Raw genomic sequence first — 72,089 nt, 5'->3', positions numbered from 1 at the left:
GAATGAAGATTCAAATTGATTCAAAATTCATGTAATCAAACTAAAACTAACTTTAGTCTTCAGCTCCGTGGTTGGCACCTCCAAGACCTGCCGAATGTTGCACCTCTGGGAAAGACTGCACATACATGGTTTAGATATTTTTTAAAAAAAAATTTAGAGTACCCAATTCATTTTTTCCAATTTAGGGGCAATTTAGCATTGTCAATCCACCTACCTTCCACATCTTTCGGTTGTGGGGGCGAAACCCACGCAAACACGGGGAGAATGTGCAAACTCCACACGGACAGCGATCCAGAGCCAGGATCGAACCTGGGACCTTGGCGCCGTGAGGCAGCTGTGCTAACCATTGCACCACCGTGATGCCCATGGTTTAGATATTTTATGCTGGTCAGGCCCATGCGCATGACCAACGGGACTTGGAGCTGAAGGCAAAGGTCCCGAGTGCCTGCACAAGAAGCAAAAACACAAAGGGCGCAAAAACTCTGGGAAACGCGAGAGAGAAAGGCAAAGGTTAAAAAAAAGAATAAGGAGGACAGGGAGAAGTTAAAAATGAAGTTTCCTGCCAAACTTCTGGCCTCTAGGATTGAGGACTGTGTACCGGACGTTATAGGGGAGGACCAGACAGGGTTTGTTAAGGGTAGGCAGCTGGAGGCCAATGTAAGAAGGTTGCTCAATGTGATGATGATGTCCCTGGAAGGTAGGGAAGTTGAAGTGGTGGTTGTGATGGACGCGGAAAAAGCCTTCGACCGGGTCGAGTGGGGTCACTTATGGGAGGTGCTGGAGCAGTTCGGGTTTGGGAGGGGCTTTGTTGACTGGGTTAGGTTGCTGTACCGGGCTCCGGTAGCTAGTGTACGGACAAATGCGATGTCTTCGGAATATTTCAGACTACACCGGGGGACGAGACAGGGATGTCCCCTCTCCCCACTGCTGTTTGCGCTGGCGATAGAGCCGCTGGCAATTGGTCTGAGGGCCTCAAGGGGCTGGAAGGGGTTGGTCCAGAGGGGGGGGGGGGGAGAACAGAGTCTCATTGTATGCGGATGACTTGCTGCTGTATGTCTCAGACCCAATGGAGGGGATGGGGGAAATTATGGGAACCCTAGGGGAATTCGACCGGCTTTCGGGGTACGTGCTTAATATGGGGAAGAGCGAGTTGTTTGTGGTTCAGGCGAGAGGTCAGGAGAGGTGACTTGGGGAACTGCCGTTTGGAGTGGTCGGGGACAGTTTTAGATACTTGGGTATTCAGTTGGCGAGGGATTGGGACAGGTTACATAAATTGAATCTGGCCCGGTTGGTGGACCAGATGAAGGAGGATTTCCAGAGATGGGACACGCTCCTGTTGTCTCTGGCGGGTAGGGTGCAGTCGGTAAAAATGACAGTCCTCCCGAGGTTCCTTTTAGTTTTCCAGTGCCTCCCCATCTTCATCCCGCGGTCCTTTTTTAAGCGGATTAATAAGATTATTGTGAGCTTTGTGTGGGGGAGGTACGCCCCCACGGGTAAAGAGGGCAATGCTCGAGCTGAATCGGGGAGATGGTGGGCTGGTGCTGCTGAATTTCAGCAATTACTACTGGGCGGCTAACATAGCCATGGTGAGAAGGTGGCTGGTGGTGGTGGGGGGGGGGGGGCGGCGTGGGTGCGTATGGAGGCGGCTTTGTGTAAGGGCACAAGTTTAAGGGCACTGGTGACGGTGCCCCTGCCGTTCCCGCCAGTGCAGTACTCCACCAGTCCAGTGGTGGTGGCGGCCCTGAGAGTCTGGGGGCAGTGAAAGAGGCATGTGGGAGCAGAGGGGGCATTGGTGTGGTCCCCAATCTGCGCCAATCATAGGTTTGACCCGGGGAGGATGGACGGGGGGTTCCGAAGTTGGCGGAGAGTGGGGATTGAGAGGATGGGGGACTTGCAGCTTCCCGAGTATGAGGGCGCTGGAGGAGAAGTTTGCATTGGCTGGAGGAAATGAACTCCGATATTTACAGGTACGGGACTTTTTGCGGAAGCAGGTACCAACCTTCCCACTCCGTTAAGGGGGATTCAGGATAGGGTGGTTTCTAGAGGATAGATAGGAGAGGGGAGCGTCTCGGACATATGTAGAGCGCTAATGGATTCAGAGGCGACGCAAACCGAGGAGCTGAAGCGAAAGTGGGAGGAGGATCTGGGGGGAGAGATGGAGGAGGGTCTTTGGGCAGACGAGTTAGGAAGGGTCAATGCAACCGCAACATGTGCCAGGTTCAGCCTGATCCAGTTTAATGTTGTTCACAGGGTTCACATGACAGTGGCCCGGATGAGCAGGTTTTTTGGGGTGGGGGACAGGTGTGCGAAGTGTGGGGGGCGGGGAGGGGCAGCGGACCATGTCCACACGTTCTGGGCATGTCCAAAACTGAGGGGATTTTGGCAGGGGTTTGCCGACACCATGTCCACAGTAGTAAATAGTAATGAGTCCGGAGGTGGCGATTTTTGGGATATCGCAGGACCCGGGAATCCAGGAGGAGAAAGAGGCGGACGCTCTGGCCTTTGCTTCCCAGGTAGCCCGGAGGCTTATATTGCTGGCATGGAGGGACTCAAAGCCCCCAAATTCGGAGACCTGGCTTTCAGACATGGCAGGCTTCCTGTGCCTGGAGAAAATTAAGTTTGCCATGAGAGGGTCTCTGCTGGGGTTCGCCCAGAGGTGGCAACCATTCGTCGACTTCCTCGCAGAGAACTAATCATCAGCAGAAAAGGGCGGGGGGGGGGGGGGGGGGGGGGGGAGGGGGGGGGGGGGTTAGGTTAGTGTAGGTTAGGGGGGTAAGTAATGGCAAGACCTGCGGGAGAGGATGGTGGAATTTGCACTATGTATATATTTCTCTTGTTATGTATATTGTTGATTTTGTTGCTGTTAAAATGCAACCGTGGGGGGGGGGGGGGTTGGAGAACTATATACAACAAATGGTTTTCTTTTTACATATACATTTACAATTTTTGATAGCGAGGGGAAATAATGTCTTTTGAAGTCCAGTGGACCAGTTAGAGGTTTAACCGGTCCGGGGCCTTGATGTGCCGCTGGGAGCGACGTAGTGGTGACGGAGATGCCGATGCTGGTCCGATGTTTGGTGACTCCGGGAGCGTGCCGAAATCCTCTTCATCCTCGAGCGTGGGCAGGGGGAGGACCGATAGTCCTGGAGGGGTTGCTGCTGGGAGCGCCGGGGGAGGGGAGGGTGGTGCCGGGCCGGGTGTGTTTGTGTGTGTGTGACCTGCTGGTGCACAGTATCCTGGCGGCCGTCGGAGACAAAGAAACTAGCGCGGCCCACCCATCCTACACATCGTGGACCCCACAGACGGCCGCCCCAGCGGGGGCCTTACCCAGCCAATATGCCTGAGCCACGCACCAGCCAGCAAACCCCGGGGGTCTCCGATGTTATTTCTGCGGCCAGCAGACACACCCCCGCCAACGCTGCCCCGCCCACGCTGCCCTTTGTAAGGCTTGCGGCAAGAAGGGGCACTTTTTGTACCTGGACAATTAATGGGACCTATCCCTTCAAGCTAGACTTCCCCAGGGCAGCACGGTGGCGCAGTGGTTAGCATTGCTGACTCACGGCGCCGAGGTCCTAGGTTCAAAATCGGCTCTGGGTCACTGTCCGTGTGGGCTTTGCACATTCTCCCCGTGTTTGCGTGGGTTTCGCCCCCACAACCCACAGATGTGCAGGTTAGGTGGATTGGTCATGCTAAATTGCCCCTTAATTGGAAAAAAATGAATTGGGTACTTTAAATTTATTTTTAAAAAGATAGACTTCCCCTTTAATTAAAGTAAAAGGAATCAAACAGGATTGTTTGATTGGTGATGATTCATCTTGATGGAATTGGTTGTCGGCCAATGTGCTGCTCACTTTGCCGGGCTCTTATATAAAAAAGGATCCTCACATGAAACATGGGAACAAGAGGAAGCTTTCTCAAGATATTATACAAGTGTAATTCAAAAGCAATCAGGGGCTGTTTAGCACAGGGCTAAATCGCTGGCTTTGAAAGCAGACCAAGGCAGGTCAGCAGCACGGTTCAATTCCTGTAACTGCCTCCCCGAACAGAAGCCGGAATGTGGCGACTAGGGGCTTTTCGCAGTAACTTAATTTGAAGCCTACTTGTGACAATAAGTGATATTCATTTCATTTCAAATATAATGTCCTACGATTTCTCCTCTTTGACTGACAGGCTGATTTATTGGAATGTGGAGGATGAATGATTTTAAGGAATACATGAAAAAATCTCAGTGGATTAAACAACAGGCGGGGATTCGCCCCTACCCGGCGGGGCGTGAACCACTCTGGCGTCGGGCCACCACAAAGGTGCGGAATCCTCCGCACCTTTAGGGGCCAAGCCCTCACCTTTAGGGGCTAGGCCCGCGTCGGAGTGGTTGCCGTCCCGCCGGCTGGCTTGGGCCGAAGGGTCTCTGCCGGCCGGCTGAGGTCCGCGCATGTGCGGGAGTGTCAGCGGCTGCTGATGTCATCCACGGCATGCGCGGGGGGGGTCATCTCCGCGTCGGCCATCGCGGAGGCTATGGCCAACGCGGAGAGGAAAGAATGCCCCCATGGCACAGGCCCGCCCGTGGACCGGTGGGCCCCGATCGCGGGCCAGGCCACAGTGGGGGCACCCCCCGGGGCCAGATCGCCCCGCGTCCCCCCCAGGACCCCAATGCCCGCTCGTACCGCCTGGTCCCGCCGGTAAGGGAGGTGGTTTAATTCACGCTGGCAGGACCGGCACTACAGCAGCGGGACTTCGGCCCATCGCGGGCCGGAGAATCGCCGGGGGGGGGCCGCCGACCGGCGAATATCCGGTGCCAGAGAATGTGGCGGCCGGCGAGGGCGGGATTCATGCTGCTCCCCGGCGATTCTCCGACCCATGGGGAAGAAAACTACCTTGGATAATCCCGTGGGGGCACTCATTCCCTTCTGCCTTCGCCACGGTCTCCACCATGGCGGAGGCGGAAGAGACTCCCTGCACTGCGCTTGCGCGGGAATGCCATCAGTGGCCGCTAATGCTCCCGCACATGCGCCGCCCGGAGATGTCATTTCCGTGCCAGCTGGCGGGGCACCAAAGGCCATTTCCGCCAGCTGGCGGGGCGGAAATTCGTCCGGCGTGGGCCTAGCCCCTTAAGGTTGGTGCTCGGCCCCCCAAGATGCGGAGCATTCCCCACCTTTGGGGCGGCGCGATGCCCGACTGATTTGCGCCGTTTTGGGCGCCAGTCGGCGGACATCGCGCCGATACCGGAGAATTCCGCCCCTGGTGCCTGTAAGTCATTGGAGCCGTCAAGGGCTAAAGATCTCAGAAATTTGATACACATTATTGGTTAATTCACTTGACTTGGAAATTCACTTGCGTTGGGACTCTGGGGCCTGTGGGGCTAGAAGTGACCACGCATTCACCCTGGGTGTTAGTACAACACTGTATTGGTCAGTAACAAATGGAAGGTAAGGTCTGTAGAATTGGAGATTGGTGTTTGTTTACTAGAACCTAATCATCAGATGAGGCAATCACAGGCAGCCCAAATGGCAAGAGAATTTATTGGTTAGATCCTCCTTTTCTCTTGGTCCTCCTCCTTCTGTGCAAGATACTGAGAACCACCATGACTCAGGTGAATACTGTGCGTCCCCTCCAGACTGGCCGAGACTGAAGCACGGTGGTGATTTACTCAATGATGCTTCGTATGGTAGTATGGTGTATGCATTCTTCCCACATGACCTTGGGTGGTGCTCCAGTCATAAGCTCAGCAGACACCCTCTGGTTTGACATGGCAGCTCAAATATTGAACGACTGTTTCAGAATAGCGGGCAATCACCTGCATGATGTGCTGAGCATAGTCACACAGCAACTGCACATTTAGAGAGTGGAACACTTTATGGTTGTGGGACATCTCTACATTTTAGATGTGGTGCTTGTAAAGCCATTTGTGTGTCTGCCTTTTGGTTAGGGAGAGGGTAATCAACCAGGACCCCAAGTTAAGCAGTCTGCTGTGGGTCAAGGTTCACACAGTATAATGGTTATTTATGTATGGTACTAAACAGTGGTCAGAGCCCAGGGGAGCATTTTGGAAGTGGGGTAGAAAACTACCTTGGATAATGAAAGCACACTGGCACAACCATTGCCGCCCAGTTACGAAATACCTACTGTTACTTGGCACCCTGGGCAACAGAGCTTATGCGTTCTTTTCATTCTAGTCTTGTGAATGACTCATTGTAAATTTAAGACGAGGCTGCCCCTGGTTGCATGCAAGAAGCATCAGAAAAAGTTCACAACTATGTATCAAATCGCTGAATACAATTATCAAACCTCTGGTAAAATTCCCACAATCCCAAGCAATATAAATGGAACTTGACCTATTCCCGCGCTATAAAACAATGTCCCATATGGCCAATGATCAGGGTTAATGACTACTTGTATCAATATTACTAGTGGATTGGTTTGCACAGAAGAGCTGGTATGTTGTCCCTTTTACTTATATATTATCAAAGTTAACCTTGTGATATGTAAATCTAAATAAGGAAATTATTAGATTTTTACAGTTGAAAGAAATAGTGTCCCTGTTATCAAGCTGCCTCAACTATCTGTATTCCACACCTTACAATGCACACCGTCCTTGAATACAATGCAGACAGAATTCTTGGAAAAGTGAGTCAATTGACTTTGAGTAAAAGTATTGCCAATATACCAGGAGGGTCAATGTGCACCAGTCAATTGAATCATTGACTGAAGTGGAGTAAACAGGTGGTTGGATCACATTCAGATCACTTCAAGATCATTTAGATATAACAATGAGAACTTAGACCTTACATACCACCTTTAATGTACAAAGACATAGAGAGGAGACGGGTAATATAATATAGAGGTAGTGAAGGGTCAAAGAGTTTCCAGTTCTGTAACTTTAAAAAAGCTTATGTTGAATGGGGGTGGGGTGAGAGAAAGGTAATAGATTAACATAGAATTTACAGTGCAGAAGGAGGCCATTCGGCCCATCGAGACTGCACCAGCTCTTGGAAAGAGCCCCCTACCCAAGGTCAACACCTCCACCCTATCCCCATAACCCAGTAACCCCACCCAACACTAAGGGCAATTTTGGATACTAAGGGCAATTTATCCTGGCCAATCCACCTAACCTGCACATCTTTGGACTGTGGGAGGAAACCGGAGCACCCGGAGGAAACCCACGCAGACACGGGGAGGACGTGCAGACTCCTCACAGACAGTGACCCAAGCCGGAATCGAACCTGGAACCCTGGAGCTGTGAAGCAATTGTGCTATCCACAATGCTACCGTGCTGCCCCATGCTGTAATGGAAGATCTAATGGCTGAGGAACTTTCTATCACATGGGAGGGTGCTGCATTTCTTCAGGTTTGCAATTAGGGTTGCAAAATAATTTCATGGAGCCAGTTTCCTCTGTTCAGAAATGGGACCTCTGCTCAGTTCAACAAATGTAAATTGTTCAAGAGGCCAATGTGAAAAAGTTCAGCTTTGCAATGATAATTTGTGAACTTTACTCCGATGAGTAATAATAGAGACAAAGGATTTCTGAAAATCTTGAACATTAAGTGTACGATTCCCTGGAAAAATTTCTAAATTCATTTGTGGCGTTTTTTTCAAGGAGTTTCCGTCGGCTCTGCTGGCGAGTTCCCCATCGCTTTTCAATGACACTTAGTCACTTTTCTGCTCCCTGGGGAGTTTCTCACCGGTTTCGCTCACACTCAGAATTTTTTGAGAGATCGGGCCATGATTTTGAAAGGGTGCTCCAAGCTCTAAGTGAGCTTTTGAGTCCCCCCACCCATGGGCAGTGTCACCCCCCCATACACATGGGCAATACCCCACACCCCGCAAATGAGGACACCCTGTTATAGGGTCCCTGGGTACCCCCTCTTCAGGCTCCCCTTAAGCCCCCTTACAGCACCCCACGTACCTGTGCTGCGCTCCCCCACCTGTCAACCCCCCCTCATTTCATGGGCATGCCCCCTCCCAGCCCCTGACCCTTGGCAGTGCCACCCTGACACTTGGGCACACGTGCACTGCCACCCTGGTGCCCAGGCAGTGCTCCTGCCGGCTTGGGGACAGTCTGGATTGTGGAAGAAAGTGACAGAAGCATCATAATGGTTGTGCAAAAAGGAGTTTAATCTGTTGTTCACTACCCCACTCCCGGTGGTGCCACCCCCTGCCCGTGCCCCTGGTGCCCACAGTGATCCTCAATGTGCCAGGCCCTCCTAGGTCTACCATAACATCTAGATGTTTCTCCAGGATGCACATCTGAGGTGGAGGCAGCCAGTTGCCCCAATGTCTGCACCATGGTGTCGATGCCCTCGACGATGCTCCTCAGTGACCAGGATATGCTCTGCGGTGCCTCTGCAATGCCCACCTGCGACTGGGACAAGCTCCGCAGCGCCTCGGCCATGCCATCTGAGAGCAGTACATGTCCCGAAAACTTTATGAAGGTCAGCCTGGTACTGGGTGATATCCTCCAGTGAGGTGGGCATTCTGCTGAGACCCTCAGACATGGCTGGGTCAGTCAATAATGCAATCAGTCCTCAAGTTTGGCAGGTCCTCTAGTGGAGCCCGGTGGTTCCTCACCTCTGTGTCGTCTGCCAACCTCCACGTTGGTGACCACCCTATCCTCCAGTCACCTCCAGGGCCCACTCTTTGAAGGAGGTGAGGATTCTGATTTCCGGCACCCCACCGTTAGTCTGACCCTCTCAAGAAATTATTGAACTCAAATGTTGAGTTTGGGAAGCTAAGAAGTGCCTCATTGAAAAATGGAATGCTTTTTCTTGTCCATACATGAGCAGCACGGTAGCACAAGTGATTAGCACTGTGGCTTCACAGCGCCAGGGTCCCAGGTTCGATTCCCCGCTGGGTCACTGTCTGTGCGGAGTTTGCACGTTCTCCCCGTGTCCGCGTGGGTTTCCTCCGGGTGCTCCGGTTTCCTCCCACAGTCCAAAGACGTGCAGGTTAGGTGGATTGGCCATGCTAAATTACCCGCAGTGTCCATAAGGGTTGGGAGGGGTTATTGGGTTGTGGGGATAAGGTGGAAGTGAGGGATTAATGTGGGTCGGTGCAGACTCGATGGGCCGAATGGCCTCCTTCTGCACTGTATGTTCTATGTAATCTATGTAATCTATGACTGGAGCAATGTAAAAGTCTGAGGCAGATAGGTCAGATGGTAATGGGGCAGAGAGATAACAGGTAACCATGTCATGTTTGGTCTCCCAATGTGGAGGCTGGGGCGGGATTCTCCGTCCGCGTCTGCCTGGCGGACACCCGAGGTCAATGGAGTTCTCCAATGTACGTGGTTCAACCGTGGTGGGCGGGAGAATCCAGTCCCACACTGTGAGCAGTAAATAATGTATTAAATTGAAAATTGTACAAATAAGTTGCTGTCTCACCTGGAAGGTGTGTTTGGGGCCTGGGATCTAAAAGGACAGGTGTTGCATTTCCCATTCTTAAGAAGGTGTGGTGAGAAAGGGAGGTGGTGTTGAGAGCAATTGAGGAAAATGGAAAAGATATCGGAAAACCGATATGGAATGGGGCATTGTCAAAACAGATGTGGCAGAGAAATAAATACCACAAGCAGATTGAGTGACTGTTTTTAGAACTCTTTTGCTCAGTCCACAAGTATGACCTTGAGCTTCCAGTCACCTGCCATTTTTAATTCTCTTCCCACTGATGTTGGCCTCCTTAATGGTTCCAATGAATCTCATTATCAACACAGGGAATAATAATTTTGTCCTTCAGGTTTACAGATGTTACAGCCTTCTTGACTCAGCAGTGCATTCAACAATTTCAGAACATAAACTAAAGATTGGGGGGGAAGGGAAAGTCAGGGAACCAAGAGGTGAAGTAATCAGTGGGAAGCGTAGCTGCTTAGGAATACAAAAAAGCACGAAAAGACAAAACTCAGGAGAGGTTACGATAGTCCCCATCTCACAAAATATGACACAGTGTATGGAAAGGCTCAGTAAACCAAGGTCCACCACACTAAGAAAACAAAAAGGGACGGTCAATAGAGAATTAAAGGTGCTATATTTAAATGCGCGCAGTGTACGGAACAAGGTAGATGAGCTTGTGGCCCAGATTGTGACTGGCAGGTATGATGTGGTAGGCATCACAGAGACATGGTTGCAGGGGGTTCAGGACTGGCATTTAAACATCCAGTGATTCACAACCTATCGAAAAGACAGGGAGGTGGGCAGAGGGGGCGGGGTTGCCCTGTTAATTAGGAATGAAATTAAATCAATAGCACTAAATGACATAGGGTCAGATGATGTGGAGTCTGTGTGGGTAGAGTTGAGGAACCACAAAGGCAAAAAAACCATAATGGGAGTTATGTACAGGCCTCCTAACAGTGGTCAGGACCGGGGGCACAAAATGTACCACGAAATAGAAAGTGCATGTCAGAAAGGCAAGGTCACAGTGATCATGGGGGACTTCAATATGCAGGTGGACTGGGTAAATAATGCTGCCAGTGGACCCAAGGAAAGGGAATTCATTGAATGTTTACAGGAGGGCTTTTTGGAACAGCTTGTGATGGAGCCCACGAGGGAACAGACCATTCTGGACTTAGTGTTATGTAATGAGCCAGACTTGATTAAAGATCTTAAAGTAAGGGAGCACTTAGGAGGCAGTGATCATAATATGGTAGAATTCAATCTCCAATTTGAAAGAAAGAAGGTAGAATCAGATGTAAAGGTGTTACAGTTAAATAAAGGTAACTACAGGGGCATGAGGGAGGAACTGACGAAAATCGACTGGGAGCAGAGCCTAGTGGGAAAGACAGTAGAACAGCAATGGCAGGAGTTTCTGGGAGTAATTGAGGACACAGTGCAGAGGTTCATCCCAAAGAAAAGAAAGGTTATCAGAGGGGGGATTAGGCAGCCATGGCTGACAAAGGAAGTTAGGGAATGCATCAAAGCAAAAGAGAAAGCCTATAATGTGGCAAAGAGTAGTGGGAAGTCAGAAGATTGGGAAGGCTACAAAAACAAACAGAGGATAACAAAGAGAGGATCAAATATGAAGGTAGGCTAGCCAGTAACATTAGGAATGATAGTAAAAGTTTCTTTAAATACATTAAAAACAAACGGGAGGCAAAAGTTGACATTGGGCCGCTCCAAAATGACGCTGGTAATTTTGTGATGGGAGACAAGGAAATAGCTGAGGACCTAAATAAGTACTTTGCGTCAGTCTTCACAGTAGAAGACATGAGTAATATCCCACCAATTCCGGAGAGTCAGGGGGCAGAGTTGAATATGGTAGCCATCACAAAGGAGAAAGTGCTAGAGAAACTAAGAGGTCTAAAAATTGATAAATCTCCGGGCCCAGATGGACTACATCCTAGAGTTCTAAAGGAGATAGCTGAAGAAATAGTGGAGGCGTTAGTTATGATCTTTCAAAAGTCACTGGAGTCAGGGAAAGTCCCAGAGGATTGGAAAATCGCTGTTGTAACCCCCCTGTTCAAGAAGGGAACAAGGAAAAAGATGGAAAATTATAGGCCAATTAGCCTAACCTCGGTTGTTGGCAAGATTCTAGAATCCATTGTTAAGGATGAGATTTCTAAATTCTTGGAAGTGCAAGGTCAGATTAGGACAAGTCAGCATGGATTTAGTAAGGGGAGGTCGTGCCTGACAAACCTGTTAGAGTTCTTTGAAGAGATAACAAATAGGTTAGACCAAGGAGAGCCAATGGATGTTATCTATCTTGACTTCCAAAAGGCCTTTGATAAGGTGCCTCACGGGAGACTGCTGAGTAAAATAAGGGCCCATGGTATTCGAGGCAAGGTACTAACATGGATTGACGATTGGCTGTCAGGCAGAAGGCAGAGAGTTGGGATAAAAGGTTCTTTTTCGGAATGGCAACCGGTGACGAGTGGTGTCCCGCAGGGTTCAGTGTTGGGGCCACAGCTGTTCTCTTTATATATTCACGATCTAGATGACGGGACTGGGGGCATTCTGGCTAAGTTTGCCGATGATACAAAGATAGGTGGAGGGGCAGGTAGTATGGAGGAGGTGGGGAGGCTGCAGAAAGATTTAGACAGTTTAGGAGAGTGGTCCAAGAAATGGCTGATGAAATTCAACGTGGGCAAGTGCGAGGTCTTGCACTTTGGAAAAAAGAATAGAGGCATGGACTATTTTCTAAACGGTGACAAAATTCATAATGCTGAAGTGCAAAGGGACTTGGGAGTCCTAGTCCAGGATTCTCTAAAGGTAAACTTGCAGGTTGAGTCCGTAATTAAGAAAGCAAATGCAATGTTGTCATTCATCTCAAGAGGCTTGGAATATAAAAGCAGGGATGTACTTCTGAAGCTTTATAAAGCATTAGTTAGGCCCCATTTAGAATACTGTGAGCAATTTTGGGCCCCACACTTCAGGAAGGACATACTGGCACTGGAGCGGGTCCAGCGGAGATTCACACGGATGATCCCAGGAATGGTAGGCCTAACATACGATGAACGTCTGAGGATCCTGGGATTATATTCATTGGAGTTTAGGAGGTTGAGGGGAGATCTAATAGAAACTTACAAGATAATGAATGGCTTAGATAGGGTGGATGTAGGGAAGTTGTTTCCATTAGCAGGGGAGACTAGGACCCGGGGGCACAGCCTTAGAATAAAAGGGAGTCACTTTAGAACAGAGATGAGGAGAAATTTCTTCAGCCAAAGAGTGGTGAGTCTGTGGAATTCATTGCCACAGAGGGCGGTGGAGGCCGGGACATTGAGTGTCTTTAAGACAGAAGTTGATAAATTCTTGATTTCTCGAGGAATTAAGGGCTATGGAGAGAGAGCGGGTAAATGGAGTTGAAATCAGCCATGATTGAATGGCGGAGTGGACTCGATGGGCCGAATGGCCTTACTTCCGCTCCTATGTCTTATGGTCCTATGGTCTAACATTTTGTTATTTACTTACAATAAATATTTGACTGTTGCAAGTGATACAATCACCACAAATCTTTTAAAATACTTGTATTTACATGTTTTTCTTTTCAGGTGACAGCTTTTGTTGCAGCTTTCTGTTATCGTCATTTATATTAGTCTGGACCCACCTTTAGATAAGCTTCCCATGTTCACTGATGATAAACAACCCTCCCTTCTGCCACCTCCTTCAACCCTTCTTTTTTTTGTTAAAATTTAGAGTACCCAATTCATTTTTTCCAATTAAGGGGCAATTTAGCGTGTTCAATCCACCTACCTTGCACATCTTTGGGTTGTGGGGGTGAAACCCACGCAAACATCTAGATGTTTCTCCAGGATGCACATCTGAGGTGCAGGCAGCCAGTTGCTCCAATGTCTGCACCATGGTGTCGATGTCCTCGACGATGCTCCTCAGTGACCGGGACATGCTCAGGCCGGGTCAGGCCTTGTTAGGTAGAGTGGGGTGAGGTAGGGTGGGGGTGCAGGGAGTGTTCCCAGAGGCCTCCCCAAGGTTGGGAGGAGTCAAAAGATCAGAGGGGCCTGAAAGGGGGGGGGGGGGGGGTGATCGGGGCTGCTGGACAGAATAGCACCGAATAGCACTCCAATTTGCAAGGAGCCTTTCCTGCTGGCAAGCCAAGTGTGGCTTCGGCATGGGGAAACTCTCCAAGATTTAAAAAACGGCAAAGTGCCACCAGATAGCGGATGTTTCCCAGCACTGCAGCCACCGAGAGGTATCCCGCTAAAAACACTGTTCAGTGGCCTTTAACTTCAGTCTGCTGAATTGCGCTCATTATCTTTGGCCGCCTGCCTCAAAACAATGCTCCAGGTTACTGACTCCATCCCCCTTCCAGGGCTCATTAACTCAGGCTGAACTGTCCACAACCATGGTATCTTGTTAGACTCGAACTTGACTTCTTACCCAGACTGGCAACTTTCACCACCAACACTGCCTACCTCGGCCCATCAGTTCCTGATACCCTCATTCAAGTAAGTCTGCTCCAAAATCAACTTTCCCCTGATTGACTTACCATAATCCATAACCTTCAAAGCTCTCAGGTCCTTCACATGTTTATGCGTTTTGCCCTCCCATTCATCTCACAATTGGTAGCTATGCCTTCAGCCGATGGGTCCCAGTCTCAATAATTCTCCTGGCAAATTCCTCCATCTGTCTCCTGATGGGTCTTGTTAAAATGCACCTTTTTAAAACACTATTATTCTTTCAGTAAGGGGAGGCGGTGGAGTAGCAGTATTGTCACTGGACTGGTGACCCAGAGACCCAGGATAATATTCTGGGGACCCAAATTTGAATCTGTACAGTACAGAAGCAGGCAACTTGGCCCATGGAGAGTGTACCGAGCCTCTGAAACAGCACCCTACCTAGCTAGATCCACTCCCCTGTAACTCCATAACCCACCTAACCTGCATCTTTGGACACTAGCGGCAATATTTAGCATGGCCAATCCACCTAACCTGCACGTCTTTGGACCGTGGAAGAAAACCAGAGCACCCGAGAACACTCACGCAGACACACTAAGAATGTGGAAACTCCACACAGTTACCCAAGGCTGGAATTGATCCCAGGTTCCTGGCGCTGTGAGACAGTAGAGTTAAACACTGCCACCGTGTTTCCCAGGGCTTTTCCCAGTAACTTCATTGCAGTGTTAATGTAAGCCTACTTGTGACAATAATAAAGATTGTTATTATTATTCTGCCAGATGGTGGAATAGAATCCAATAAATATCTGGAACTAAAAGTCTAATATTGACCATGAAACCATTGTTCATTGTAGTAAAAAAACCAGCTAGTTCACTAATGTCCTTTAGGGAAGGAAGTCTGCATTCTTTACATGGTCTGGCCTACATGTGACTCCAGATCAACAGCAATGTGGTTGACTCTTTAAATTCCCTCTGAAATGGACTAGCAAGCCACTCAAAACTGCTACAAAGTCTAAAAGGAAAGTAACTGGATGGACCATCCAGCATCGACCTAGGCACTGGAAACAAAAACAGGAAACCCAACCTGGAGACACTGAAAAGTTCTCATTACTAATATCTGGTGGGCTTATGCAATAATTAGGAGAGCTGCTTCACAGACCAGTCAAGCACCAGCCTGACATAAGTCATACTCATGGAATCGCACCTTACAGATAATGTCTGTAGCCATCTGGGATGGCCACTTACAAAGGGTCCCGGGAAATATGGCCACCTGCAAAGGACCATGGGAAATATGGTCAACCCAGGACTCTGACGCTCAGAGCTTATGTATATTGGCAACTCAGATAACTAGATGCTATCAAAACCCCCAGCTACTTTGCATTCTACTGGCCCATTTCCCCGAACAAAAGACCTGTACTCAGGTAACAGATACAGAAACAGACGCATCGGCGCCACTCCCTTTGCTCAGGTGACAAAAAGCCAAGGTCAATGACTGCTCAGGACTTGCCCCGCCATCAAGGCACCCGCCCCTTTATTGGCCAAAATTGAAGGCAGTAATCGAAGCCTGCCGAATTATTGGGTCCAAAGCTAAGGACCGGCCAAAAGAGCACAAAATCGCAGAAGGATAAAGATTGACCCGGCCATGTGTTCAGTCTCCCTTGGCCCCGGCGCTCGGACTTTCTTGGCCCTTACCTACGCCTAAAACCAAGTGCAGCATCACGACCAGAAGACAAGTTCAAGGCTAACGATCGCTACCAGATGGATGAGCCCAGCAGAAACAAAGTCACTTCGCCAGACCCAGCCATGCAAGATCCGAACAAAGGCCTTGTTACTCTGCATAAAGCCGGGTGCCTGAAGTTAAGTACAGGTTGTTGTAATGTTAGGTGAATTTAGCTTGTAGTGTTTTATGTCGCATGTCAAAGTAATTCTTGTGTGTAAATAAACTATCATTGAACTTGAACTAACTAACTGGTTGTTTGGTCTTTGATCGATATCCGGTAAAACCTTGTGGTGGTATCATTTGATACCTGGTGACTCTGAAAAGCAATATCATCATTGATAACTGTCATATCAGTATCCAGTTATAAAGAGCAACATTATTGGCGTCTCCGGTGCCGATTGGCAACATTATTGGCGACATCTGACAGGACTCGACCTGGAAATGATTTTGTCACTCCGAGAAAACCCACAAAACTTTGCATTAGAAACCCTGTTGAGAAAAGTGAAAGAAACCACAAGTGTAAGGCCCGTATCGATCAAATCTCCAAGATTTGGAAGTGTGTATTAACTTACATGCGTACTAACAGGGATAGGAGGTTAACTCGTTAGATTTTGTTGCGTAAAACTATCGGAAGTATTGTGAACCGGAAAATAGCCAAGGCCATACCCGCTGTTCGAATCGCCGCCTTATTCCCCCGTCCCAAATTAACGGTAGGAAAAGAGATAATAGAAGCAATGGCAGCAAAGGCAATGGAACACCTAATGAACCCGCAGGAACCCGAGGTCGCAGCGACCAGTAGAGCAAAGCAGTGCCCCATATGGGAAGAGGAATTGGGAAGGTATTTGAAGGGGAAAGGATGGCCCCTTTGTTCCGAGTTTTGTTCAAATGAAGAGTCAGGTCCAGGAAGCATAGGACAAACCTGGTGGGACAACCTAACCCAGCCACATAAGAAGAATGCAGCGAAAGTTCATAAGCCGATGGCAATCGTGTCCTGTTTGGCACAATTGCGAGGCACAGAGGAGGGCGTGAGGATGCTCCGCAGACAGCTAGTTGAGAAAGAAGAGAAGAATGAGGGAAACTTTAGTGAATGCGAGAAAATGAATGAGCAACTCCGGGAACAGTTGGCAGCTCAAGATAAAGAGATGGCTGATATCAAACGGGCACAGCAATCTTGTTTAGTTCACCTTAGCAACTTTCAGACCCAGTACGATAAGGCCTACCAAGCCTTGTGGATAGCACAATTGCTTCACAGCTCCAGGGTCCCAGGTTCGATTCCGGCTTGGGTCACTGTCTGTGCGGAGTCTGCACATCCTCCCCGTGTGTGCGTGGGTTTCCTCCGGGTGCTCCGGTTTCCTCCCACAGTCCAAAGATGTGGGGTTAGGTGGCTTGGCCATGATAAATTGCCCTTAGTGTTGGGTGGGGTTACTGGGTTATGGGGATAGGGCGGAGGTGTTGACCTTGGGTAGGGTGCTCTTTCCAAGAGCCGGTGCAGACTCGATGGGCCGAATGGCCTCCTTCTGCACTGTAAATTCTATGAAACTCTATAAGATACACAGCGCGCAGTCTTGGTACGAGAAGAGACGGAACAGCGGGTAGCACAGCTAAAGAAACTGCGCAGATTTGAAGGTAGCTTTACGAGCGCTCCATAGCTCCATTACAGAACAAAGACAGAGCACAGTAGATCACGCCAAATGTAGGCAACAAATAGCAAAGTTACAGTCACTGCTTTCAGTGCAAAACGGCTTCAGAGATGCCTTTGGACTGAATTTAGATGAGGAGAATGGCCCCAGTTGGCAAGAATTAAATGAAACCGCCCATAGATATGTGGAGGATACAGAAAATCAGAATAGAGCCCCCCAGGCCCCGAAAAAGAAAGCACCCGCACCACCGACTGCACAGGCAGCACACCCCCCCCATGAATCCAGTCACCACACATCGCACGTCAAAGCATCGCGAGGAGCCCAATTTCATTTACACCACCCCACTAACCATCACCCAATTGAGAGATGCCTGCGCCAAAAGTGAACCATTTGAACCCACAGCAGACCCGCATAATTTCTTTGAGCGAGTACGACAGCAAACAGTTATGTACGGTCTGGACGAAAGGGAGGAAATTAAGCTTATAGTCATGAGCCTTGACCCGTCCGTCAGCTCTGCTTTACCAGAACCCCAGAACGTAGGAGGCGGAACCCTAGAGGAGATGAAGGCAGCTATTTTAGACGCCATTGGATACAACAGAGGAGATCCCGTAGAAGGTTTGAACTGATGTAGACAAAAGAAGGGAGAGCATCCGACTGCATACGCAGGTCGCCTTATGATCCATTTTAAAGCGGTATTTGGGGAATTGAACCGCACAAACTTAGATAACGACAACACAGCTAAATGGGCTTGTACTTTAGTCTCCCACGCCACAGACACAGGTCAAAAGGTCTGTGTAAATTACAACCCCGCAGACGCCACATATAATAAAGTTTGGGTTTTAAAGAGACTCTCCAGAGCTTGGGAACAATCCCTACATAGAAAGACAGATCAGGAGAAGGCAGAAGCGAATATGAACCCAGTCAGGACTACTCAGGATCCCACATGGGTAAATGAAGGCAGAAAGGAAGGTCAGCACCCCAGAGCACAGGCACCATGAGGTTGCTATAATTGTGGACACATAGGACATTACGCCCGCGAATGCAACACCCCCCCCGAACCAGCAACGGAACCAGCAATCGAACGCCCCACCTAGGAACAATGTTAGGCCCATACACAGCATACGGCCAGATCAGATAATGCAGTGATTAATAACACAGATTGACGGTGTTCGGACTCCCCAACTTGGGTCTGCGACACACTCTGGGACAAATCAGGCAGACCAGTAGTCACAGGCACAGTCTGGGGACATCCAGTAGAGTCCCTTTGGGACACAGGAGGGTCCCGCACCATTTTAAACTCCTCCACAATGTTTCAGCGCGACAAATGGCCCACCATAGACACCATCACTCTTAGTGGATTTACAGGACATGTACAGCAGAGATACATAGATTACATAGAATTTACAGTGCAGAAGGAGGCCATTCGGCCCATCGAGTCTGCACCGGCTCTTGGAAAGAGCACCCTACCCAAGTCCATACCTCCACCCTATCCCCATAACCCAGTAACCCCACCCAGCACCAAGGACAATTTTGGACACTAAGGGCAATTTAGCTTGGCCAATCCACCTAACCTGCACATCTTTGGACTGTGGAAGGAAACCGGAGCACCCGGAGGAAACCCACGCAGACACTGGGAGAACGTGCAGACTCCGCACAGACAGTGACCCAGCGGGGAATCGAACCTGGGACCCTGGAGCTGTGAAGCAATTGTGCTAACCACCATGCTACCGTGCTGCCCCCGTAGATTACCGTGACATTACAGCCCCCGTAGATATTAAAATCGGAAACATAAACACCAAGCACCCCGTTGTTTTAGTGGACTTGCCCCAAACAGCAGAGCACATTTTAGGACTTCATGAGCTCACACAACCTTTCCTTTGACCCTGTGAATAAGTGTGTATGGAAAATGCCCAGAACAGCAAGAGCCCCCGCCACGCTCACAGGAGGAGAGTACGAACATTGAATCTGCTCAGTAGGTGACTATTGGTTTGATCCGCAAGCCATTAGTACAGATAAGACAATTAGAGAGGTCCTAAGAAAACATAAAGCATCCTTCGTCCAGCATAAGCACGATTGTGGAAAAATTCAGAGAACAGTCACAATTACAGGTCCCGATCCCAAGCCCCAGAAGCAATACGGTTTCCCACAGCAAGCAGAGGGTGAGATTGCAAAAGTTATCAATAGCTTACTAGATCAAGGAGTAATTTGGCCCGTAGCCTCAACAAACAATGCCCCAATTTGGCCCGTAAAGAAACCCGACGGTTCATGGAGATTGACCATTGACTACCGAGAGCTCAACAAGGTCACCCCATTAGCAGCCCACACCATTGCCACGAGTCCCGAAACCATGCTGAAGCAGGGAGTACATGCTAAGTACTTTACTGTGCTGGACATTAGCAATGGCGTTTGGTCCATTCCCTTAGATAAGGCCGATTAGTACAAGTTTGCGTTCACATTTCAAGGGCAGCAGTATACGTGGATATGCCTCCCGCAAGGTTTCCACAACTCCCCCTCCATCTTTCACCGACAATTGGCCAACGGACTTTCCAAATTTTCCCGACCCGGATGCCTTATTCAGTATGTGGACGACTTACTCCTACAGACGGACACAAAGGAAGAGCATGTTAAGCTTCTTTCCGAATTGCGAGGTCTCTTACAATCAATTGGATGCAAAGTCAACCCGAAAAAAGCCCAGATCCTGAAAGAAAAGGTCCTTTACTTAGGTACCATTATCACATACGGGAAAAGAGAGATCAAACAGAAACGGATTGAATCAATAGTTAAATTGCCCCTGCCCCACAATGTCACTGCACCCCGATCATTCTTAGGATTAGTTGGGTATTGTAGGAACCATATAGATGGTTTTGTCACAAAAGCAGCCCCACTTTCAGAACTCCTTAAAAAGAATGCCCCATGGGAATGGCTTCCTCACCACACGGACGCCATCGATAAATTAAAATGCGCCCTAGGCACAGCCCCCACTTTGCAGGTACCAGACCCACTTTCTCCCTACGCCATAGAAGTAGTGACCACCAACCGAAACAAAGAACAAAGAAATGTACAGCACAGGAACAGGCCCTTCGGCCCTCCAAGCCCGTGCCGACCATGCTGCCCGACTAAACTACAATCTTCTACACTTCCTGGGTCTGAATCCCTCTATTCCCAACCTATTCATGTATTTGTCAAGATGCCCCTTAAATGTCACTATCGTCCCTGCTTCCACCACCTCCTCCGGTAGCGAGTTCCAGGCACCCACTACCCTCTGCGTAAAAAACTTGCCTCGTACATCTACTCTAAACCTTGCCCCTCTCACCTTAAACCAATGCCCCCTAGTAATTGACCCCTCTACCCTGGGGAAAAGCCTCTGACTATCCACTCTGTCTATGCCCCTCATAATTTTGTAGACCTCTATCAGGTCTCCCCTCAACCTCCTTTGTTCCAGTGAGAACAAACCGAGTTTATTCAACCGCTCCTCATAGCTAATGCCCTCCATACCAGGCAACATTCTGGTAAATCTCTTCTGCACCCTCTCTAAAGCCTCCACATCCTTCTGGTAGTGTGGCGACCAGAATTGAACACTATACTCCAAGTGTGGCCTAACTAAGGTTCTATACAGCTGCAACATGACTTGCCAATTCTTATACTCAATGCCCCGGCCAATGAAGGCAAGCATGCCGTATGCCTTCTTGACTACCTTCTCCACCTGTGTTGCCCCTTTCAATGACCTGTGGACCTGTACTCCTAGATCTCTTTGACTTTCAATACTCTTGAGGGTTCTACCATTCACTGTATATTCCCTACCTGCATTAGACCTTCCAAAATACATTACCTCACATTTGTCCGGATTAAACTCCATCTGCCATCTCTCCGCCCAAGTCTCCAAACAATCTAAATCCTGCTGTATCCTCTGACAGTCCTCATCACTATCTGCAATTCCACCAACCTTTGTGTCGTCTGCAAACTTACTAATCAGACCAGTTACATTTTCCTCTAAATCATTTATATATACTACAAAGAGCAAAGGTCCCAGCACTGATCCCTGTGGAACACCACTGGTCACAGCCCTCCAATTAGAAAAGCATCCTTCCATTGCTACTCTCTGCCTTCTATGATCTAGCCAGTTCTGTATCCACCTTGCCAGCTCCCCCCTGATCCCGTGTGACTTCACCTTTTGTACTAGTCTACCATGAGGGACCTTGTCAAAGGCCTTACTGAAGTCCATATAGACAACATCCACTGCCCTACCTGCATCCATCATCTTAGTGACCTCCTCGAAAAACTCTATCAAGTTAGTGAGACACGACCTCCCCTTCACAAAACCATGCTGTCTCTCACTAATACGTCCATTTGCTTCCAAATGGGAGTAGATCCTGTCTCGAAGAATTCTCTCCAGTAATTTCCCTACCACTGAAGTAAGGCTCACCGGCCTGTAGTTCCCTGGATTATCCTTGCTACCCTTCTTAAACAGAGGAACAACATTGGCTATTCTCCAGTCCTCCGGGACATCCCCTGAAGACAGTGAGGATCCAAAGATTTCTGTCAAGGCCTCAGCAATTTCCTCTCCAGCCTCCTTCAGTATTCTGGGGTAGATCCCATCAGGCCCTGGGGACTTATCTACCTTAATATTTTTTAAGACACCCAACACCTCGTCTTTTTGGATCTCAATGTGACCCAGGCTATCTACACACCCTTCTCCAGACTCAACATCTACCAATTTCTTCTCTTTGGTGAATACTGATGCAAAGTATTCATTTAGTACCTCGCCCATTTCCTCTGGCTCCTCTCTGCAGTACTACTCCAGGAAAGACATGCCCGTTTAGGACCCGTAGCCTATGCCTCACGAGTTCTGGATGCCGTGGAGCAAGGATTTACAGCCTGCGATCGGCACTTGCTCGCAGTCTTTTGGGCAGTACAGTATTTTGCATATATCACAGGCCTCAACCCCGTAACGATTTTAACCGAGCAGACCCCAGCGCAGCTACTGTTAGATGGTAGGTTAAAGGACGGTACAGTTAGCCAGATCAGAGCAGCTCGCTGGACACTGTTATTTTAAGGAAGGGACATCACAGTTAAACGGACAAAGACCCACACATTTTTAGCGGACAATCTGCAGTATGAAGGAACCCCACATGAATGCCAGATCATTGCAGCCAATCACCACACAGGACCCTTTATTCCAAAATCACTACCCACACGAGCAGGCATCAGAACACCGAAACCCCTGACCACGGATAACTCTTAAAAAATTTATGTAGATGGTTCCTCCACCATTGACAATGGAAAAAGAATAACAGGATGCGGTATTTATGTGGAAGACAGACGCGCAGGGATGCGCATTAGAGGAAATATCTTTAAAATTGCCAGGCCACTTAGGATCACAAGCAGCCGAATTAGCAGCAATAGCATATGTAGTGCAGCACCCAGATTCTTTCCCGACACCCGCAGATATATATTCAGACAGTTTATATGTCTGCAATAGTTTGACAGAACTCCTGCCCCTGTGGGAATCTAGAGGATTCATATCCGCTGATGGTAAATCCCTACCTTCAGCCCCATTATTATAGCATATCCTTGAGACAGCAAAAGACCGCACATATGGCATAATCAAAGTCAGAAGCCATCATCATTCCTCCCCACCCGGTAACGTAAAGGCAGACGCCTTAGCCAAGTCAGGATCACAACACGGTCCCCCCCCACCCCCCCCCCGGAGAGTGAACCGATACACGCAGTCCAGGTTTCACACACCAATATCAAAGATTTAGCCCAGGCCCAAAAGGCAGATGACACTGTAGTTTTAGACGGAAACTACCCAGTCCCCTATGACAAATTCAAGGACTCACTGACGGTACAGGACAACATAATTTTAAAGAATGGAATTTAGGTGGTCCCCACCCAGGACAGAAACCAGATAATTTGCCAGTTTCATGACGGACATGGACATCAGGGGATAGAAACCACCATTTCCCACTTAAGACCTTTATGCTGGTGGCCCGATTTAAAAGCAGACGTCACGCATTATGTTGAGAATTGTTTAATCTGCGCACAGAATAATCCTGAAAGATACTCCAGGAAAGGACAATTAAGACACACCCGACCTGTTAATTGGTCCCCTCCCCCCCTGCAGAAATGGTTTTAAATATGTGTTGGTAGTAATCGACACCTTCACAAAATGGGTGGAAGCATTTCCCTCCAGGACAAACACGGCTAAGGCAACAGCCAAGATCTTAACACAGCAGATATTTACACACTGGGGACTCCCCCGGAGCACTGAATCAGACCAAGGTTCCCATTTCACCGGCAGAGTAATGCAGAATGTCCTAACATTATGGAATAAAACAAAAATTCCACATTGCTTATCACCCCCAATCCAGCGGTATTGTGGAACATATGAATCGGACCCTGAAAGTGACTATTAGGAAAATGGTGCAACAGCATAACACCACATGGGACACAGTTCTCCCATTCGCCCTTATGTTTATTAGAAACACAGTATCAAGTTCCACAGGATTCACCCCCCACACCCTCATAACCGGACAACCCATGAAAGGAACTGAATATTTATTAGGACTTGATTTGGCCAGCCCCACAGTCACCACCCTCACCCACAAGAAAGCAGTCCAACAACTCATGGAAAATATTAAACCAGCCCAGCTCGCTGCAGCTGTCCGACTAGGCGCTAGGAAAAAGCAGAGTAAGGCCTGCTTTGATAAAACAGTAGAGTATACAGTCGGTCAGCAAGTGATGGTTTCCCTGTATAATCCCAGTTCGTTCTTCACCCCTAAATTTGCAGGACCCTACTCCATTTCGGATAAAGTGAGCCCCTCTGTGCACAAAATAACATACCCCAAAGGAAAAACAGGTTGGTTCCATATCAACCAGATTAAAGTTTATGGAACCCAATGTAGCCACTCCCACCACATCTCCCTAGCAATGGCAGATGATTCTGCCCCGCCCATCGACAACTTAGACCAGCCCCACCCCCCAGCCAGGACAGCACGTCCACGCCCAGACCTGACCTTGTCTCTGCCCACAGGTACGCCTTTCCACCTGGAGCTTGATTCGGACGACAGCAATAGCCCCTGGAACCACGACATGTTTGGCCCCTGTACCTCCTTTCACTGCCACAGCCACCGCCACCGCCCGACAACGGAAATTTGCCCTTTGCAGCTACCGCCCCTCATGACAAACGAACCCCCCATTGGCACCGCAACAACTCTTGTTGATTAGGAAGGAATGACGATTCATATCCCACGATGGCCCATGCAGCCACGGCACAGAAACCACAGACATCAGTTTGGCAACCGAGATATGGTGATGACTCAGAGTCTGACTCCTGTTACGGTAACCCTTTTGCAACGTTTTTTGATACGGAACCCTGAGGTGTCCAGATGATGAGAAAAAGGAACCGCAATTGAATTACGGTGTACATTTCCTGATGGAACCTGCCCGCTTTCTTTCTTTTTGCTACATGGTTTTAATTAATGTCGGCTAGACACGAAATTTCTTGATCCAGTCATGGTTACTCTTCTGACGCCATTTACTGCCCAATGACCGTTAAACGAACAAATTGTTGGATCCCATATGTTACAAATGTATTTCCGCTTGTACCAGGTCACCCAGGCAGTGGAGTAACGGCACTAATCCCCGCCCTGCCTGAGAACCCTCTATGTATCCGGTCAGCCAAGCTCGGGTAGTGGAGCAACAGCACTGACCTGGGGAATCCCACCCATTCTTGACCTGCCGCGGCCCACACGCACCTCATGCTTCGATCACTTCAAGTAATCTGGAATGGTTCTTTACACTCCTTACTGTCCTTGGCAGGTCTTTGTTTCCCCTTATCTGCTCCTTAGTGTGGTTCAAAGAATGTCTTTTGCCACAGCCTGTACACTCAACTCTTTACCTTCTGCGACTCTTTGATCGTTACCCCAACTGCTATTTACATGTGTGACACACTTGCCTTTGCGTCCCCAGTAGCCTGTCGAAGGATCTTGCTAATGTGGAAGGAGGCGAAGCCCCCCAGCGTGGAGGCCTGGATAAACGATATGGCAGGGTTTATCAAGTTGGAGAGGATAAAGTTTGCCTTGAGAGGGTCTGCGCAGGGTTTCTACAGGCGGTGGCAACCGTTCCTAGACTATCTTGCGGAGCGTTAGATGAAGGTCGGTCAGCAGCAGCAGCAACCCAGGGGGGGAGGGGGGTGAGGAGGGGATATCTTTCATGGGGGGGGGGGGGGGGGGGAGGAGGGAGGGGGAAGGGGGGTTTATTTGGGGGGCATTCGAGCAAGAAAATACATGAATGAGCCGGAAAACTGACATGTACGGGAGGAATCCAATGTACAAAGCTCTGTATCATATCGATTTACCATGTTCATGTCTTGCTATGTGAGCTTTCGTTCTTTTTGTTACGGGGGGCGGGGGGGGGGCTTGTTTGTAAGGGTGAAAAATTGTTAAAATTCTTAATAAATATCTTTTTTAAAAAAATGTTTGGCACACTTGGCTGTTACACATTTGCTGGTATACGTGAACTACCTCTGGACCCTGGATGGAGAAATTGTCCTCCCACTCACCGCGTCGACCACAAGCTGCGGGAATCCTTGCACTTAAACAGAATTTTTTTTCCGGGTGTCATGGGCGGGATTTTCCGACCCCCCGCTGGGTCGGAGAATCGCCAGGGGCTGGCGTGAATGCCGCCCTCGCCGTGTCCCAAAGTCTCTGCCACCAGAGATTCGGCGGGGGCGGGAATCGCACCGCGCCGGTCGTCGGGGGCGGGACTTGCGCTGCGCCGGTCGGCAGGCCCACCCCCGCCGATTCTCCGGCCCGCGATGGGCCGAAGTCCCGCTGCTGGAATGCCTGTCCCGCCAGCGTGGATTAAACCACCTTTTGAACGGCGGGACAAGGCGGTGTGGGCAGCCTCCGGGGTCCTGGGGTGGGGGGGGGGGGGCGCGGGGCGATCTGGCCCCGGGGGCTGCCCCCACGGTGGCCTGGCTCGCGATCGAGGCCCACCGATCTGCGGGTGGGCCTGTGCTGTGGGGGCACTCTTTTTCTCCTGCCTTCGCCATGGCCACTATGGCAGAGGCGGAAGAGACCCCCTCCCCTGCGCAGGGATGACATCAGCAGCCGCTGACGCTCCTGCTCATGTGCCGACCCGCGTCGCCCGGCGAAGACCTTTCGGCCCCGGCAGAGCGGAAACCGCTCCGGCGTGGGCCTAGCCCCTCAAGCTGAGGGCTTGGCCCCTAAAGGTGCGGAGACTTCCGCACTTTTGGGGCGGCCCGACGCCGGAGTCGTTCCCGCCACTCCATTACGCCGGAACCCCCCGCCCCGCCGGGTGGGGAGAATCCCGCCCTGTGTCTCTAAAATGAGGGAGTCACACGTGGTGATGATTCTAATGGGTAATTGAAGTTGAAGAGAGAAAGACAAACAAAACAAGATGTTAACCAACGATAATAACAGACATTATGCTTGCACCCTCAGGAATATACAAAGAACGAAGAACAAAAAGACAAGATGAAGACAGGATTGATGACCTCCATTGTGATCATCTTTGGACTCCTACATGTGCGCACGTTGACAGCCTTTGTACCCCACACCACACCGGCTCCGGACATGACCATACAATATGAGACCCCTAGCCCAGACACCACACCTCACATGAAAATAAACAAGGATACCTCCACATGGTGCGAAAACATTGTAAAATGGTATTCCCTTTCCGATACAGTAGAAGCCCTTTTGGTAATAACAATACTGTGCAGTGTCGTTCAGACACTTAGACTCCGCAAATGGTGAAGGAGAGCCTCCCGCTCCCCGATATACACACTCCGAGCCCCTTTCCTTGGAATCTAACAAACCTTTTTAACAGACAAAATAAAAAGATTGTACTTCTTCTGTGACTGTAACAGATTAAGTAGAGATGTGATGCTGCTGTTTATTTCTGACATTTTTTTCGTATTGTACATGAGTTCCTTTTTGATATTTGCCAGCAGCATGAGAGTAGCTTAGGTAATGATAGTTAGAAGTTCCCTTGTGTAAATAAGTTAAATGTGTAATGATTAAATGTTTTATAGTGGCTCCTTAGAGTTTATGAATTTATGATGTGTTGATAAAATTAGGTAAATGCTCCAAATATAGGACAGAGTAGTGTATCCTTGACCAAGGGTAACCGGCACACCAAGGACAGATGAGGATCAACAGTGTGATCCACCATGCTTCGCGTTCAGGATCAAAAGGACGTCATGTAGCCATCTGGGATGGCCACTTACAAAGGGTCCCGGGAAATATGGCCGCCTGCAAAGGACCATGGGAAATATGGTCAACCCAGGACTCAGACGCTCAGAGCTTATGTATATTGGCAACTCAGGTAACTAGACACTACTGAAACCCCCAGCTACTTTGCATTCTAATGGCCCATTTCCCCAGGACAAAAGACCTGTAACTCGGGTAACAGATACAGAAACAGACTCATCGGTGCCACTCCCTTTGCTCAGGGAGCCCAAAATGCCAAGGTCAATGACCGCTCAGGACGCTCAGCCCCGCCATTAAGGCACCCGCCCCTTTATTGGCCAAAATCGAAGGCAGTAATCGAAGCCTGCCGAATTATTGGGTCCAAAGCTAAGGACCGCCCAAAAGAGCGCGAAACCCCAGAAGGATAAAGAGAGACACGGCCATGTGTTCAGTCTCTCTTGACCCCGGCGCTTGGTCTCTCTTGGCCCTGACCTACGCCTAAAACCAAGTGCAGCATCACAACCAGAAGACAAGTTCAAGACCAACAATCGCTACCAGACGGATGAGCCCAGCAGAAACAAAGTCACTTCGCCAGACCCAGCCACGCAAGATCCGAACAAAGGCCTTGTTCCTCTGCATAAAGCCGGGTGCTTGAAGTTAAGTACAGGTGTTGTAGTGCTAGGTGTAATTTAGCTTGTAGTGTTTTATGTTGCATGTCAACGTAATTCTTGCGTGTAAATAAACTATCATTGAACTTGAACTAACTGGTTGTGTGGTCTTTGATCGATATCCGGTAAAACCTTGAGGTGGTATCATTTAATACCTGGCCACTCTGAAAAGCAATATCATCATTAATAACTGTCATATCAGTATCCAGTTAAAAAGAGCAACATTATTGGCGTCTCTGGTGCCGATTGGCAACATGTTCCAAACACCACCATCACCATTCCTGGGTATGTCCTGTCCTACCGACAGATCAGACCAAGCACAGGTGGCAACACAATGGTACAGTTGGGATGGAGTTGTCCTGGGACTTCTCAACATCGACTCTGGACCCCATGAAGTCTCATGGCTTCAGGTCAAGGAAATCTCCTGCTGATTACCACGTACTGTCCACCGTCAGCTGATGAATCAGTACTCCTTCATGTCGAACACCACTTGGAGGAAGCACTGAGGGTGGCAAGGGCACACAGTGCTCAATGGGATACATTTAGAACAGATCCAGCAACTCAAGACTGGACATGCATGAGGCGCTGTGGGCCATCAGCAACAGAATTATACTCAACTATAATCTGTAACCTTATGGCCCGGCATATCCCCCACTCCACCAATTCCACAAAACCAGGGGATCAACCCTGGTTCAATGAAGAGTGCAGGAGTGCATGCCAGGAGCAGCACCAGGCATATCGACAAATGAGGTGTCAAACTGTGAAGCGACAACATGGGACTGCTTGCATGCCCAAACAACATAAGCAGCAAGTGACAGATAGAGCTTTGCGATCCCACAACCAATGGATGAGATCTAAGCTCTGCAGTCCTGCCACATCCATTCGTGAATGGTGGTGGACAATTAAACAACTCACTGGAGGAGGAGGCTCCACAAATATTCCTATCCTCAATAATGGAGGAGCCAGGGCAGCACGGCGCCGAGGTCCCAGGTTCGATCCCGGCTCTGGATCACTGTCCGTGTGGAGTTTGCACATTCTCCCCGTGTTTGCGTGGGTTTCGCCCCCACAACACAAAGATGTGCAGGTTAGGTAGATTGGCCACGCTAAATTACCCCTTAATTGGAACAAATCAATTGGGTACTCTAAATTTTAAAAAAATAAAATAAAAAAATAGAGGAGCCCAGCGCGTCGGTGCAAAAGACGAGACTGATGCATTCGCAATAATCTTCAGCCAGAAGTGCCAAGTGGATGATCTGTCTCGGTCTCCTCCAGAGGCCCCCAGCATCACAGGTGTTAGTTTTCAGCCAATTAGATTCACTCCACATGATATCAAGAAACAGCTGAAGACACTGGATACTGCAAACGTATTGGCCCCGACAATATTCCAATAGTACTTGATGACTTCTGCTTTAGAACTTGCTGCACCCCTGGCCAAGCTTCTCCAATACAGCTACAACACTGGCATCTACTCGGCAATGTGCAAAATTGCCCAGGTAAGTTCTGTACACACAAAAAACTCAGGACAAATCCAACCCGGCGAATTACCGCCCTATCAATCTAATCTCAATCATCAGTAAAGTAATGGAAGGGGTCATCGACAGTGCTGTCAAGCGGCACTTAATTCTCAACAACCTGCTTAGTTTGGGTTCCATCAGAATTACTCAGCTCCCGTCTCATTACATAGAAAAGAGATGGACATTCAGCCCTTTGAGCCTGTTCCACCATTCTTTACGATCATGGCTGATCATCACGTCAAATACCCTGATCGCACCCCCCCCCTCCCCCCCCCATATCTCAAGAGCTATATCTAATTCCTTCTTGAAATTACCACAATTTTTGGCCTCAATTACTTTATGGTAGTGAATTCCACCACCCTCTGTTGGAATTCTCCTCACCTCAGTCCTAAAAGGTTTACCTCTTATCCTCAAACCATGGCCCCTAGTATTGGACTCCCCCATCGAGATTTCTGAATCTACCCTGTCTAATCCTGTTAGAATCATGTCCGTTTCTATGAGATCAACTCTCACTCTTCAAAAATAGTTGAACTTCAGAAATGCGGTGAGAGTGACTGCCCTTGACATCAAGGCAGCATTTGATCAAGTATGGCAAAACTGGAGTCAATGAGAATCGGGGGGAAATTCTCCACTGGTTGGAGTCATACCTAGCACAAAACGATGTTTGTGTTTGTTGGAGGTCAGTTATTACAGTCCTGGGACTTCACTGGAGGAGTTCCCTCAGGGTAATGTCCGAGGCCCAACCATCTTCAGCTGTTTCCTTCCATTATAAAATCAAATGGGGGATGTTTGCTGATGATTGCACAATGTCCAGCACCATTCGCAACTCCTCAGACACTGAAGCAGTCCACGTGCAACTGCAGCAAGACCTGGACAATATCCAGTTTTGAGCTGACAAGTGGCAAGTAACATTCGTGCCACTACAAGTGCCAAGCAATGACCATTTCCATAAGTGAGACTCAAACCATTGCCCATTGGCATTCAAAGGCATTATCATTATCACTGAATCCCCCACTCTCAACATCCTGAACATACATTGAACTAGACTAGACAGATAAATACTGTGGCTATAAGAGCAGGTCAGAGGCTAGGAATCCTGCCGCGAGTAACTCACCTCCTGACTCCCGGAGGCCTGTCCAGTGTGTACAAGGCACAAGTCAGGAGTGTGATGGTATATTCCCCACTTGTTAGCAGCTCCAACAACACTCAAGAAGCTTGACACCATCTAGGACAAAGCAACGCGTTTAATTGGCTTCCACAAACATTCACTCCCTCCACCACCGACGCACAGTAGCAGCAGTGTGTACCATCTACAAGGTGCACTGCAAGAACTCACCAAGGCTGCTTAGGCAGCACCTTCCAAATCCACGAGCACTAACATCGAAGGACAAGGCCGTCAAACACGTGGAAATAGCAGCACCTGGAAGTTCCCCTCCATGTCACTCACCATCCTGGCTTGAAGATACATCGCCGTTCCTTCATTGTTGTTGGGTCAAAATCCAGGAACTCCCTAACTGTGGGTGTACCTACAGTTCAAAGCGGCAGCTCGCCACCACCGTAAGGGCAATTAGGAATGGGCATAGCTAGTGAAGCCCACATCCTATAAAAAGATTTTATTAAAAGATCTTTAGTATCCATTTTCCTACAGCACTGAAGGGCACTGGAACATTTTTCACATTAAAAAGGTACTATCAAAGTTAGTAGTGCAGTTGTCAGTAAGAGTCACTGAACAGTGATTAGGAGCAGAAAGTAGAGTTAATTTTACCTCTCTCCCTATTGTAGAGGTACTGCTGCCCTGGTGGAGAAAAGCCAACATGGCATAAATCAGATGGAAGTTCGGACACAAATTTTCTAGTCAGCATTCCTTAATGCCTCATTACATGACGAGTCATAATAATAATAATCGCTTATTGTCACAAGTAGGCTTCAATAAAGTTACTGTGAAAGGCCCCTAGTCGCCACATTCCGTCGCCTGTTCAGGGAGGCCGGTATGGGAATTTAACCCGTGCTGCTGGCCTTGTTCTGCATTACAAGCCAGCTGTTTAGTGCACTGTGCTAAACCAGCCCCTAGGAGTAAATAGCAAACCAGAAAAGTCTGCTCAAAATGAATTGCTTATTATTGTGTTATATTGAACATAGCTGCACTACTGCAGAAAAGCCAAGGGTGATAATCTACATTCTACCCATCCAAGCTGAACTTTCTAACACCCACTTCCCCATAATAGCCAGCTGAATAAACATCTCTCAATGTCTTTGCTTCAACTAGGTCACCTTGTAGATGATTCTGAATATTTTATTTTTAAAAAAAAACATTTTTTTAAAATTCAGAGTACCCAATTACATATTTCTCCAATTAATGAGCAATTTAGTGTGACCAATCCACCTACTCTGTATATCTTGGTGTTGTGGGGGCGAGACCCACACAAATGCAGGGTGAATGTGCAAACTCTACATGGACAGTGACCTGGGACTGGGATCAAACCCGGGTCCTCAGCGCCTTGAGGCCGCAGTGCTAACCACTGTGCCACCCTGAACAATTTCATTCTTTGAGCACCTAATATTCATTCACCAGTTTAAATGTCTATTCTCCCACTTTTTAGTTTGAATTATTTCTCACCTTCCTGAATATTTCATTAGACTGTATTGTTAACATAAATTTGATTTTGTATTCCAAACAAGTACGATTGAACAGTGTCAAGCTGGGAAGGTTGAAGATGGAGTTACAATGGCTTTTCCCTAATTCCCAACATACAGCCCTCGTGAAATTCCCTTATTAGAAATTTCAGGTGCCCCAGTCCGCATGTAGGATGAGGAATGAGAAAAATATTACTCTCAGTTCAGTCCTCATGACAGTTCAGGTCTCCGAGACAAATTATTAAGCTATGAATTGTTGACCTGGAGCAGGTTGGGGGTGGGGGCAATGGTCTATAATCACAAGTTATTGCCCACTACCCACACTCCTTTGAACAAACACAATGGCACCATGATCCCATGATTCCTATGCAGAGCCCTATCCTGCCTTCTGCTAAAAGGTAGCTACGGTTCGCAGATGTCAAGAAGAAATAGAACCAGAATTAAGAAGGAATAGAGTAATTTATTATTTTTTAAATCAAAATTGGATACATCGTGAACTGCATTCTGTTGCCTCCACCCTATAATTAGGAAATAAGTGAGAAGAACCCTGCCTGCAGAATCCAATGGCAAGGCAAAGAGGGATACTGCAGCTTTAGTCCATCTTTACAGGCCTTTGTAACCTGATTAATCAATAAGGCAAACATCAATGCAAAAAATGACCAGGTTCATTCAGTACAGTCCGACTTCACTCAGCTTTACAATTGTAAGATGACTACAATGATGCAAACTGTACAAATACCTTCTAGATCGAAGGGTTAAAAAAAATCTAGTTTAAAAGTAGGAAACGCCACTAATTCGTTTTAAAATGTTGAAGAATTATGATTAATTTTAAGTCAGGAAAAATAAAGTTCAATACAGTACTGTTGACCAACTGGAAAGGAATGTGAACTGAATTATAATTCACAAGGACAATCAATAATTTGGAATGCTTCAGTGATTGTGTCACTTTTACAGTGTGTTAAAGCAGCTGCCATTCAAGTTTCAGTCAGCGACAGCAAGTCAGTGCCTGTCAGGTCATCAGCATCCATAATAAATTATACAAGATAAACCACAGAACTAGAGCCCATCCAAAATCAAAAATTGGTCATAATTCTTTATAAGGAGGCACAGATTATGGAGACCAGGCTCCGTTTTGAAAGTTGCATTTAGAAATTATTTTAGTGGATATTTGGCTTTTATCATGGAACAAGATCCAACCCCTTACATATGTAAGGATTAGGACCTGGAAAAAAATAGAAAACAGCATGACTCTTCTTCAGGAGGTAGGACAGAATTCCAGCATTTGTACTCAGGAAGTTCTGCAGGAGGGTTCCAACGGAAGGGTTCCCCAAGCTCTTGTTGAAACATTGTTGGGATTCCCAGGCAAACATATTTTTAAAAAATGGAAATTGGTGCTGTTTCTTCAGGGATTTCGCTGGGTTCATACCAAAGTCACAGCAAAAATCGACAAGGACTTTCAGGGCCCATAGTCTGTTCCCATAACCTGCTTTGTAACAATGCTGAAAGTGGCAGAGCAGACAGTCTGTTACAATATGGCAGTAGAAAGCATTTCAGAAATTGTATAATGATGTATGAAAGATCACCCACCTACGCAACTTTCTCCAACATACAAAATTGCTCAATAAAGTGGTTCTGCAATCAGCCACTTGTAAAGGATGGTAAATATAGCGTGGCATCACACATTTGCATCATTGATTTAGGCACTCATTTGCTTTTAATGCAGACAGGTTAACAGGAGCATCAGCCATGTACTGCAAACTGGGTTAAAAATATAAGGGTTTGGAGGGGATGGGCCAAGAAAGAAATTACTGCAGCCAGGTACAATTTAAATAAATTATTTTTCCAGCCAAAAGATCCCAAAACTAACCCACGGATACCAATAAATTCTGTATTTATTTTTAAACTAGCTGCTAAGGCCAATCACTACAATTTCCAAGTCTCAAGCTACACAATATCTTAAGACAAGGAAACGGATTGTTAAATTACACATTCTTTCCCCGCCCACCGCTTAAGCAAAGTAAATGAGTTGTAGAGTACGTTCCACCACTCCTGGGAATCATCCCAGAAAAATAGCACTTCAATGATTAAAGGGTCAGCAGCCAACATTGCCAGCAGGACTTCATGTTAGAGATCTTTCCGCTGCCACTACTGAGAATCTTAAGGATGAATTGGGATGGGTTTTTGAGATAAGGTGCATCATCAGGGTGACAGAAACCAAAACCAGCACTGACATGGTGCATCTACTAATCTCTATGCTATTCAGCACATTTAGTCATATACATTTGAACTTGTGCCCTGAAATTCTGTAGCAATTCACCCATACTCTCGCCAATGTTCAGGCAGCAGACTGCCAGAATCCCTTAGATAAAAGGGGGTAAACAACAAGACTTACAACAGGAGTTCAGGAAAAGCCCTATGGAATCTCAAGCCCTAATGAGTTTTGTAACAGCAGTCATAGAAACATAGCAAAGTCCTTCACTTAAGGTCGGTGCCAACTTCATTTTGAGTCACAACTTGGAAAATTCAGAAAGCATAATGGCACAGCCACCATGGGTGATTTTTAGTATTAAATATCAGGACGCTGACAGCGATTGGTGACAAACCGACAATGCTATAAGCTCCAACAGTAACCCATTCAGACCGTACAACACCAGCTATAAAAGGCAATGTTTCAGGAAGCTATGGCATCTCCACGTAATGGAAGATGATGACCTGGATGGAACAGACTTGTGATTCAGTGCCTCCATGTGAAATATGCACAAGAGAAAGAAAAATAATAATGAATCAATATAAGAGATGTACATTCAAGACTTTCTGTGCTATACTTAAGATTTTGGCCACCAAATCTGAAATCACCAAATTGGTGATTAGGTTATCAACCAAGTAACTAAAGCATTTTAAACATGCAGTGGGTGATTTAGATCTCATTCTCTACTTTTGACCATCACTATTGATAAAGATACAACAGCTAACTTTAAAGTTAGAGAACCATGGCTACCAGAATAGCAGCATACCAGTGATGGCAGCCACAGGTAAAACAATATTGTAGGCATGGTACTGCCTGTGAACAGGTCCTGCAGTAACACTTAAAGCAGAGGAAAAGTCTGCACAGTCACTGCAGGCAAAGTACATTAAAGTTCTGTTCTCCAGGTCCATGGTTTGCTGCCGTACAGTGAAGTAAAGACTGAAAGAATAAATCAAAACTCATTTTAGAAATAAGCCCCAGTGATAATACATAATTATATATAAAAACTGTTGGTTCTAAACAATGCACGGTCACATCATTTTTCCATGCAGGAATGGTAAGACTGATAAGAAGGTTCTGTTTATCTAAATATTGCACAGATTGAAAGTAAAGAAATCACATAATCATGGGAAAATTCTCACATTATCAGCAACTACAAAACATAAAGAACCTCTATCTATAGTAGTCATGAGTTCATCTGTCTCCATGCGAGCAGTTTGTTAAGACAATTCTGTGATAGGAAGCCATGTTTTGGGATTCCCTTGTGCAAATAAGAAGGCATCATGCTGCATAAAGCATCTGTTTTCCACATGAAACAACTTTTTTGCTTTAGTGTTTTTCTCGCCTCAAGTCAGTTTGGCAGCCATAGTGAGTGGGATTTAAGCCATAAGCTTGGACTGAGATTCCATTTCCGCAGCTCGCTTGAGCGCAACATCCACCAGCAGCTGAAATCCACTGAAGTCTTGATTGAGGTCTGGAGGAGTGGGTGGAGGGGTGTTAAACAGTCCACTCTGGGGGGTTGCGTTTGACCCCACCTGAACTGCATCTTTGGAGCATCCGGGATTGGTATCCACTAAACCTGCACTGGACAAAAGATCCATTCCTTCAATGCTGGCAGGCAGGCAGTAGTGTAAAGGCACGTCATTTGGTGTGGAAACAGTAGTGTGACATATGACAGACGGTCTTGGCAGGAATCCTCCTGCAGAAGAGATGCTACATGGAGAAGTCTCTCGATTTTCCGGGCTGGAGCTTGTAGATCCAAATGATCTTTCATCAAGGTCTGGAACAAAGCTGTTAGAAGTCATTGAGATGTGCTCTACACTCTTACTCCCTCGACGAGAGATTGTGAAATTATTGGGGTCCTTGCCGTCCTTTCTCAACATGTCTGGCAGAAGTCTGCGACGTGCGTTAATGAACCAGTTACAGACCTGGAATTCAGCAGAAAAGACAATCAGCATGTGTACACCTTTTTATTAAATTATTTTTACGTACTACCCACAAACATGGCCTGAACTTGAATTTAACCAATGTGATGGTAAAACAAATCAACATCACTGGATGAATCAGAAGGCAGATCACTCTAAATATAAACAATGCAGCCACTTCTTGTTAGCCATTTAAGGAGACTAAAAGATTAATTCGGCAATTCCCCATTCGCAAAGAGAATGAGTCAGAGAATTTGGTCATCATTCCTTTAGAGCATGGCTTCCTTCCTCCAATCACCTCAGCCGTGGGCAATTAATCAGTATCCCATATAATTCAAAATACGATTTGAATCAAATTTAGCCCCAGTTGACGACACATTTTTAATATCGCAATGCTGTTGGAAACACCTCGACCCATGGCACTGGTACCAAGAGATAAACAAGATCGCGTAGATACCTACTCTGGGTGCTGTTTCACACTGCCAGTGCCAAATAACTACCACTGGGTATCACCAGCTAAATTGAGCCAAATGATACTAAGCAACAATAATGGTTCAACATTACTCACTTGTACAAAACTCTGACATTAGGGAGGTTCACAGTCAGAATCAGCTATGGCTGCAATTTTGAACTGTATGGCACAATTGCCTTTCACCTCTGTGATGTGACTGGTGGAACAATGTTCTCCTTTCCTACATCACAACAGTGACTACACTTCAAAGCACTTGGAGACATCTGGTGGTCATGAGAAGGACTATATGAATACAAGTCTTTCTCACCTTTAACCGTCCTACATGACTTGAATTTTGATGAGCAATACACAGAGTAGGGAATACCAAGACACATTGTGGGTACAGGATGTATGGAGCTTTTAGTCTGTACCTGGACATGCTAAACTTGAACCAGGAGTGCACAATTGGCATCCGAAATAGCAAGAGCATTAAAACGCTTCCAAATTTAAAATTTCAATAGCAACATTCAAAAGGAGACGTGGAAAGTGATACTAACTAGATAGCCCTTTCAATGATCTGCCACAGGCACAAAGGGCTAACTGGTCTCTTGCTAGGATGTTAGATTTTATAACCCAGCATAATTTAGCAATCAATTAATTTTTTTAAATCCCCAAAATACACATCACAGAACTCTGCTTATGTAAACCAAGATCAAAGAACATAAGGTCATAAGAAATAGGAGCAGGAATATGTCTTTCAGCCCATTGAGGCTGCTTCATCTTTCAATAAGATCATGGCTGATCTGACTGTGGATTTAACTCCCCTTATCCTTCCTGTCTTCTCTCATAAATCCTCAATTCCCTGGTCAATTAAAAGTCTTTCTAACTCATCCCTGAATATGTTCAACAGCCCAGTCAAACTGAAATAAATTAATGGAGATATTGGGCAACATAAGTTGTATTTTAAAAAGCATCAAAAGGCAAAAGATGTTTTTTCCATTAAAATTTAATTTAGTATTTTCAATGCAAAAGTGATTTTATTTTCTCCTGCTGTGAACAATAGCTTGCTCTCACCTGTATTATTCAGGTGCATTCTGAAGAGTTGTTATACAGGCAGGATGCCTTCAGAGAATGTTTGGAATCAGGTCACTCTGTACTCATCACTTAACCATTTTATATAAAACATGCGATGCTGGTCTTGATCAAGAGCGTACTTTAATACTCAACTGGACATTGGGGAGGGGGGGGTGGGGTCCAAATTTCCCAGAATCTCACCTCCATATGCAACATGATCCATTTGAATTACAGACCCTACATCACTGTACTGTCAACCAGATCTGCCTCAGGGAATGGTTTCACACAGGCATTCATTCAACCAGCCACTAAAAGCATTCAATTCTCTGAGAGTTGCAATAATCTATATTCAGCACTTAAAATTCCCAATACAACAGAAGGTTGGAAGACCTTCTTTTCCCCAGTCTTTGATGATTTCAAACTATTAAAAATAATAGCACACCTTTACCTTAGGCTCTGCTCAACAGGCATGTTGGAGGTAGGGGTGGGGGTGAAGGCTCAGCAATGGCAGTATTCAAGCAGAAACATGAGACCTTCAAGAGTCAATCGCCCCTCTTTACTGAATTAGCATTAGAAGACCAAAAGAAGGAGGCTTTTGTTTTCCACACCATATTCTGAGGACTCAGGAGCTTATTTATTTATAGTATGATCTTACAGTCAGCAACTGCTATACAGCACTACTGTTGCCACATCGAGGGCACAGTGTCAATGTAAAAGTGGCTACAGGTACTGCAGACTGCCCTATATAATTCAGTTAGCAACATCCTTTCAGTTGCATTCATACATCACAAGCAAATCTGATTAGGGGCTCGTTTAGCCCTAAACAGCTGGTTTGTGATACAGAACAAGGCCAGTAGTGCGGGTTAGATTCCCATACCGGCCTCCCCAAACAGGCAGCAGTGTGGCGACTAGGGGCTTTTCACAGTAACTTCATTGAAGCCTCCCTGTGACAATAAGCGATTATTATATTATTATTAAGCGATTATTATGTTATTATTAAAGTTCTTGCTCACTGCCTAGTTCAAAAATGTCCTCAAAATGCTGTAGGATTGTTGCAGAATTCTCAATTTAGCCAGACTGCTACTACATTTTGCTTGACGATCATGTAGTTCAAATGCCTTTCTGCACAAGTCTACAGGAACATTATAACAATGTGACACTATGATGTTCAAATGCTTCCTCTGGATGTTTGTAGCTGAAGATGGCACATCCAGCAAAACATTCAACAAAAGGGGCGAAATTCTCCGGAAACGGCGCGATGTCTGCCGACTGGCGCCCAAAACGGCGCAAATCAGACGGGCACCGCGCTGCCCCAAAGGTGGGGAATGCTCCGCATCTTTGGGGGCCGAGCACCAACATTGAGGGGCTAGGTCGGCGCCGGACGAATTTCCGCCCCGCCAGCTAGTGGAAAAGGCCTTTGGTGCCCCGGAGCTGGCGCGGAAATGACATCTCCGGGCGGCGCATGCGCGGGAGCGTTAGCGGCCGATGACAGCTTCCCACGCATGCACAGTGGGGGGAGTCTCTTCTGCCTCCGCCATGGTGGAGACCGTGGCGGAGGCAGAAGGGAAAGAGTGCCCCCACGGCACAGGCCCGCCCATTGATCGGTGGGCCCCAATCGAGGGCCAGGCCACCGTGGGGGCACCCCCCGGAGCCAGATCGCCCCGCGCCCCCCCCAGGACCCCGGAGCCCGCCCGCGCCACCTTGTCCCGCCGGTAAGGTAGGTGGTTTAATTTATGCCGGCGGGACAGGCATTTTAGCGGCGGGACTTCGTCCCATCCGGGCTGGAGAATCGCGCGGGGGGGGGCCCGCCAACTGGCGCGGCGCGATTCCCACCCCTGCCGAATCTCCGGTGCCGGAGACTTCGGCAACCGGCGGGGGCGGGATTCACACCGGTCCCCGGCGATTCTCCGACCCGGCGGGGGGTCGGAGAATCTCGCCCAAGTTCTTTTATATCAGAAATAAAAAGTTTACACTTTAGGTTTTTTTGCCTCACCTGTGAGTACTCAAAATGCATTTTTTTAAAATAAATTTAGAGTACCCAAATATTTTTTTTTCCAATTTAGGGACAATTTAGCGTGGCCAATCCACCTAACCTGCACATCTTTGGGTTGTGGGGGTGAAACCCACGCAGACATGGGGAGAATGTGCAAACTCCACACGGACAGTGACCCAGGGCCGGGATTCTTACCCGGGTCCTCAACGTCGCAGTCCCAGTACTAACCACTGCGCCACATGCCACCTCAAAATACATTTATAATAGATAATCTATTAAAGAAGGTTGTTGTACACTTGGAAGAAGCTTCCTTATTGACTCAGTGTGTTTTAAAAAATGATCACATGTAGGATGGATCACTGAAACCATGGACCTTCATGGTCTATAAAGATTGTTGAAGTGGCAGATATTAATAGTACCGTTTAAGAGCTTCAAGTTGATCCACAAAGACTAGACTCTTATTTAAAATGTTTATGTTTTGTGATAACTCCAGCTATATTAAACTCCAGCTATATTAACAAAATCACTCAAATATATCAAGGATTTTTTTCATGCATGAGAAAGAACAAACAAACATTCTAAATTGCTATTTGGTTGTGCTGGTGTGTGGAAGAATTTATGTTCAGTAACATGTAAATGTTAACGAGTAGAAATTGGTGCAAATCTGTCAGAAAGCTAACGTAATTTGCATTCAAGTTATGCCCAAAGCAGAAACTCCACCTTATAATGTTTAAAACTGATCAAGACAGCTTTGTGATACATGAAAGAACCTATAGTACTGACAACATAAAATCTAGGTCAACATTTGATTTAGTACTGGTGTACTGCTTTGACAGAGATGCCAAGCACAGTCTTCACCTGCCCATTTAGGTGAACATAAAAGATTCCATGGCACAGTTCAAAATTGAGCAGAGTTCTGTTTCCTAGCCAACATTCCTCCTTCAACCAATACCAGAGTAAATGGTAATTCACCTTGCTTACCAGTTGGATCTTGCTATATACTAATTAGCTCTATGTGCCTACTTTGAGAGAATAGACCACTTACAAACAATTTAAACAGTTAAGAAATCAATTTCACTGCATCATTTATTGGAAAGTACTTTACGTAGTACTCTTGAGCAGAAATAGGGCAGTTGGTCAGGGTTGTTGGGAGTACAACATCACAGCCCAAGCACATTTGCTGCTGGAATTGCTCATAGCAAGATCCTTCACTCAACCACCTTCAGCTGTTTCAAGAGTGAACTGTTGACATCGGATCACAAGTGGGATTGTTCACTGAGGACACCAGTGTTCAGCTCCATTCACACCTCTTCTGATGCTGCAGCCTATAACAACCTACAGCAGGTGGTGAGCCACCTCTAGACTTTGGCTGCCAATAATCAGGAAACATTCATGGTACGTGTGCCAAGGAACAACCATCTCCCACAAGGTGAACGTACCTCTCCATGATCTTCAATAATACCTCCAGTGCTGGTTTTGCTAATCAACATCAATTGGGGGGGGGGGGGGGGGGGGGGGGAGGAGGAGGAGGAGGAGGAGGAGGAGGAGGTATATATATAAAAATATGTCAACTGTTAACCACAATGTTAACTGAACAAGTCAGATCAACGCTGTGGCAGGAAAGAGTCTGTACACACTCAAGTGTCTGACCTTCTGACTACTTAATACCTCCAGACCATCCAAAATAGTTTAAGTCACGAGTGTGATAGAATATAATACATTGCACAATAGTCCCCTCCATTCACTCCAACAATAAAAGCTCATGATCACCCAGGACGGCTTAATTGGCACTGGATTCAATAACTATTTATTCCCATCATTGATGGCATTACGGCTAGAGCGACTTACAATTCTAACTTTGACAGTACTTTGCAGTCCAGCTTCCGCTACCAAAAAGCAGCACAAAAACAGCAACATCCCTTCAAGTCACTCAACAATCTGACTTGGATATATACCATGACTACCAAGTTTGAAACACCACAGTGGAAGAACTTCAAAAAGACACATGTGTTGGCGAAATGGCAGATGCGGCAGTTGGAAGTTCAGTGCAGAGAAGTGTGAATGTTGAATTTTGGCAGGAAAGACATGGGCAAACAATATAAAATAAGGGGTAAATTCTTAAGGGGGACGGGAGGACAGTGCAGGAGCAGAGGAACCTGGGTGTATATGTACATAGATCATTGATGCTGGCAAGACAGTGGAGAGAGCAGTTAATAAAGCATAACTGGATTTTAGTAATGAGGTGTAGAATACAAGAGCAAGGAGGTTATGCAGAACTTATGCAGGACAGTAGTTAGACCTCAGCTGGAAGGATTATGTACAGTTCTGGGTGTCACGCTATAAGAAGAATGCATTGGAGAGAGTGCAGTAGAGGTTTACAAGAATGCTTCCAGGTAATGGAAACTTCAACTAGAAGGATAAATTGGAAAGGTTGGAACTGTTCTCCTTGGAGAGACGGCCAAGAGTAGATTTGGTAGAGATGTTCAAAATCACGAGGGGGCTGGATAAAGTAAATAGGGAGAAACTGCTCCCTGTCATAAAAAGATCAAGAATGAGAGGGCACAGATTTAAAGTGATTCGCAAAAGAAGGAAAAATCTTTTTGCACAATGAGTGGTTCAGGTATGGAATGCACTGCCTGGAGGTGTGGTGGAGGCAGATTCAATCTAGGCATTGAAAAGGACATTAGATGATTATTTGAATAGAAACAATGTACAAGGATACGGGGAAAATGCCGGAGATAGCACTACGGCATTATGCTCACTTGAAGAGCCGGTGCAGACACAATGGACTGAATGGCCTCCTTCTGTACTGTAACACTTGTGTCTTTGTGATTATCACCATTAAAAGCTCAGTAATTGAACAAGAATTGGATAAGGCCCAACGCCACCTTATCAAGGAAACCAAGGGATGGTAGCATTTTGGAATAGGACAGGCCATTCGGTCCATTGGACCTCCTCCACCATTCGATTAGAACATGGTTAATTACCTACCTCAATGCCACTATCTCCATATTCCTTGATGTCATTAATCTCCGGTCTGTTTTGAACATGCTCAGTGATTAATTTTCCACAGCCCTCTGGGGGAGAATTCCAAAATGTTACCACCCTCTGAATGAAGAAATTCTTCCTCATCTCAGTTTTAAATGGCCTACCCTGTATTCTGAGATAGTGTCCCCTGGTTTTAGACTCACGAGCCAGGGGAAACATCTTGTCTATATTCACTCTGTCATACCCAGAATTTTTTTTTGTAATTTTCAATGAGGTCAAGCCTCATTCTTCAAAGCTTCAGGCAATTACAGACGCAATCCCGCCCAATTTCTCTTTATAAGACAATCCCACCATCCCAAGGATCAACCTGGTGAAACTCCATTGCACTCACTCAATGGCAAGTGTATCCCTCCTTAGATAGGGGACCAAAACTGTATACAATAACTCTAGGCAGAGTAATATTAATAACCTTTATTGTCATAAGTAGGCACTGCAATGAAGTTACTGTGAAAAGCCCCTAGTAGACACACACCGGCGCCTGTTCGGGCACACAGAGGGAGGACTCACAATGAACAAATTACCTAACAGCACGTCTTCTGGGACTTCTGGGAGGGAACTGGGAGCGCCGGGAGGAAACCCACGCAGACACGGGGAGAATGTGCAGACTCCGCACAGACAGTGACCCCAACAGGAATCACACCTGGGACCCTGTCGCTGTGAAGCAACTGTGCTACCGTGCCGCCCACCAAGGCTCTATAAAAATGCAGCAAGACATCCTTACTCCTGTATTCAAATCTGCTCATAATGAAGACTAACATGGATTAGCCTTCCTAATTGCTGGATGCACCTACCTGCCAACTTTTAGTGATTCCTGAACATGGACACCCGCGACTTCCCAAGCTCGCGATGATTAAGAAATATCTGCCTTTCTGTTTTTCCTACCAAAGTGAATAACTTCACCACTTCACATTACATTCCATCTGCCACATTCTAGCCTCTCCAAACTTAGCCTGTCCAAGCCCTCCTGAAGCCTCCTTATATCCTCCTCACAATTTACATTCCTTGTTTGATGTTCAGAAAATTTGGAAATATTACAATTAGTCTACATATCCAAATAATTCATATACATTGTGAACAGCTGTAGCCCTACACCCCACTAGTAACAACCTGCCATCCTGCGAATAACAGCCTGCCACCCTGCGAATGACCCATTTATTCCTCCTCTCTGCTTGCTGTCTGTTAACCAATTTTCAATCCATACCAGTATATTGGCCACCCCACCCAACCCATGAGCTTTAATTTTATTTACTAATGTCCTTGTGGGATCTTATCCAAAGTCTTCTGAAAATCCAAACACGCCAGATCCACTGGTTCTCCTTTCTGCTACAAGTAATATCCTCGAAAAACTCCCAACAAGTTTGTTCAACATGATTGATCTTTCATAAATCTATATAGACGCTGCCTAATGTTATCTTTGTTTTCTAAATATTCAGTTATCAAATACATTTTCCCTATTGCTGATGTCAAGCTAACAGGCCTGTAGTTCTCTATTCTCCCTCTCTTCTTTACTAGCAGGATAGCTACTTTCCAGTCTGCAAGATCCTTTCCAGAATCTATAGAATTTTTAAAGATAACCCCCAAAGCATCAATTACCTCTCTACCCACCTCTTCACCACCCAGAGATGAAGCTTGCCTGGTCCAGGAGTTTTATCAACCGTCAATCTTTTTAAAAAAATTTAGAGTCCCCAATTATTATCTTTTTCCATTAAGGGGCAATTTAGCGTGGTCAATCCAACAGCCATGCAATCTTTGGGTTGTGGGGGCGAAACCCACACAGACACGGAGAGAATGTGTAAACTCCACACGGACGAGTGACCCAGAGCCGGGATCGAACCTGGGCCCTCAGCACCATAGGCAGCAGTGCTAACCACTGGGTTATTGTGCTGCCCATCAACCTTCAATCCAGTTAACTTTTCAAGCACTTCCTTTTTTATTAATACTGATTCATTTTAGCTTCTCGGTTTCACAAGTCCCTTGGTCGTCTAGTATTTCGGTGAGATTTTTTGCATCTGTTTCCATGAAGGCCGATGCAAAGTAACTGTTTAGTTTCCACACCATGAATTCTCCTGTCCCACTTGTTTGGGGCCCATATTTATTCTGGCTAATTTTTTCCTTTTCACGGGCAGCACGGTGGCACAAGTGGTTAGCACGGCTGCCTCACGGCGCTGAGGTCCCAGGTTCGATCCCGGCTCTGGGTCACTGTCCGTGGGAGTTTGCACATTCCCCCCGTGTTTGCATGGGTTTCACCCCCACAACCCAAAGATGTGCAGGGTAGGTAAATTGGCCACGTTAAATTGCCCCTTAATTGGAAAAGATGAATTGGATACTTTAAATTTTAAAAATATATATTTTCCTTTTCGCACACCTAAAGAAGCTTTTACAATCCGCCTTTATTTTGCTTGCTAGTTCACATTCATATTCTTTATTCCCTTTCTTAATTAGTTTTTCTTTGTCTTCCTTTGTGACCCTGCCCATAATAGTGAAAAACTGAAAATAATAAAACTGCCACAACCAATTCAACTTATTTGGGGTATATAAAGTGGGAGATCAAGTATTCTGGCAACTTATAAATGTTCACACGGTCCCTGGATCTTGTGATTGTGTTTAGCTGAGGAGTCAAGTTTAAAACAGCAGCTAACTAAACTCATGTAGTAGCCAGCAAACACTGCACGAGTGACACTGCATGTTGATCAAATACATTGAAGTCCAAGAGAATAACAAAACAAAGAGTGATTGCAAGTTCCAGGGAGAAGAGTAAAATGTAATCTAATCTGTACCAGTGAATTTGAAGTGCTCAGAACTGCAGTGATCCTTCAGCCTCCTGTCTAGAATATTCAGCACACACTCCACTACTCAGCTGTCATTCCAGTCACTGCTATCAGCTGACATCAACAATTTATAGAATAGCGACTGCAACATTGGGTGAAGGAAGAAATGTAAAAACATAGCCCGATCATTCACTGTCACTACCTGCGATGGGTATAAAACATTATATTTTCATACAGATTTACCCGTTGTGGGAATTATATCAGTAAGAGCTGGTTGGAGCCTTTTATGATCGTCTAACCAGTAGTGACTATCAGCAGCTGCGCCCTGAAATGTTTCTCCGCACCCACCTGCAGTACAGATAGCTGCGCCTGCTTGGACAGTTGGGTCTTCTCCTGTTCAGATGGATATGCTTTGTAGCGATGCTCGTACAGCCAGTCCCGCAGTATCCGCACAGACTCCTTGGGCAGGTTCCCCCGTCTCCTGCGCTTCCCGGAGTGAGACAGGTCAAGGGGTACCTCCAGGCTGTCATCGTCTTCAGTTTCACTGCCGCACACTGGGCCCATCGCTGCGAATGAGTGAGAGGTGTTAAAATGACGCGGGCTGAATGGAGAAATCCCGACCACAACCTTGCAACTGCCCGGGCGCGCAAACCCTTAACACATTCACTGCCTCTCTGTCAGCTCGGTGCCGGCACTAACTACATGATTTTCAGCTCCAGCCTTCTTAACCCTGGCAGTTACATCGCTCATTTGAAATATAATAAACGTTGGATTTCTCCAGGTTTTCCCATTTGGAAGGAATTTCATATCAGGGAACCTTCTCTGGAAAATAATCTTGATTTGTGCTTCACCCGGTCGCCTGACAGGATCTGATCACTGATATACCGGATTGCGCAGTTATTTTTCGTTAGAATGCACATTTGGCTAACCAAAAGCAGATTATACAATTCACACGGAGCGCTGAAGGGAGAGAGAAAAAATACTTAACAAGCCCGAGTTGCCCATGACCCCAGAGGCAATAATGTTGCTGTCCTCAAACTACCTCTCATCCCCCCCCCCAAATCGACAAGCCCATTCTCAGGCACAATCCGCTTTTTAAAAAACCTCAAGTCCCCGCTAAATGGAAACCTCTGGTTGGCTGAGTTTGAATTTCTGAAGCCGATCGGCCTGTCAGTTTGTAAAGTGATACCTGCTCTTTGCCAGCAGCCATTATCCGATTGACCCAGACAAAAGAACAGAGAGAGAGAGATCAACTGAAGGAGCTGCTGCTGCTCTCCTCCGCTCCCTGTCCCCCACCCCCTCAAAAAAAGATTTCGCCGCATCAGTTCTCTGGTTTTCCGTCGCATCTCACAATGCTGTCTGATCTCATAAAATCAAACATTATATCCCCCCCCTCGAACACGTGCTGCTAACTTCGCGTGTTCCACTAAATTGAAACGTGAAGGTTCAAATGATCTAAACAAAATCCACCCCTGACTTGGGAGCTGCCCCCCCCTCCCTCATTAAGAACTTTGGTTTGCGGTAGAGATAGGCGATGACAACTGGGTTTTTTTAAAAGTTCGATTTCCTGAATAAGTTTTATTTTAAAAGGGAAAAAGGTGCCTTTACTTCACGACCGCCTCAACACGATTTGAAATCGCCTCACCGAGCATCTCGTAAAATGCTCACACGTATGAAAACAAAAAGGACAATGCTATTGGAAACCGAGAGCGAAGATAGTGCACAGTGGAACCTGTCACAGACATTCTTCCACTTGGCTGTGGTTCAAGTGAAGGGAGGAGGGGGGAGGGAAGAATTTCACATTCCAGCGTATTCCAAACACAGTGGAAACATCTACCAGAAAGCCACCCCGCAAAAACTAACACCATGTACCCGAATCCTCCTCCAACAACACACCACACAATGGCCAAAAAAAAAAATACTTGGCGGTGCCCGTGTCTTGTGAGACTCCAAGTGCTGCGACTTTAATGGACGGGAAAGCATTAAAGTACGTTCTGCGCGGCTGGGTGTTTAATAAGTGGAAGCTTTACCGACCAACAGAAAGCAACCGTCCCTGTAAATCATTCTGCACATTCCGCCCACCCAGAATGTTTTTTTAAGTGTAACATTTTAATCTTCGGGGGAGGGGTGGATCGATGAGTGTGTGTTATGAGTTGACTCTGCTTTCCAAATCAATAGGAAATCCCCCAGAGGCTCGAGGCGCCCGGGATCCATTGTGTCCACTTCACTTTTCAGAAACTTTTTCTCGCAAGAAAAAAAGCAGCTGGAGAAAGGACGATTAAACTCTCCGCCCCCCCCCCCCCCCCCGGGTCCAAACCCTGTCGCGAGAAACTTGGGACTCGATCTGGAAACTTCTGTGCACAGAAATGCCAGTTTTCCTCACAGGGAGGGCGAAGAGAGAGAGAAAAAAAAACCACACGTTTCCACGAGGTGGGAGCCCAAACAAAGCCTTTAAACTCTCCAGCGCCTTCCTCCTTCCAAACAGGGGACTTTTCCTCAGCGGCCCCATCGATCGCCCCCACGCCCACCCACCCCCTTCCCAATTCCATTGATTTTAAAATATATATTAAATTAAAATAAAATGCTAAATTTGGAGAACACAAAAAAAATGCAGACGGAAAACGCAAGTCAAGAAGGCCACTCAACACACGACTTGACAACGTGATAACAGCATGGAGGAAGCAACAACTGCCTGAACCTACCTTTCTTAGCTTTCATCCTGCTCCAGAAATATGTCTCCAGGCACTCCCAACGAGATTCACCGGGGGGGGGGGGGGGGGGGTTTGGAGGGAGTGGGTAGGAAACGGCGAACAAAATCAAAACAAAATCTTTCCGACTATGTTTCCAGTTAAGAAAAAAAGGGAAGCAGCGAGTCGGGAGGAGGAAAGTTTTTTTTTTGGTGTGTGTGTATATGTATGGAGAGCTGTGGCGAGCGGAGCGCACACGGTGGGGTTGCTTTGCCCTCTTGTTTGCTCTGCCCCCAACGTGCTGCTCGCTGAAGGATTCAAACAAAAGGTAAACACATCACTGCTACCTGGCGCTCGGAACGGGCTGGGAATGGATCGCCTGCCTCTCTGCCGCCCGAGGAGCTGACAGCTCTCTCTGACAGCTGCTAGCTTCGGTGCCTGGGACCCGCCCCTCAACCCCACAGAGGAGGGGAAATTAGAGAGGGAAAAAAATCCCTCCTCTGACATCATCACAAACCCATTCAAAAAAAAGTTTAATATTTGCATACAGCTAAAAGGGGGAGATCCAATCCAAACTTTTAGTACTTTTATTAAGTTTAAAAAAATATACATAATGGAAATTTGACACTCGGTGCCTTGTCGTTTCTGGACCTCGTTAGAAGTAAATCAAATGAAACTGTTTATAATTGAAGTGGTTGTTGTTTCTTTGTGCATTGCTGGTTAATATCCGGTGAAAGCAATGTGGCGAGACGCTTTGATGACGGTTGGCAGACCTCCCCCTTGGAGCAATGAAAAGAGATCAGCTTTTTTTTGGAAAAAAAGAACTGTTTTATTTTAAGCGGCCGAGTTAAACATTAAACTTTACAGCACTTGCCAGTGATTGAGCAGATTTTATTGTTTTTGGTTTGAAAAATAAGTTTGTGTTGAAAGTTTCTCAAGCACATATGTTTGCTTCACTTCCGCACTGGGGCAGTTCCTTTGTTCCCACATGTTTGCCTGGTTTCTGCGTGTACTTTGTGGTCCGCTGATCTGCCAGTTAATCGAAATAGTTTCCAAACTTTTTTTTGATTAAAACTTCCACGCGTGGGATGGATGAACGTGTCACTCGCCGACCATTGAAGTTTTTTTTTAAAACTGCGAATGTCGCTGTCCAAACATTGCCTTAATTTCCAGCGTGAACGGGTTTTGAAAACGTGCTAATTGACTTAAGAACACGGTTGTGTTTGGAAACCATTGCGGGATCACTACAGCACATATGGGGGAGGGTGAATCCATCTGTTTGTCAATAAAATGTCCTCGACGCAACAATGGATTGGAGAGCAGTTATTTATTGTCTGCCTTTCCTCAGGAAGTCACTTATCCTCTCAACAACTTTTTTCAAAAAAATGTCACCCAAGTCGTGACAGCATTTTAGGTTCTAAACAAATCTTGTTTGATCACTTTTCGAGGGCGCCTTTAAGGTTTTAAAAACATGAATCCAATCGAGATGTGCTTTTTTCTGGACCTGCTGATTGCCTGAAAATCAGTTCGAATCAAGGTGGAATGGGAGAAGAGTCGAGAGGTCAGTTTTGTCAAAGGCGAGATATAATTTTAGCCGCAACTGTTCAAAACCGGTTTGCATTAATCAATTAGGTCATTTGTGACTGAATGACTTCTGGATGGTTCCTTGTTATCCTGGCCCATTTGTAAGATGTGGGCATGCCCATGGAGAAGGTGCCGACAGTGAAGTGATTGATTCTATTGTTTTGTGAAAATGAGATTGTTTTCAACAATTGTCACACCTTCATCGGCAGCTCTCAAACAGAATGAGAGCTGTTAACACGTCACTGTTAGACCAACTGTGCTGCCATATCGCCGCTTTTAAGCATTCTCTGACAAACGTTTCAGAGTTACATTAAAAACATGCATGGTTCAGTTTGACGTTAAGTCGTACAGGCCACAAAACCCCAGCTTTCATTCAGACGGTTTTGTCGAAGAAATTTACGATTAGTTTGAGTGTTTGAAGAGAATTTTTTAAAAACTATCCCTGTTCCTGCTTCTCATCCAAATCTGACAAAAATGGTTATTTGGCAAACTGCTGGAAAGCTGCCTCTAAGCCGAACAAAACAAGAAGGTTTCCAAGATGAAAAGATTGGTAGAGTGCAATAACAACCGATTGATCTTTAGAGACATCCTAACATTTCCATCAGAAAATGTTACTTTACTACAGCTTATTTGGGAAATAAACTTTGGGATACAATATTTTCAAATATTTCAAACAACACTAATTTTCCCTCTTTAATTCCCTCCAGGGACCCTGGTTCAATTCTGGCCATGTGTCTGTGTGGAGTTTGCACATTCTCCCAGTGTCTGTGTGGGTTTCCTCCGGGTGCTCCAGGTTTCCACCCACAGTCCAAAGATATGCAAGTTAGGTGGACTGGCCGTGCTAAATTGCCCCCCAGTGTCCAAAGGTAGGTTGGGTTACTAGGTTACAGGGATAGGGTGGAGGTGTGGGCTTAAGTAAATTGCTCTTTCATGGGCCGGTGTAGACTCGATGGGCCGAATAGCCTCCTTCTGCACTAAAGTTTATACCGATAAAAGCAAAATGCTGTAAATGCCGGAGATCTGAAATTAAAACAGAAAATGTTGGAAAAACTCAGCCGGTCTGGCAGCATCTGTGGAGAGAAAGAAAAACAGAGTTAATATTTCAAGTCCAATATGACACTTCTCATTTAGAAGCATAACATTTGTCGTCATTTGTTTTGAAATTTTGGGGTTTCTCAAATACTTGATTAAGGGGTTTGTCTAGGTTCAATGGCTAAATTACTAAAAGCATTGGCAGAGTAGAGTTACTTAAGAAAAAGCATTCCTCAAAGGTTCATTTTGATAACATGGTCACATTTTCTAGCTAGTGGCTGAACCATATACATACCAGATAGGTCCTAGGCTCCATATGTGGTTCTGCTGAAATAGCTAATAACAGCTGAAGCCCCAGTGTGAGTACGACAATTAATCTCAGCAACAGGATCACCAAATCTCATTGGATGTAGTTCAGCAGATTTTGTTTAAAATTTAGATTACCCAATTCTTTTTTTCCCAATGAAGGAGCAATTTAGTGCAGCCAATCTACCTAACCTGTGCATCTTTGGGTTGTAGGAGCACAACCCACGCAGGCACGAGGAGAATGTGCAAACTCCACACGGACATTGACCCAGGGCCAGGATTCAAGCCTGGGTCCTCAGCACCGTAGAGCAGATTTTATTATAACCACCTACCTCCAACTTTGTTTCTTCAAAACTTGCAGACAGCTGTTAAAATTTTACACTTACTGATGTGGGCTGTATTCAGGACTGTGCAATCCTCCTTTTGATTATTAATTCAGGGTATAGGATGAGCAACAACCATGAAGCACCTTCTTCCTAGCAGTGAATGAAAATCATCTGGGCCTCTCCTGAGTCACAAACAATTGCTTCCTCACCAGAATAACAACCCTCCTTCTCATTGATATGCACTTGCTACATTTCTCTTCTTAACTCAAGGGATTTGGATATTGCTGGCTAAGACATCATTCATTGCCCTTGAAAAGTTGTTGGCGAGCTGCCTTCTTGAACCGCTGCAGTCCATGTATGTACACCCACAGTGCTGTTAGGGAGGGAGTTCCAGGATTTTGACCCAGCGATAGTTTAAAAATGGCGATTATATTTCTAAATTAGGATGGTTTGTGGCTTGGAGGGGAACTTCTAGGTGATGGTGTTCCATGCTGCCGTTGTCCTTCTAGATGGTAGTGGTTATGTGTTTGAAAGGTGCCTATAAAGAACCTTGCTGCGTCTTGTAGATGGTACACACTGCTGTTACTGTGCATCAGTAGTGGGAATGAATATTTGTGGAATGGATGCCAATCAAGCGGGCTGCTTTGTCCTGGATGGTGTCGAGCTGCTTGAGTGTTGTTGGAACTGCACTCATTCAGACAAGTGCAGAGTATTTCATCACACTCCTGACTTGTACCTTGCAGGTGGTGGACAGGCTTTGGAGAGTCGGGAGGTGAGTTACTTGCCGCAGGATTCCTAGCCTCTGACTTACTCTTGTAGCCACAGCACTTGTATGGCTAGTCCTGTTCAGCTCTTCTGACCAATGCCAGGATGTTGAGAGTGGGGGATTCAGCGATGATAATGCCATTGATGTAAATGAGTGACAGTTAGGTTCTCTGTTATTGTAGATGGTCATTACCTGGCAGTTGTGTGACGCAAATGTTACTTTTTCTAAAATAAATTTAGAATACCCAATTATTTTTTTTCCAATTAAGGTGCAATTTAGTGTGGCCAATCCACCTAACCTGCACATCTTTGGATTGTGGGGGTGAAATCCACACACACACACAGGGAGAATGTGCAAACTCCACACGGACAGTGATCCGGGGCCGGAATTCGAACCTGGGTCCTCAGCGCTGCAGTCCCAGTACTAATCACTGCACCACATGCCGCCCCTGACGCGAATATTACTTGCCAATTGTCAGCCAAAGCCTGGACATTTTCCAGGTCTTGCTGCATTTCAATCTGGACTGCTTTAGTGTCTGATGAGTTGCGAATGGTGCTGAGCATTGTGCAGTCATCAGCGAATATCCCCACTTCTGACCTTATAATGGAAGGAAGGTCATTGATAAAGCAACTGAGAATGGTTGGGCCTAGGACATTTGAATCATTGAATCATAGAATCTCTACAGTGCAGAAGGAGGCCATTCACCCCATCGGGTCTGCACCGACCCTCTGAAAGATTACCGTTGGCCCATTCTTCTGCCCTATACCTGTAACCCCACCTAACCTGTACATCCCTGGACACGAAGAGGCAATTTTAACATGGCTAATCCACCTAACGTGCACACCTCTGGACTCTGGGAGGAAACCCGAACACCTGGAGGGCACCCATGCAGACATGGGGAGAAAGTTCAAACTCCACACACGCATTCACCCAAGACCGGAATTGAGCCTGGGTCCCTGGTGCTGTGAGGCAGCAGTGCTAACCACTGTGTTACTGTGCCGCCCTGTGAGGAACTCCTGCAGTGTTGTCCTGGAATGCAGAGGATTGGCCTCTGACACCCACAATCATCATTGTTTCTGCTAGATATGAGTCCAACCAGTGGTGAACTTTGCCCCGATTCCCAATGACCTCAGTTGTACTGAGGCTCCTTGAAGCCACTCTAGATCAAATGAGGCCATGATATCAAGCGCAGTTACTCTTGCCTCACCTCTGGAGTTTAGCATTTTTGTCCATGTTTAATAATAATAATCTTTATTGTCACAAGTAGGCTTACATTAACACTGCAATGAAGTTACTGTGAAAAGCCCCTAGGCCCCACATTCCAGCACCTGTTCAAGTACACAGAGGGAGAATTCAGAATGTCCAAATTACCTACCAGCACGTCTTTTGGGACTTGTGGGAGGAAACCGGAACACCCAGAGGAAACCCACGCTGACACAGGCAGAACATGCAGGCTACGCACATAGAGTGACCAAGCCGGGAATCGAACTTGGGACCCTCGTGCCATGAAGCAACAGTGCTAACTACTGTGCTACCTTGCCGCCCTTTAAACCAAGGCTGGAATGATGTCCGGAGCTGAGTGGTACTGGCGGAACCCAAACTAAGTGTCAGTGAACGTGTTATTGAGAATGTTACAAACAGGAGGCCAGTTGCCAACTCTGGACAGCCAGGTGGCGGTGTTACCAGAGGCCAGTCTATCTTTCTGAACCACTAGGTGGCTTTGCTACTGGAGGCTGTTACTAACACGTGACCGGAAAACCGGAAATTGGGTTATTATAAAGCTGCTATGAAAATCCCCTAGCCTAACAGCACGTCTTTCAGGACAAAGCAGGAACACCTGGAGGAAACCCACGCAGACATGGGGAGAACATGCAGATTCTGCACAGACAGTGACCCAAGCCGGGAATTGAACGCGGGTCCCTGGAACTACCACTGTGCTACTATGCCGCCACAGCAGCACAGTCAATGCGCACATGGCTGGCGCCAAACACCTTCTCCGGTATGTTCTAGTACCAGGGGGCAACAGGGACATAAGTAAGACTGTTGCAGCAACCGACTGCCGGGGGCTCAAAAAACAGGGCCCCCATATCTGTGCATAGGTTCCTTTTCTTGAATGTATAAAGGTTTGTTTGTCCTTCATTATTTCCATTCGTCCTCGGCGGGGACCCCATTACGGGGGAACCACCGGTTCGCCCCAGGAAGAACAGGTGGAGGGTTTGCGGGGTGGCACAGGGCAGGGATACGAAAGTTGGGGGACCTATTTGTGGACGGGAAGTTCGCAAGCCTGGGTGAGCTGGAGGAGAAGTACGGGCTCCCCCCGGGGAATACCTTCAAGTACTTACAGGTAAGGGCGTTTGCCAGACGGCAGGTGGCGGAATTCCCACGGCCACGGCCACACACAGTACAGGACAGGGTGCTCTCGGGGGGGGGGGGGGGGCGGGTGGGAGTGGGGAAGATCTCGGAAACTTACCAAGTGATGCAGGAGGAGGAGGAGGCCTCGGTGGTGGAGGTAAAACGTAAGTGAGAGGAGGAGTTGGGAGAGGAAATTGAGGAAGGGACGTGGGCAGACGCCCTGGGGAGGGTGAACTCTTCCTCATCGTGCACGAGGCTCAGCCTCATACAGTTTAAGGTGCTGCACAGTGCACACATGACCGGGACAAGGATGAGTCGGTTTTTTGGGGGTGAGGACAAGTGTGTTAGGTGCTCGGGGAGCCCAGCAAACCACACCCATATGTTCTGGGCATGCCCAGCGCTGGAGGAATTTTGGAACGGCGTAGCTAGGACGGTGTTGAGGGTGGTAGGATCCAGGGTCAAGCCGGGCTGGGGGCTCGCAATATTTGTGGTGGCAGAGGAGCTGGGAGTGCAGGAGGCGAAAAAGGCCAGAATTCTGGCCTTTGCGTCCCTGGTAGCCTGGCGAAGGATTTTTCTTCAGTGGAAGGATGCGAGGCCCCCAAGCGTGGGATCCTGGATCAACGATATGGCGGGGTTTATTAAGTTGGAGAGGGTGAAATACGCCTTGAGAGGGTCGGTACAAGCGTTCTTTAGGCGGTGGAACCGTTCTTAGACTTCCTGGCAGAGGGGTAGACATTGGTCAATGGCAGCAGCAACTCAGGGGGGGGGGTCACTTTATTTTTTTGCTTTTGTTATTTACACTGGAGGGTCTGAGGGGTTGTATATACTTGTTGTATTAAGTCGGTGTGTTAATGTTAATTTATTATTTATGTACAGGGGGGAGGGGGTATGGAGGGCTGTTTTTCTGGACTGTGTTTTGTACTTAACCCTGTTGGGTTTCTTTTTCATTTTGTTATTGATATTTTATGAAAACCTTTAATAAAAATTATTTAAAAAAAAAAAAAAATTATTTCCATTTGTATACCCATTTTGTAGATTCCCATTGGTTTTTTTCTCTTTTTTTGTTTCTTTTATTGTTTTTTTTCAAATGTAGAGTACCCAATTCATTTTTCCAATTAAGGGGCAATTTAGCGTGGCCAATCCACCTACCCTGCACATCTTTGGGTTGTGGGAGTGAAACACACGCAAACACTGGGAGAATGTGCAAACTCCACACGGACAGTGACCCAGAGCCGGGATCGAACCTGCGACCTCAGCACCATGTGGCAGCAGTGCTAACCACTGTGACACAGAGTTGCCCATAAAAATATATTTTTTAAATTCATGTCTTTGTTACCTCTATACTTGACTATTTCAATGCACTCCTTGTTGGTCTCCCACATGCTACCCTCCATAAACTTGAGGTCATTCTGTCAATTAACTCACAAAAAGTCCCATTCCCCAATCTCTGTTATGCTTGCTGACCTACATTGGTGTCTGGTCAAGCAACGCCTTGGTTTGAAAAGCCTCATCCTTGTTTTTGAAACCCTTCATGACTCACCACTCCCTATTTCTCTAACCCTGCCCTACAACCCTATGAGATATTTATAATCCTCAAATACTGACCTTGTGTGATTCTTAATTGCTTTAGTTTTGGTGGCTGTACCTTCAGTTGCTTCAGCCCCAAGGTCTGAAATACCCTCTGCAAACATCTCCAATTCTCTACCTTGCTCTCTTCCTTTAAGGCACTCCTTAAAACATCCCCCTCTGATCAAGATTTTGTTCCTCAGACTTAATATCTCCTTTTGTACTCCTAGGCCCAACTATCTTCAGTTGCTTCATCAACAACCTTCTCTCCATCTTAAGACCACCAAGTAAGTGGCCCTCCTCCCCATTCCTTCCCTGTTCCTCTCAAGCTCTCCTCTCTCTGGGCGGCTATCTCTATTCCCCCTTTTTCTGTTTCCCCCCTCCTTCTTTCTTTCCCCCCCCCCCCACCGCCCCCCCCCCCCCCCCCACCGCTGGCTGCTGGTTGCAAAAGGATGTGTAAATAGGCTTGTGAATTTGCCCAATGAGGTGTGGAATCTCCACTCGGACCCTCTCATTTCAAATTTGAATTTTTTCTAGCCTCAGGAATTCGGCCAGATCTGAGAGCCATTCTAAGGCCCGGGGTGATGCTGCCGACTTCCACCCTAGCAGAGGTCTCTGTCTGGCGATCAGTGAGGTGAAGGCCAGGACATCCGCTTCTTTTCCTGAACAGAGCTCTGGGTGCTCTGACACCCTGAAGACTGCCACAGACAGGCATGGCTCCATCTTGATCCCCACCACCTTGGATGTAGCCTCGAAGAAGGCTGTCCAGAATTTCATGAGTCTGGGGCAGGACCAGAACATATGGATGTGGTTGGCTCGACCCCCGCACCTCTCGCACTTGCCTCCACCTCCAGGAAGAACCCGCTCATGCGTGTCTTGATAAGGTGTGTTCTGTGCCTACCGTGAGCTGCACCAGGTGTAGCCCGGCACAGGAGGAGGTGGGGTTGACTCTGTGCAGCGTCTCAATCCAGAGTCCTCCCCCTATCTCCGTGCCCAGTTCCTCTCCCCACTTTTGTCTGGTCTTGTCCAGTGGAGTCCTGACCTTTTCAATGAGTCTCCTGTATATGTTGCCGCATTTGCATCCCCAAACCAGTCCAGCCCTACCATCGTGTCCAGGAATGTGTGTGTGGGTCTCTGGGGGAACGTTTCCGTCTTCTTGCAGAGCGAGTTATGCAGCTGCAGATATCTGAGTTCGTTCCCTTTCAGGAGTTGGAGCTTCTACGTGAGTTTCCCCGTCGCAAGTCTGTCGTCCACGTACATGTCCTCTACCGTCGACGACCTTCTGTCTCCCTCGTCCCAAAAGTGGCGTCCAGCACTGCCGGTGCAAACCTGTGTTTATTGCAGATGGGAGCCCCCGCAGACATTTTTCCCAGTTCAAAATGGTGCCTAAACTGCATCCATGTCCTTCGGGTGGCTCCTACCTCTGGGCTCCTGGAGTGTGTGTGTGGTGGGCCAGAAGTTTCACGGTGGCCAGTGCTCGGAGAGAGCTCCTTATGCATGAGGTCCCTTCTATTCGGACCCAGTTCGCATCCGGTTCCCTTAGCCACCCTCTCTCTCTCTCCATGTTGGACACACAGTTGTAGAACAGAACATTTAGTAGGGCCAGGCCCACACTACAGACGAAGGCCATGATAAATTTTTCAACCTTGGTGAAGAAGGATTTGGGGATGAAGATTGGGAGTGACCTAAATACGAAGAGGAACCTAGGCAGCATGGTCAATTTGATCGTCTGTACCCTTTCCGCTAGCGAAAGGGGGAGTGAATCCCATCTTTGCAGGCCCCTCTTCACCTCCTCCACCATGCTGGAGAGGTTCTATTTATGGAACCTCTTCCAGGTGTGGGCCACTTGGATCCCCAGGTACCTGCACTTGGCTTGGGTTACTTCAAATGGTAGTTCCTCCAGCTCCGCTGCTCCCTCTCAGGATTTAAAAAAAAAAAAAAAAATTGAGTTGACGACACGACCATAGTGGGTCGGATCTCGAACAATGTCGAGTCAGAATACAGGAGGGAGATCGAGAACCTAGTGGAGTGGTGTAACAACAACAATCTCTCCCTCAATGTCAGCAAAGCTAAAGAGCTGGTTATTGACTTTAGGAATCAAAGTTTTGCACACACCCCTGTCTGCATCAACGGGCCGAGGTGGAGATGGTTAACAGCCTCAATGTCCTAGGTGTGCACATCACCAACAATCTGTCCTGGTCCACCCACTTCGATGTTACGACCAAGAAAGCAACAGCGCCTATATTTCCTCAGGAAACTAAGGAAATTCGGCATGTCCACATTGACTCTTAGCAATTTTTACAGATGCACCATAGAAAGCATCCTATCTGGCCAAATCACAGCCTGGTATGGCAACTGCTCGGCTCAAGACCGTAAGAAACTTCAGAGAGTTGTGAACACAGCAGAGTCCATCATGCAAACCTGCCTCCATCCATTGTGTCTGTCTACACCTCCTGCTGCCTGGGAAATGTGGGCAGCATGATCAAAGGCCCCTCCCACCCGGGTTATTCACTCTCCCAACTTCTTCCATTGGACAGGAGATACAAAAGTCTGAGAACACTCGCTAACCGATTCAAAAACAGCTTCTTCCGCACTGTTACCAGACTCCCGAATGACCCTCTTGCAGACTGATCTGATCTCTTCACACAACGTCTCTACTGAGTAATACTGTACTCCGTATGCTTCACCCGATGCCTGTGTCTATGTATTTACATTGTGTGTCTATCGTATGTCCTATGTTTTTCATGTATGACATGATCTGTCAGGATTGTACGCAGAACAATACTTTTCACCGTACCTCGGTACACATGACTATAAACCCAAATCCAATGGCAAATTTTCTTTACTTTTACTCGACATTAATTGGCATCATGCACTATCTGCGTTTTCATTTGTGTCCTCTGGACATTCACAGAAAATTGCCCCTGTCCTATGCGGTGTTTATATCAGGAAAGTGGTGAGTGGGCCAAAACAGGTAGTTTCAATGCTTCTCCATTGAGGATCAGGCAACCGAACCTGTTCCTGAATGCTGTCCCGTTATACTTGCTGGATGTAGTTTTGGGTGAGCGTGAAATTATGGATTTAAGATCAACTCTGCAGATTGTATAGTCAAAGACTGTACTAGCCAATGATCATGTTCTTGGCTCATTTGGATGACATACCATAGGACATGTTGTGTCTGTGGGAGCTTTTATCCCCACCTTCAGGAAATACATCAAAGTTACAACATGAATGGGCGGCATGTGGCACAGTGGTTAGCACTGCAGCCTATGGCACTGAGGACCCGCGTTCGAATCCCAGCCCTGGGCCACTGTCCATGTGGTGTTTGCACATTCTCCCCATGTCTGCGTGGGTTTCATCCCCACAACTTAAAGATGTGCAAGTTAGGTGGATTGGCCATGCTAAATTGCCCCTTAAAAAAATAATTGGGTACTCTAAAAAAACATTTTTTTAAAATTACAACATGAAAAAGACCATTTAGTCCACCCAATCCATGCCAGCATCAATGCAAAGAAACAATTTAAATTACATTTTCAAAAAGCACAAAAAAGAATTGGGACGCGATTTAACTGGATACATATTTATGTCCGGTTTTCGCCGCGTTTAGCAGGGTGTTTCTCGGCGGTTGCACCGCCGATAAACATCTTGCTGTTTAACGGCATTTTGCTGGGTTTTTTGGCCTCACGGAGTTTCTCTCCGCTGAGGCCACACTTAGTCATTTCATGCTGGCGAGCTACAGGAAAGGCTCCTTGAAGTTCGGGGTGCCATTTTGTCTGGCTGCCTCGATCTCCTCCCCTTTTAACTCCCCCAGTTTTCAACCCCATCCCAAAATTGGGGGAGGCCCCTGTGAACGTTCCGTCACCTCGCCGAACCCCCCCCCCCTCCACCTGGTAAGGCCCCCCGGGCCAGTTCTCCGGCCCTGTCAACCTGGCAGTGTTACCTAGGCACACTGGCTGGCACTTCCATGGTACCAGAGGTACTGCCAGGGTGCCAGGCTGCCAGTGCCAAGGAGCCAGATGAGAGTGCAAGGGTGCCACCCTGCCCTGTCCCGATCACCCAGGGATCTTCTTTTTAAAATTTTAGAGTACCCAATTATTTTTTCCAATTAAGGGGCAATTTAGTGTGGCCAATCCACCTATCCGGCATATTTTTGGGTTGTGGGGGTGAAACCCAAGCAAACACGGGGAGAATTTGCAAACTCCACACGGACAGTGACCCAGGGCCGGGATTCGAACCCGGGTCCTCAGTGCCGTAGGCAGCAGTGCTACTCACTGCGCCACCGTGCTGCCCCCCAGTGATCTTTCTTTAAAATAAATTTAGAGCGCCCAATTCATTTTTTCCAATTAAGGGGCAATTTAGCGTGACCAATCCACCCATCCTGCACATCATTGTGTTGTGAGGGTGAGACCCACGCAAATACGATGAGAATGTGCAAACTCCACACGGTCAGTGACCCGGGGCCGGGGTGGAACCCGGGTCCTCAGCGCCGTGAGGCGGCAGTGCTAACCACTGCGCCACCATGCTGCCCCTACAAGATGCTCTAATGGCCTAGGAGAACCCCTCCAGGTGCCATTACGACCGGTCCAAGGTTGTGGAAACCAGTACTAAATGGTATCCTGGCGAGGTGTCCCAGGCACAGCTGTTAGGTCCCGGGTGCTGAGGGAATCCCACTAATGCATATTTAAATTAGCCTAATAGCTCATTTAAATATGCTAATCTGATCACGACAGTTAGGGCAAGATCCAGATCACGATGTCTCGCGAGACTCTATTAAATCTGGTGAGGCGTTTCGAGTGTCGCAAATATCGGCAGAGGCCGCTCGCGAAATTCAACGGCCTCGTTCCGACATCAAGTCGGGCACGACGAGGCTGTTAAATCGCACCCATAACATGCCTTTACTGACAAATTAATTTTAAATGCCATGGCTAATAGTATTTCACATGAATACCATAATTCTATGAATATTGCTCTTGATTGAGCAAATTCGTTCGCCTGGGATCATCAATAAAGTAAGAAACCATTATTTTATTGCATTTAAACATATTCTAATGGAGCCAGCACCGGACAGGCAGTTACAATGTGCTTCATTACAACCAAAAATGAAACTTGTCAGGTTTTGTTAGGGCTGGGAACTTGATAATTTTTACTGGATCTGCCCAGCCACTGACCTTGGGGAATCCCAGCAGGTCAACTTTACGTTTGCAGCCACTGTGTGAGGCCCAATAGTTGGGAACCAACAGTGCTTAACAGATGTTCTTAACATAAAATGGCTGAAATGACATGGCATCTGGTTTGTTCCTGCAGTAATAGAATGGAGGCAAATATTGAATACAAATGAAAGAAAACATTTGATTTGATAAAGTAGATAAGATCAGAAAAAGCAAAAAATTAGCAAAATAGTGAAGGATCATGCGGACTTGAAACGTTTACTCTAATTTTCCCTCCCTGCAGATGCTGCCAGACCTGTTAAATCTTTCCAGCTTTCTCTGTTAAGGTCAGAAAAAGGATGCTTCCCAGCAACAAAAATGATCCTGTGGTTGCTAATGATTTACAGATATCTGTTTATCCAGTTGTACCTGATTACAGCACAATTATCTCATGCTTATTCCGATGTGGGTTTTAATTCCTTTTTAAAAATAAATTTAGAGTACCTAATTATTTTTTTCCAATGAAGGGGCAATTTAGTGTGGCCAATTCACCTAACCAGCATATCTTTGGGTTGTGGGAGTGAAACCCACGCAGACACGGGGAGAATGTGCAAACTCCACACGGACAGTGACCCAGGGCCAAGATTCAAACCCGGGTCCTCAGCGCTGTAGTCCCAGTGCTAAACACTGCGCCATGTGTTGCCCTCTGGGTTTTAATTCCTGAGTGGACCCTGCAGTGATAAGAATACGTAATCATTCCAGTATAAGAGGTGCCTGACATAGGAGTTGGATATGGGTTTGGCAGTGGTAGAACAGAAGAAACTAGAGCTGAATCTAGACAGTGTTGAAGGGGTGGTATAATAAATTGTTCACCCTCTTTCTCTGAGGCTAAGTTTTGATGCAGGATTCGACGACTTCAACAACAGCAAAACAGGCGCTGCACCTGGACCGATTCGGTGACCGTTGTGGGGCTAGCACCGGCGCCACGTGGAACACAATTGATTCCAATGAGAAACGATGCAGGATTCGTCAGGTTCACGATTGACAATCAAGAGGCTGACAAGCTGCAGCCGCATTTACGCTCTTCACTCTCCAGACAACAAGATGGCAGCAAGGAGAGCGGCACCAAGGTTCACAGATGCCGAGCTTAAGACCCTCCTAGACACGGTGGAGGAGAGGCGGGTGACCCTGTACCCTGGACCAGGAAGTAGGTGCCAGCCACCGCCATTCAGCGTGCCTGGGCGCAGATGGCAGAGACAGTAAGCACCATTAGCAACACCATCTGGACCAGCCAGCAATTCAGGAGACAATTGCATGATCTCCTCAGACCGTCCAGGGTGAGTAGGCAGCACTATGCCCCGGCTCTAACTCACACACCCGTAACCCCACCCCCTCCCACCAGGAGGGTATCCGAATAACCACCATGCACCACATGCCGGCACACATACAGGTCGCTATGGCCGGGTGCCCTGGCCACTGAGGCCACCAGCTGAGACCTCTCGCTGCCTCAGTAAGGCAGACAGCATTATCAGAGACCCCTCCCACCTAGGCATTGCCTTCTTCCAGACCCTTCCATCAGGCAGAAGGTACAGAAATCTGAAGACCCGCACATCCAGATATAGGAACAGCTTCTTCCCCACAGCTACAAGACTCCTCAACAACTCCCCCTTGGACTGATCTGTTCCCTGCAAGAACACTATTCACGACGCCCGATGCTGCTCTTGCTCATGTATTTGCTTTGTTTGGCCCCTTGTTCCGCACTGTAACCAATCACCGTTTGTCGATGTACCATTTGTCAATGTTCCCTGTTGATTATTCTTGTGTCTACTATGTACGTACTGTGTACTTTCCGCAGAAAAACACTTTACACTGTACTTCGGTGCATGTGACAATAAATCAAATCAAATGAAATCAGCTACCCACCCCCTGGGCTGCATGTGTCAAATCGTCTAACAGTGTGCATTTTCTGTTTCTCCCACCTCCAGGAGAAGGCCACCCCATAACCGCCGGGAGCGGGAGAGGACTGGAGCGGGAGAGGACTGGAGGGGGAACACCGGACCTGTGACCCCTCACCCTTGCGGAAGAGCAGTGGACACTGTACGTGATCGGCGGGCCCAAGGAAAGGGCAGTCGCCGGCGTGGAGATCGGCTTCGGGCGAGGAAGTGAAACCCTGCTGAGTTGCGGTTTCCCGTGACGCGTGTGTCACCACCATCCTCCACACACCACCCTCACCTCCATACCACACTCACTTCCATACCACCGTCAGCCCCACACCACCGTCAGCCCCACACCACCGTCAGCCCCACACCACCGTCAGCCCCACACCACCGTCAGCCCCACACCACCCTCAGCCCCACACCACCCTCAGCCCCACACCACCCTCAGCCCCACACCACCCTCAGCCCCACACCACCCTCAGCCCCACACCACCCTCAGCCCCACACCACCCTCAGCCCCACACCACCCTCGCCCCACACCACCCTCGCCCCACACCACCCTCGCCCCACACCACCCTCGCCCCACACCACCCTCGCCCCACACCACCCTCGCCCCACACCACCCTCGCCCCACACCACCCTCGCCCCACACCACCCTCGCCCCACACCACCCTCGCCCCACACCACCCTCGCCCCACACCACCCTCGCCCCACACCACCCTCGGCCCACACCACCCTCGGCCCACACCACCCTCGGCCCCACACCACCCTCGGCCCCACACCACCCTCGGCCCACACCACCCTCGGCCCACACCACCCTCGGCCCACACCACCCTCGGCCCACACCACCCTCGGCCCACACCACCCTCGGCCCACACCACCCTCGGCCCACACCACCCTCGGCCCACACCACCCTCGGCCCACACCACCCTCGGCCCACACCACCCTCGGCCCACACCACCCTCGGCCCACACCACCCTCGGCCCACACCACCCTCGGCCCACACCACCCTCGGCCCACACCACCCTCGGCCCACACCACCCTCGGCCCACACCACCCTCGGCCCACACCACCCTCGGCCCACACCACCCTCGGCCCACACCACCCTCGGCCCACACCACCCTCGGCCCACACCACCCTCGGCCCACACCACCCTCGGCCCACACCACCCTCGGCCCACACCACCCTCGGCCCACACCACCCTCGGCCCCACACCACCCTCGGCCCCACACCACCCTCGCCCCACACCACCCTCGCCCCACACCACCCTCGCCCCACACCACCCTCGCCCCACACCACCCTCGCCCCACACCACCCTCGCCCCACACCACCCTCGCCCCACACCACCCTCGCCCCACACCACCCTCGCCCCACACCACCCTCGCCCCACACCACCCTCGCCCCACACCACCCTCGCCCCACACCACCCTCGCCCCACACCACCCTCGCCCCACACCACCCTCGCCCCACACCACCCTCGCCCCACACCACCCTCGCCCCACACCACCCTCGCCCCACACCACCCTCGCCCCACACCACCCTCGCCCCACACCACCCTCAGCCCCACACCACCCTCAGCCCCACACCACCCTCAGCCCCACACCACCCTCAGCCCCACACCACCCTCAGCCCCACACCACCCTCAGCCCCACACCACCCTCAGCCCCACACCACCCTCAGCCCCACACCACCCTCAGCCCCACACCACCCTCAGCCCCACACCACCCTCAGCCCCACACCACCCTCAGCCCCACACCACCCTCAGCCCCACACCACCCTCAGCCCCACACCACCCTCAGCCCCACACCACCCTCAGCCCCACACCACCCTCAGCCCCACACCACCCTCAGCCCCACACCACCCTCAGCCCCACACCACCCTCAGCCCCACACCACCCTCAGCCCCACACCACCCTCAGCCCCACACCACCCTCAGCCCCACACCACCCTCAGCCCCACACCACCCTCAGCCCCACACCACCCTCAGCCCCACACCACCCTCAGCCCCACACCACCCTCAGCCCCACACCACCCTCAGCCCCACACCACCCTCAGCCCCACACCACCCTCAGCCCCACACCACCCTCAGCCCCACACCACCCTCAGCCCCACACCACCCTCAGCCCCACACCACCCTCAGCCCCACACCACCCTCAGCCCCACACCACCCTCAGCCCCACACCACCCTCAGCCCCACACCACCCTCACACTCCCACCACCCTCACCTCCATACCACCCCCTTACCCCCTTACACCCACATCACCCTCACCCCCACACCACCCTCACCCCCACACCAATTACACACCACCCTCATACTCACGCCACACTCACCTCCATACCACCCCCTTACACCCACATCACCCTCACCCCCACATCACCCTCACATAACCCTCACCCCCACACCAACTGCACACCACCCTCACCCCACACCACCCTCACACTCACACCACCCTCACCTCCATACCACCCCCTTACACCCACATCACCCTCACCTCCACATCACCCCCACATCACCCTCACCCCCACACCACCCTCACACCACCCCCTTCACCCCCGTTCCACACACATCCACCATCCCCACTTGCCCCCACCCCCCCCCGGCCAGTGGTCTTGTCATGCGTCCTGTCCTGTGTCTTACAAGATCTGCTGTTGATGGGGTGGGTACTTGTGGTATTTCCCACCCCCAGCCAGAGCCAGAGCACCGGATGCCAAATAGCGATGAGCATGATACTGGCCCGGACGAGAGCCATCAACCCGAGACCCAGGCCACTCCGGAGCTCAAGTCCAATTGTGACACTGACTTCCCATCACAGCTGTCAACAGAGACACTCACATCAGTTGGGCACTGTCCTGAAGAGGCTCCTGGGACACTATCTGGTGCGCACCACACACATGCTCTGGTACAGCAGGTGGAGGTAGGAACTTCCGAGGGAGCGGACAGTTGGAGGGCAGGCCAACCCCAGGAACTTAGCTGCCGTCTAGGCAGGTTTTGAGCTTCTGGAACAGACAGCCCCATCGATAGTGGGCCAGGAATGCATGAGGGGTTGTTGGCGAGCATTCAGCACCTGCAGGCACAGTGGAGGAGTCCAACCGCAGGAGCAGGAGGTGGTGCTGGCCATGCGTGCCACCCAGGCTCACACCGCATGGGTGGCAAACACGGTGGAGGCCTTGGGGCAGAGGGGTTTGGCTATGAATCAGCATGTGCAAGGCCTGGAGCAATCTGTGCAGGCGGTGGCTGAGGCCCAGGACAGGGCTGCCCTCTCACAGGCAGCCATGTGTCAAAGCCACCTGGACATTGCAGCGGCGCTCCTGACCGTGGCCCAGTCACAGTGGGCCATGGCTAAGAGCATTGGCGGCATAGCCCAGGCGCTGGCTGATGTGGCACAGACCCAGAACATGGTGGCACAGTTGCAGCACGATGTGGCGCAGTCCCAGATGAAGGTGGTCCACCCCCTGTGCTCCATGGCCATGAGCATGCAGACCCTGGCCGAGACGTGAGCGAGCTCCAGCACTGGCAGCACCAGGTGGCGGGGTAGTATCAGGGGCTAGCTCCACTTGCAACCCCGTCCCATGGAGTAGCCCAGGGGCCATCAGGCACCCCAAACGAGGAGGAGGTGATGGGGACCGTGCCGGTGACTCCCGCAGGCGAGGAGCCAAAACACCGCAGCACCCCGTGTCTCTGGTGCATCCATTGGGCAGAACAGGGTGGCATCACACCACCTGGTTCACCTGAGCAGAAGCCGGGCCCATCGGGGCCCGGTCTCCCCAGAAGAAGCCCGACAACAGGTACCCAGGTCACAGGATGGGAATCACAGCAGGCAGCCTCGACTCCTAATGTACCATCTGGGGATCCACCTAGACTGAGCGTTAGGGCCCATAGGGCCAGAAAAATAGACACCAGGTAAGTTGGCACGGGTGCAGGGCACAGTATAGTTATAGGGGCTAGGCACGTATCTGTATATATGTTTTCACATTAAACACCAGTGCACATTGTTACAACCTGCCTCAAGACTCTTTCAGAAGGATGTGAGGGGGAAGCTGGTCTGGGCTGGCCGCAGAGGGGGTGTGGGTGGGGTGAAGGCGGTGGGGGGGGGAATGGATGAATGGTGGAAAGTGAACCCTGCACAGGAGTCCGACGTTGTGAACCAATGTGGAGCACCTGAGCTCATCGCAGAGTGGGTTGTCATCATTCTCAATCCCATGGACCAGACCCGCTGTTACTGCTAACCCAGGGCCTGCAACCCGTAATGTGGTATGTATGTATCTCGGAGGGTGTTGTAGGTGGGGGAGGGGGTGGCACTGTGTTTGCGGGGGTGGGTATGTGGTGTCCCTATCCCTAGCCAGCCACCCACCCCCGTCGGTGGACATGGAGGCAGTCAAAGCGTCCGTGTGCGTTGGCTCTGCCACACATGTTGTGCAGCCTCCCGAGCCTGCCTGGGCCCCATGTCCTGTCCATCCTCCCATTCCCCTGCATCCTCCTCATCGGCCGAGGCCTGGCATTCATCCTCCACCTCCAGCACATCTCCCCTCTGCTGTACGATATTGTGCAAGACACAGCAGGTCGCCACAATGCGGCCGAACGCCCCAGAGCCATACTGAAGGGCCCCTCCAGAGTGGTTCAGGCACGTGTACTGCACCTTCAGGATGCCGAAACAATGCTTGATCGCGCCCCTGGAAACTGCATGGGCATCATTGTAGTGGGTCTCCGCGACGGTCTGTGGCCTCTGGATAGGCGTCATCAGCCATGACCATGACGGATAACCCCTGATGCCCAGGAGCCAAACCCCCAGCCAGGAGTGTGCCTTGATTCTTTCCCTCCATCATAATGTCAAAAATGAGACTGTTCCCTGGTTCAGTTACATTTGTATGTCCTCAGATAACGAAGGAGTCCTTGTCTGCATGCAACAATAGCTGAGTAACCTTCGAGCTTGGGCTGATAAGTGGCAAGAATAAGTAGCATTCATGCCACACAAGCCAGGCAATGATACCTCCAACGAGAAATTGTTTAACTCTCTTTGACATTCAGTGGCATTCCAAATCCTCACCATCAACATCCTGGACATCAAAACCGAACTGGATCTGTCAGAGAAACATAATAGCTACATTTGCAGATTAGAGGCTGGGTATCCTGAGACACATGACTCGCCCCTTGATGTCCCAAAGCCTTTCATCATCCTCAAGATACCTGGATGAGTGTAATGCCAACAATACGCATAAACTCAACACAGTTCAGGATGAAGCAGCCTACCTGAGTGGCACTTCCCTTTAACCATTCACTCCCTCTATTTCCAGTACACAGTGGCTGCAGTGTGTACCATCTACAAGATACACTGCAGCAACTTGCCAGGGCTTCTTCAACAGCACCTCCCAATATTCTGGTGCCTAGAACCACAAGGGGCACAGGCACAGGGGAGCACTACCACCTGCAAATTTCCTTCCAAGTAATACACCATCCCGTCTTTGACCTATCTTTCCATTCTTTCATAATGGCTAGGTCAAAATCCTGGAACTGGCTCCTTAACAGCATTACTACAGTGATTTTTCTTTTCTTTAATAAATTTAGAGTACCCAATTATTTTTTTTCCAAATTAAGGGGCAATTTAGCGTGGCCAATCCATCTAACCTGCAGATCTTTGGGTTGTGGGGGTGAAACATGGGGAGAATGTTACTACAGTGATTTAAGAAGGTGGCTCACCTCTATATTCTCACGGGCAATTGGGCGGTATTTTCCACGCAACCCCCCCGCGTGTTGTTTGGCAGAGGAGGCGGCCCATCAACAGGATTTTCTGGTCCCGCCGATGTCAACAGGATTTCCCGTTGACTGCACCCCTCGTCTCCGGGAAAGCCAATGCCATCGGTGGGACTGGAATATCCTGCCAGCTTGAACAGTTGGTAAATTTTGCCCTAGGGATGGGCAAAAAATGGTGGCCCTCTCAGCAATTCCCATATCCTGTGAAAGAATAAGAAAAAGCAAAGATGTAACAGAAAGAAATCTATATGTGCAAGGCAGAGAGGCAGTATAAGGTTTGGCTGTGACAAATAAACAATGAACATTCAGAGCAGAAAACATAGGGGGTGGAATTCTCTGTTTCTGAGACTAAGGGCTGGATTCTCTGATTTGGAGGCTATGTCCGGAGAATGTGTCTAGTCTTACGATGAAGAATTCAGTGCCGTCCCGCACCGATGCTCCGCCGGAAGGGGGCTAGCAGCCGCGCCATGACAGAAATGGCTGGAGAATTGCCAGGTCTGTGGCCACGCATGAGCACAGCGACGACCTGCAGCGGTCGCGTCGTACAACATGGCGTCGGCCGCGCACGGACCCGGCCTGCCAAATCATTCCCCTGTAATCCCCCTCACCAGTGACTCTCAAGAGGCTAACAAGCTGCAGCTGCATATACATATTACACTCCCCACACCACCCACCATTCCAGCCAACAAGATGGCAGCAAGGAGAACTCGATACTTCACCGACACCGAGCTGGAAGCCCTCCCGGATGCCGTGGGACATCAGAAGAAGGCTGCACACAGCCTTCGGGAGAGTGAGAAGACAGGAAGGAGACTGCCAGACCTGCGGCTCCTCACTGTGGCTGAGCAGAGGGCCCTGGACGTGGTCGGCGGACCGGAAGAAAGGGAGGTCGCCAAGGCGAAGCTCGGCTGCGAGCGAGGAAGTGAGACTCCGCTTAGTTGCGGTTCCCTGTGACACTTATGTCAACCCCCTGCCAACACCACCCTCACACCACCCTCACCCAAATTCTGCTCCTATGTCTTATGGTCTTATGGTTGTCAGCGAGCATCCAGTAACTGCAGGTGCAGTTAAAGGAGTCCGGCCGTGAGCAGGGGCAGGTGGTGATGCTGACCATACGTGCCATCCAGGCCAACACCGCATGGGTGGTGTCCGCGGTGGAGGCATTGGGGGTGATGGTTTTGGCCATGGATCAGCATGTCCAAGGCCTGGAGCATTCTGTGCAGGCGCTGGCCGAGGCCCGGGACATGGCTGACGTCTCAGGTGACCATCTCCCAGAGCCACCTGGAAATCGCAGTTGCGCTCCTCAGCGTGGCCCACACAGCAGGCCGAATGTGCCAGGATGAACGCGTCATGCACACTGCCCGGGTATTGGGCACAGACATGTATGATGTGCAGCTGATGGTCACACACCAGCTGCACGTTCATCGAGTGGAACCTCTTTTGGTTTGTGTAGAGCGGCCTTTTATCTGCAGGTGCCCGTAGGGGTACATGCATCCCGTTGATTATCCCCTGAACCCAGGGCATCACGGCGATAGCAGCGAACCCCACTGCCCGTGCATCCTGGTGGGCTCGGTTCACGTTGAAATAGATGTATTGAGCCGCCTGAGCATACAGGGCCTCCGTGACGACACGGGTGCACCTGTAAACTGAGGTCTGTGAGATCCCCGACAGGTTCCCACTTGCGGTCTGGAAGGGCATGATGTTCAGGGCAACCGTCACCTTGACCTCCACCGGGAGTGGGTGTCCTCCCCCATACCCCCACGGTGCCAGGAATGCCATCATCTGGCAGATATGTTGCACTGTCTCTCTGCTCAGCTGGAGTCTTCGACGCATGCCCGGTCCGGCAGCACCTCGGATGACAGGCTGTGCCCGTACACACGAGGCTTCATGCAGCATCTCCTTGGCACCTCCTCCTCCTTGGCTTGTTAGGCGGCTCGCTATCCTTTCTTTGTGGATGTCTCCTGTCACTCCAGATCACGCTCCGCTGCTGCAGCTTCCTCCTCTCCAAGAGCAGCTCCAGCTCGTACAACCATAGGGCATCCCCCAGGGCTGCGGCGACTAGCAGGAAGGACACCATTGCTGATTGACTTCCAATATCCATTGTCTGCAGGGGGTGAAAGGCCAACAAGTTAGCATGGTGCATACCCCTGTGCCCAACCAGGTCCACCGAGCTACATGGTGTCCCTGGTTGGCACTGTGGGCTCTTCTCCTGCATACCCCTCCCCCACCCAGCCCCGCTCTCCTCTCCCCGTCGGTGGCCGGCACAGTGGGGGCCTCTGGCTGTGGCGCCTGTCCCTGACGCCAGGGGTACCGCCGGTTAGTGCTGCTCTCACACCCTGGCCACCATAAGGGCTACTGTGGGTGTTGCCCTGGGTGGGCCGCCAGCAGGTGGCAGCTGGGTGGGCGGGGTATGGGGATTGGTGTGGTGTGGCGGAGGGTGGGGCACGGGTGGGGGGGGTGGTACCATACGGTGGTGTCACTCTGCAGAAGCAGGGGCCGAGTGGGTGGTCACTGGGGTGTGCGGCAAGATGGCCGCTGTAATGGCGGTCAGTGCCCGGGCACTGTCGTGTTAGGTACACTGGTCTAACACTGGCTGCAACTGGATGCAGCTTAGATCAGAAAGATACTCCAGATCTTGAAGTTAGTTCAATCAGGTTTATTGAACTAATAGCACAGTTAGCACAGTTCTCTGTGAGTTTGTCTCTCAAGTGTGGTTATTCTGTCTGACTGAACCAGACTAGCTCTTAGCCACGTGATGGAGGTGTGAGATTGTCACCCTTGACTGACTCTCTCGATGTTCATCGTTGGAAAGAGGCGGAGTGTGAGTGCCTCGTGTCTTTTATAGTCAGATCCCACCCTGAGTGTCCTGCCTGCTTATTGGTCATGTCCTGTTCTCTGTGTCCATTAGCTGCT

At 48.6% G+C, this 72,089-nt stretch overlaps 1 protein-coding gene across 4 annotated transcripts; it reads right to left on the bottom strand.

Annotated features, from left to right (window-relative positions):
- Window positions 1-32,664: 32,664 nt before the first annotated feature.
- On the bottom strand, window positions 32,665-48,869 carry tgif1 (TGFB-induced factor homeobox 1). 4 transcript variants are annotated; one of them, XM_072467913.1, is made up of 3 exons: window positions 48,431-48,869; window positions 46,077-46,294; window positions 32,665-36,397 (listed from the first exon to the last, which is right to left on the bottom strand). In XM_072467913.1, exons 1-3 carry the CDS (start codon window positions 48,444-48,446, stop codon window positions 35,849-35,851), a joined length of 783 nt encoding a protein of 260 aa, XP_072324014.1. In that variant the 5' UTR covers window positions 48,447-48,869; the 3' UTR covers window positions 32,665-35,848. The 4 variants fall into 4 exon arrangements, with proteins under 4 accessions (XP_072324014.1, XP_072324012.1, XP_072324015.1 ...); XM_072467911.1 differs by having other exon boundaries at window positions 48,763-48,839; XM_072467914.1 differs by lacking the exon at window positions 48,431-48,869 and adding an exon at window positions 47,601-47,673.
- Window positions 48,870-72,089: the final 23,220 nt, after the last annotated feature.

This window comes from Scyliorhinus torazame, chromosome 11, assembly GCF_047496885.1.
Source record: "Scyliorhinus torazame isolate Kashiwa2021f chromosome 11, sScyTor2.1, whole genome shotgun sequence".
Lineage (NCBI taxonomy): Eukaryota > Metazoa > Chordata > Chondrichthyes > Carcharhiniformes > Scyliorhinidae > Scyliorhinus > Scyliorhinus torazame.
The sequence above is the reverse complement of the archived record's forward strand: the minus strand, read 5'-3'. Positions and strand labels throughout refer to the sequence as shown.

Excerpts from the sequence above, each read along its gene's own strand:
- tgif1 (XM_072467912.1), bottom strand. The coding sequence starts at position 47,074 with ATGCGACGGAAAACCAGAGAACTGATGCGGCGAAATCTTTTTTTGAGG. Across the intron at positions 46,295-46,917 it reads TGGCTGCTGGCAAAGAGCAG|CGATGGGCCCAGTGTGCGGC; the intron begins GTATCACTTTAC and ends ACTCATTCGCAG. Across the intron at positions 36,398-46,076 it reads CGCAGCTATCTGTACTGCAG|GTCTGTAACTGGTTCATTAA; the intron begins GTGGGTGCGGAG and ends GCTGAATTCCAG.